Genomic DNA, 72089 nt, shown 5'->3' with positions numbered 1-72089 from the left:
AAAGGCAGAGGTATCATGCTTAATGAAGACTATCTGACACATTTGTGTTTATTATGTTTATAATTATTTTTATTTACATATTGAAAGAAGAAACCAAGCAGGACCTAGACCTATTGCCACCTTGTATATCTGTTTCTATATGAAAAGCTGATAACATTGCAACATCACTGTAAAGCAGCAGAGAACTGAAGAGATACAAACTACTTAAGCAAAAAAATTTAAAATACTATGCTTTTAGGTAGTTACCACAGAACATGGTTGTTTTGTTTTGTTTTGTTTTGTTTCCTAATAATCATATACATGCCCTATTTACTAAGAATATATGTAACCTGAGTTCATCAATATCAATCTGATATTGCATTCAGGTGATTTACATAACTAAAATGGAAATAGAATGATGTACATCAGCAGTTTACTGAACACTTGAAAAGCTATCTTATGAAGTTGTTCATAACTAATAACTTTTTATAACCAGTGTTACAAGGATTTTACACAGAAAACATATACTCATTAACATTACTATAACTTGAAATTTTGCTGTGGTTTGAAAGCCATGTTTAAGATCCATATTTAAGATCAACTTAGAGGTCTTTTCAAATCTAATAATGAACTGCTTATTAAAATAGTTTTGGACAATTTCTTACACATTAGTAATATATTTAGAAATACATGATGGATGTGAAATCACTTTACAATTATTCATTTACTGTCAAATTCAGTTTGTGTTAAAGTTCATTGATAATTTGCATTTCATGAAAACATATTTGTTCATTAGTAAATTTATGTTTGCTTTATACACGATTAAACCTTACAACGATTTATTTATTTTAATGTGATCCTTCATTTTTTCATCTCAGATCCATCTACTAAACATTGCTTCTCCTTTTAAGTAGCTAGACAAATATAGTATATATATCTATAGAAAGCACAGTATATATCTAATGTCTATCCCCAAGGACAGCCGAAATATGAAAAATGTCTGCCAAGAAGGTTTTTATAGTCCTGAAAGAAAGAATGAGAACCATTTTATTTACAATGGAAACTGAAAATGATATATCTTTTTTTTTAGTTTCATATATCAGACTAGTAGGGCATATAATTTGTAATACAGTTCTGTAATCTATTGCATTTAACATTTTGAAGTTTGTCTTCTTGTGTGCTCCTCTGAGAATGCCAAAATAAAACAAATAAATAAAACACCACCAACCCAACATAATTTTTTATTCAAATGTCATTGCAATCTCTCTAATATTATCTACCACAGTTGTGTAGTAAATTAAACATTCAAAGTTAAGCTATTTTATACAACCACCTCCTCTTCTTAGAGTACAATATTAAGAAGAACAGAAAAATGTTACCGTAACAAGTCCTTAAATGAAATACAGTGCCCTCTGCTATCACTGAAATTCAGAAAAGGTGAATCCAAATTTGATTAGATTCTGACTATGGCAGTGATATGACAAATGGAAAAAACTATTCTGCAAGAAGAATTTAAAGTTACCAGTGTGGTGGCAATAAATGTACTGCTGAATTTTCCAAGTTGGTTGAAATTCCAGGGGTCAGCCCATAGAGAATGTCTTAACATTTACCAGTTTATGCTCAAATCCAGGTTTGTCTAATAGGGCTGCACTAAAGCACGGAATTATTAACTCTGATATAGTGCTGTGCAGACAGAGAGACACAGCCTCCAGAACTGATCTGGCTGGTGTCCATGTGGCTCTCTGGAGATGTTGCTACCCACATATTCAGTTTCAGGCTTTATTATACACGCAGCACACACTGGTGTACATATGCCCTGAAATAAAAGTTAGATTTATTTTGGGTAACACAATTAAAGCTGTCATTTATTCTAAAAAGATCGGGAAGGCAAATGCTACAATGACACCATTTAAGATGAAAGAGAACTTCTATAACAAAAAATGGGTATTAAACTGTCTATAGATTATTTTAAACTCGAAACTAAAAGGAAATAGGTAAAGATTAAAGTTGAAAGATTTTCAAATATTCCTCTGATCAAAGGAGAACCTCACTAGTTATTAAAACAGAACTGATGTATTTTACACCTGAGATGACATGGCAAGGCTGTTTGTAATCACCAGTGTGCCTCTTCCCAGCCTGCGTCTGTGTCTCCTTGTAAAAATGAAGAGAAGTGAAAGGACTTGAACAAAAATGTTAATGGTAAATTAAAGACAAATTTTACTTCATGGTAAATGAAAAAAAAAAAAAAGTCAACTGTCTTGAAAATTAGATCAATGAATATGAATAAGGACTTGAAAAAATCTCTTTATAAATGAAAATAAATTTACTGCTATTCTCCATAAGAGATCAAATACAAAATACAAATCCAGTTCTCCTTGGGAAATGTAAGAAAGATCTATTAGGAAATGGGATGCTGCATAATACTTTTTCTTTCTTTTTTTTTTTTCTTTAAAAAAAAACGAATAATTTCTTCTTATTCCTGAGAACATTTGTGCTTTATTCTCTCACTCTTTTTTTTTTCTTTTCTTTTTTTTTCCATTAAAAGTAAAAACTTTAAAGATAGTAGGGGGGAGGGAAGGGAAGGGAAGGGAAGGGAAGGGAAGGGAAGGGAAGGGAAGGGAAGGGAAGGGAAGGGAAGGGAAGGGAAGGGAAGGGAAGGGAAGGGAAGGGAAGGGAAGGGAAGGGAAGGGAAGGGAAGGGAAGGGAAGGGAAGGGAAGGGAAGGGAAGGGAAGGGAAGGGAAGGGAAGGGAAGGGAAGGGAAGGGAAGGGAAGGGAAGGGAAGGGAAGGGAAGGGAAGGGAAGGGAAGGGAAGGGAAGGGAAGGGAAGGGAAGGGAAGGGAAGGGAAGGGAAGGGAAGGGAAGGGAAGGGAAGGGAAGGGAAGGGAAGGGAAGGGAAGGGAAGGGAAGGGAAGGGAAGGGAAGGGAAGGGAAGGGAAGGGAAGGGAAGGGAAGGGAAGGGAAGGGAAGGGAAGGGAAGGGAAGGGAAGGGAAGGGAAGGGAAGGGAAGGGAAGGGAAGGGAAGGGAAGGGAAGGGAAGGGAAGGGAAGGGAAGGGAAGGGAAGGGAAGGGAAGGGAAGGGAAGGGAAGGGAAGGGAAGGGAAGGGAAGGGAAGGGAAGGGAAGGGAAGGGAAGGGAAGGGGAAAATTATGGTTCTGAATTGTTCTCTTTTTTATGAAACTGCAATTTGTTTGCAGTCTATGAGGCCAGAGACGCGTTTTCAGAATTTCAAATTTATAGTAACATCTGTTTCAGCTTAGAGAAAAGAAGAGAAAAATTAATCAGTAGTGGAAGACACAGAATATACTGCATATACTGTTAGGACCTATCTCATTGCCTACATATTAGAGGTCAATCCGACTCTCTAAAACCAAAGCAGAATCATGCTGTGTTCTTCTGCAGTGGGTCAGGAAACCCCAGAGGAATCTGCAGGCAAAGAGCTTTCTTTTCTCTATTCTCTGCTTCAGAAAATTCAGCAATTCATCTGAGACCTGCCAGATAGATAGGGAGAGAGGGATTAAGTCAAAGCATGAACCAGTGGTAGGCCATATTCCCCTAAGTTTTAGATAGTGACTTTTCATAGATAGCTTTAGAATAAAATGACTGGATACTTCAAAGTGTTTTTTGTTTTTATTAGTTGACCTACAGGCTTCAGGATGTGATGTCTTTGCTACTGTACAAAGCATGGAATTTATACAGAATCCTAAATCTCTAATACACGTTTACTTATTCCACTAACTGAACTGGATAATTTTTGTTTAACAAAGAATATTGAAATTCTTATTTTCAGCAAGAGCTACTGAGACACAAACATTTCCTCAGGATTAATGGTGAGTTAGAAGAAGGACATGAATTCTGGAGCACTTTATGTCTTACAAGATATTGATGTCAGCAAAGCAACACTGACAAATTTGTTCCGTTTAAGTATAATTTAACTTTCTGCTAGCCTTTCTGCTGCCATATATAGTCACAATAAACAGAAGATTTACTGGGACAGTGGGGGGATAAAAAATGGCCCTTCACCTCTCTGAAACAGAACATTACACCTGGGATAGAAGGTCAGCAGGGTAACAGGCACTTAAACCAAACACACTGCAACCCATTCAACCTTTTCAAAACTTAGCATCTTTTCTCAGAGAGCCACTGTCAGCCTCCTGACTTCCAAATATATCAAGTCTGTTGCAAAGCAGAAGAGGTAGAATGAGCTGAAAAGTCTGGAAATTTGTAAAAGGGTTTCAATTTCTTAGAATAAATGAAAAAGTGCATAGAAAAATATAAAACATTTGGGCTTTTTTTTTTTCTTCTTCTTCTTTTTATTCTCTTCTTTCTAACTAAAAATGTTGCCTGAATCTAATTTTTTTCATGAAGGATTCTGGTTTAGGTGATAAGGCAACCTACTAAAAGAGAATTAATGAGGCTTAGTTAACCAACGAAACCACGCCAATCATTCTCCAGTTTCTAAAATATTCAGTGTAAACAAGAACTATGTAAAAGGACACCTAATTGCCAAAGACAATTCTGACAGTCAGTTGCTAATGTAACTATGCAGCTCAAGGTCTGTTAACCAGTTTGTCCAATGAAAATATATCATGCCAGTAAAGGAAAACAGAAAGGACAGGGACCTTTGTTTTTTTATGTCCCAGGAGTTATTTTAAACTTGTAAATACTAAGGATTTCAAAAGCTCCACTTACACAGTCTTGGTATGGAGAGGATCACAAACAAAACAACAGTAAGCTCAGGGTTATTTTTAAGGCAGCTTTTGGAAACCATTACTTTGTGTTTGCAGCTCTGACATGTGTTTCCATGGAAGCGGGACTAGACATGGACACAGCCACTAGCAGATGAGGCAATTTCAGCTGCCAGTTTCTGGTTCTCGGCTGTTTCCATGACAACTAGTGCTGGAGCTCTGCAAAGGAGGCGAGGTATTTAAAACACTACAGTACTCTTAATAAATATCTGCTTGCTATGCATACATACTGTGCTGACCCCCATCTCCAATCACAAAAAAAAAAAAAAAAAAAAAAAAAGCTGCTGAAAGTAACAGTGAAAATCCATCTTGGTATCAGCTGCTACTAACTCCCAGGGCAGGTTTCAAGGAGCAAGAATGAATTGTTTCTAAAAGCTGGTTTCATGCAAACATCTGAGAGGGGGAGGGAGGCTTGCACTCTTCCTTCAAAATGAAGATGGGGATAGACAAAAATACTGTGCTAAATTTATGTTATTGTTTCTCAGGGAAAACATAATATTTTATCTATCTTTGGTGTCATTTTTTATTTAAAAATGTTCCAAAATCTACTTGAAAGTATGTCAGCATAGCATACAAGTCTGTCACTGATGGCAGACAGGAGACTGAATGCCTAAAGAAGACAACACTCTGGACTCCCAGAAATATTGGGGCAGCCTCTGCCATTTTCCTGGGGTAAATCTCTCCTACTTTTTGACAATCTGTATATATATTTGGGGCTGTGAATAGATAGGGGTAAGTAAGGCCCATCTTCCTCCATCTTCAGGCTTTGGAAGAAGGGTACAGAGGCACCACTTCCCACAGCAGCAGGTACATGGAAGCTATAGACCAGTAATCAGCTCATTCTGATCCAGCCTGCATTATGAGTCTGTTCCCCTTCCTTATACAAAGCACTCGAGCTAGACAAAATCCAAAAAGGAGGGGGGGAAAGACAAATGTGTTTATCTCATTAAGAGGGGAAGCTTTAATAGGACACCCTCTGGGAATAAGGGGAGGTGGATTTGTGTGCTATATGAAAGCATTAATACATGCTGTGCAGAGGTTGAGCTGTCCTGTCTCAGAAAACTGAAACCCCGAAGGATATATACCATGGTGCGACTTGCTGGAAAGGGAAAAAGAAGGACTGACATGTAGAATAATTGTCACCAAGCATACAATAGTGTAGAAACAACCTGATCTCTGATATATACTGCATAGAGAAAATACTAGAGGTTGGTATTTCCTCCCAAAGAGGAAGCAGAGAATAAGTACACAACTAGAATAAAAAGTCTAAAACAAATATTAAAATCAGATAATCAAAACACAGCATAAAAGTTATTACTAGAGTTCAAAGCAAAACAGTGTTTATGCTCCTCTGCCTTCCAGAAGTATCCAATTATCATAATGCTAGGATGGCACAGGCTAATGGAATTAAAAGGAGTTTGTCTGTGGTCCCTCACATTGAGAAAATTCATTTTCAAACTTCTATTATATCAATCAAACTGAAAAAGAAAAACTGAAATTAGGAATGGACTCCCTTTATTTCCCTTTGAAAATTACTGTAGATGCAGTTGTAACTGTCCTGCCTGAATTGCCAAGGATGAAATTGGCAAGCTCACAAAGAGGCAATTGTTGCACTTACCACAGAAGATCAAGACTTCAGTAGTGGTAAGAAAACCCACCAAGAATTCACACCAATTCAGAAACTTCAAAGCATTGAAAACATTATCAGTGTTAGGAATGCATTACTTGATTTGACCATGAAATAACAATTCACTGATCCTGTTTGCACAGATATATATAAATGAGCATCCTGTCCCTCGCCTGTCTCAGCCACATCTTTTAGTACCCATCATTCAGTTTGCATCCCCATGGAGAGTAAGTGACATAGTTTGAAATATTCCAACATTAACTGAATGAGGATACAGAAAATATATATATATATACTTTTTTGTGATATTTTTAATTTAAGAGAAATAATTTTTAAGATCATGATATCAAGCTGCAACAGCTTTACATTATAGGGAGATAATTTTATTGATATTTTAAAAAGAATGATGCAAGGTGGAAAATTCATATCAAAGCACTACTTTTTTAGAGAATGAAAAGAATCACAGGGTAAGACCCAGACACTAAAGTACAAGACTGCAGAGAAGCCAGAATTACATTGCACCCTATCAGAAAGAGGCTTAGAAAGTGCACTAATGCAAAGCCTGAGGATCTTTCCATTTGCCTGCAGAACACATGCAGAAGGGCAACAAGTCCACATAGTAAAGTGCCCACAGTCTTGGGACAGCACTCCTGAGCTCTCCTTCAGGCAAAAGCAGACTGAAAACAAGCATTGGAACACACTGTGAAAAAGCCATTGCTGAGTACACCAAGCAATGCCAGCGCATGTTATTGAGAAAGAGGTGGTATGGGTTGAAGATAAGATTACTAAGGAATGTCGTTAGTGGTTAGAAGTGTAAAGCATCCCTTCACTATAGCACAGATGGATCTGTGGAACAGGAGGTGCAGTCTATCATCATGAACAGCCTTACATCTTTGATGGAAGGCTCCAGGAAATTCAACCAGAAGTAAAACAGTTCTTGTTCCGGTGTTCTCCAGATCTCAAAACATCACTTTCAAGAAAATGTTTCCCATATACTATACCAGAGATAAACTGTGCATGCAGATTAGCTAAATTTTTTTAATGGGGTCAGACCACTCTCTGAGAAGTCTTAAGTGCTGGCATGTGTCACATCTGCCGATAGAGGCATGACTGTGAAGAGTGCATGGGGAAAAGTGAAGCTTGCAGGTACTGTAATAACCAGTATGTGCATTGAGCCAGACAGAGGGGAGACTACCCAAATTTGAAAGTTCCATACTTGACTCATGGACAATGTTAGAGAAGAAAATCTACTTTTCCAAGTAAATCAAGTCCTACTCACAGTAGGTTATTTATCCAACTTATGAAAGATACACTATGGGAGACAGATTAAAAACAGGCAAAGGAATTTCAGCAAGAATTTCTCTCTGCAAAAACTGGAGAGAAAGGTGGTAATAGGAATTATGAACAGCAATGGCACAGACAAATGAAACATGAAGGTGTTCTTCTAGCCATGTTGGATCCCATTAATATATTCTTTTATGTGCTACATAGCAAGAAACACTTGTGCTGATGGGCAGGAAAACTATTCCTCTTTTCACCGTAACTCCTTTTCAGCCAATCAGAGAAATGGTATAGAAGCAATTCAGAGCAATCAGGCTGGCAATGCTACAATAGATCTGTGGCTAATTAATAAAATAACTGAGAAAATTTCAAAAGAAAACATCTGGCCATAGGTCATATGAGATAACTACAGGTGACTGTGAGTGGCAAAAATGGGTAGAAATTCTGGACAGATACAATATTACTTGCATGTGAAGTTTACATGCATGCAAATTTTTTTTTCAACAATATATGATTAAGAAAGGTAGAAGACAGATCAAAAAAACAGCCAATTCTTTAAATAAATGAATAAATAAATAAAATGAGTGAAGTGTAAAGAAAAGGGATGAAAACCATGTGAAATATACAGCCACACTTGGAAATATCAGTTATTCACTGTTTAGAGATAAATCAAAATCATTTCAGTTTCCTTCTGAGTGCAAGGTCAATACAGCTTGGACAATTAAAAAGCAGCATCAGTAATAAATATGGTCCATTTTCCACTGTTTTTTATTGCTGTGAATAAGCAGAATGTGGTCCTTTTGACTCATATGTTGTAAGCAAGCAGTGTTTTGGGCATCAAAGAATAACATTTTTTAACAAAACTACTATCTGCCAGAGCACTGCGTAAATTTGAATATTTTGTCTATTAATCTTTTAAATACTAGTTTAAATTTTTTTTTTTTTTGGGGGTGGGGGTGGTTCTTCACTGACTCATAAGAGGAACAGTGTGTTAAAAACATAGTCTTCTTCAAGAAAAATGAGAGAAGGACTTTTTAGAGTTTTCTCCTTGCTGTCCTGATATGAACGAAAATTAGTATGTCTTCCTCATAAAATAAATAAATAAATAAATAAAATAAATAATAATAATAATAAATCTTCTTATCAAGTTGGATTTGTGGAATTTCACAATTCCGCTGTGAAAATCAACAAATCAATGTAGTGAAAGAAACACTCTCATTTCTGTGGTTCTTTTTCTGGACCCAGCAACCAAGTTGCCAGAAAAGATACATTTGCTTCATCTTTATTTCTAAGTAAAGTCTTGTATGAGATTTTCAGTTTGTCAGTTGTGGTGGTAGGATCATGCTGAAAGAATTACCGAATGTTAGTTATCCAGAAAGCTTTAGGCCACCAGCCTACATTGTGATAGCTATAGAAATAAGAGCTGACTCATGTAGCCATGTCTTTTTGCAAGATCACAAAGTCCTGACACTTATTCTGTTTGTCTGTAAGCACTAGGCAATAGAAATAGGTTCCTTTGTCCTCTCCAGGAGAAACAGTGCATTTGAAAATTAGTCTTTTTATTTATTTATTTATTTATTTATTTTTATTTATTTTATTTATTTACTTATTTATTTATTTTTCTTAAACAAAAGAAATACCATAAACTGATAATCCTGAACAAGAAAGTAAGACATATTCCCCCAAAAAAGTTTCTATACTATGGAAGAGATGTGTATGTTTCCCCACACCAAATTGTTCTTCTATTTACGGTAGCTTCAAGTTTTAAGCAGATTGAGAACCCTTAATTATGCCCGGCTGATTTCTTCAGTAAGTTTAGACTTTTGAATGCAAATGATTTCCATGATTTCCAAGACAATTATTTTTTATAAATTATTTTCAATTATAGGATTATCTAGAAATCCAGAAATGAAAGTAAAGACAGATCTGTAATTGTGCATTCCTGGTTATTACAAAATGGCGTAAGAAGACTTCATGTAGTTATTTCTGAGTTTGCATACATACTGATAGACTGTGAGTGGCACTCAATTCACTTGTGAGTGGCAATCTCAGATGTTGCTGTGTTTAATGATATGAGAAATTCACTGTAACAATTTTTCTAGAAAACCTTATTTTCATTGACATCCACTTATGAAATGAATACATTTTAGTTTGTTAAAATTACAGATTAGCCATATTCAATATTTTGATTTTTCATTTAGAGATGATGATATTTTGCTCCAAATATTCTTCTGTTACTATCATTACTTTAAAATATATCACTGTCGAAATCAAAACATCATTTTTGACATTCTCAGTGGTTTTAAAATACTTAGATTATTTTTATCACCTTTCCAATTTGCTAAGAACCTTAAATTGATTTGTTTTCATTCTTAACCATCCTGAATATTTATTTTGAAATGTAAGAACTTCCAGTGAACTGGGGGAGTCTCTTGGGGAGCAGTGATTTCTTCTGTCAACTCCATACCTTACATGAAGGAAGCAGAAAGACCTCTGTTAGTCAGTGTGTCTTTTTAAAGAGAAATTTAAGAAGCTCACCTGAGCAACAATAAATAAAATATTAAGTCCCCCAACATTATTATTAATCTTTTATCTTTTGCAGGCAGTTTTCTGAAAAGAACTCCCCACCATGGTAACAGCCAAATCAAATGGGGTTTTAAATATGCTTCTATTTTAAACTTCTGCTTCACATACATATATATTAGCTGCATATTGCCTAAAATTCTGAAAAAAAAAATAATAAAAATGTACTTGATCTTTTGCAGTGCAGTTCCTTTGGCGAAATCACTTTATTTCAAACATTTGGACTTCTACAGCTGATCAGGTAACAGTTTTCCTATTACACAGAATATTTCTAGGTATCCAGAATTGATATCCATTCCACGGTAACAATGCCGCAAGATTTTTTGTTTTGTTTTGTGTTGTTTTAATTTTTCATTGGAAAAACAAACAAACAAAAACTTTCATCCCAAAACAGGCAGTAGTTTTAAAATGCTCATGTAGAGCACATGAGAACAAATCCCTGTCATGACCATTTCAAAAGAGAACTTTACACATCTTATCATCATGCCTGGCATTCTTGGCAATGTTCATTTTACAGACTCAGTGACTATTAGACAGTTTTGACCATATCCAAAGAGATCAGCTAATAAAGATTATGCATCTGTACATGAAAATACAAGGTTCAAGTCTCCCACTCAGCCTAAGGGATGATTTCAACCAGAATGTTACAACACGCCGGGTAAAGGTCCCCTCTTCTCACACTGCTGGCATCTATTTTTGATTTTGCTCTATAAATCCATCCTACACCTGCAAGAAGTGACTAGTGAAAATTTAACTGAAGCAAACAAGCAGGGAAAGAAAAAATATTCCAGGAAAATGACAACCTTTTCAAATAAATAAATATTTCCATAAGAATATAAAGTAACAAAGGAGTTCTCTGTGTGCAGAATTTCTTTCGTTAAACTTTCTTCAATAGACTGCATTTTAAATTGTCACATTCTTTATTAAACAAGATATATAAAAAAATAAGTTGAAAGCTTACTCAACATAAGGAAGCTATCTAGCCTATGTTGCAATTAATTAGATTTGCAATATTTAGTTATAGAAACTCACAGCAAAATTCTTCATTTATTATTGCCAAGCTATGCAACATTCATTGATATCATTTTATTTTATGGAAATGTGTAACCTATTTTGAATAACTGTTTCAAATATATAGAATGGATATACTTTGTATATGGAATGTTATATTAAGTCAATAAAATTAGGACACAAACCTAATCACACAAAAAAGCAACATCCATAGTGGGATCGAGTGCACCCTCAGCAAGTTTGTGGATGACACCAAACTGAGTGGTGCAGTCGATGCACAGGAGGGAAGGGATGCCATCCAGAAGGACATTGAAAGGATTGAGATGTAGGCCCATGTGAACCTCATGGAATTCAACAAGGCCAAGTGCAAGGTCCTGCATCTGGGTCAGGACAATCCCAAGCACAAATTTGGCTGGGTGATGAGTGGGTAGAGAGCAGCCCTGTGGAGGAGGACTTAGGGGTACTGGTGCATGAAAACCTTGATATGAGATGGCAATGTGCACTTGCAACCCAGAAAGCAAACTGTATCCTGGGCTGCCTCAAAAGAAATGTGGCCAACAGGTTGAGGGAGGTGATTCTCTGCACCCACTCTGCTCTCATGAGACCCCACCTGGAGTGCTATGTTCAGCTCTGGGGCCTCCAACACAGGAAGGATGTGGACTTGTTAGTGCAGGTCCAGAGGTGGGCCACAAAGATGATTAGAGGGCTGGAGCACCTCTCCTACAAAGACAGGCTGAGAGAGTTGGGGTTGTTCAGCCTGGAGAAGAGAAGGCTCTGGGGAGACTTTCCAGTACTTAAAGGGGGAGCCTACAAGAAATATGGGAAGGGAACCTTTATCAGAGAAAGTAGTAACAGGACAAGCGTTAAAAATTTAAACTAAAAGCAGGTATATTTAGATTAGATATAAGGAAGAAATTATTTACTATGAAGATGGTGAGGCATTGGAACAGGTTGCCCACAGAAGCTGTGGATGCCTCTCCCTGGAGGAGTTCAAGGCCAGGATGGATGGGGCTTTGGGCAACCTGATTTAGTGAAAAGTGTCTCTGCTCATGGCAGGGGGGTTGGAACTAGATGTCTTTAAGGTCCTTATGACCATTTCTTTATGATCATTTCTGGGGAACTAAGTTTCACAAAAATAAAACTTTTACTTTTATTTTTATTTTTATTTTTTTTTTCCCTCTTCCCCTCTTTCCTGATGTCGTTTCTTCCTGTTGGCTTCCAGTGCATCCTTCCTGGGCATACCATGTTCTAGAGAGCTCAGGAAAAGCTGCAACATTAAACTCCAGCCACACAGATGGAGAAAATTAAAATCCCTTCCACATCCAGACTAGCAGCTTGGTCAGCACCAGCAACGAAAAACAACAGCAGTATCATGAAAGCTGGCAATGGTGGGTAAATGCTGTTTTTGAATTTCTCTGAGAATTTTTGAGTCCAGTCAGCCAATCTGAGACCTTACTTGGATAGCACAAGCAAAAGGAGGATTAGTCATGGATGCTTCATTGCAAATTAAAGTTCACAGAATTCATTTTGCACTGTGAATTTTAATGTCAGTATTTTACCTGCAGAGTAATTCTGAGAGGCACTGCAGCCTTAGAATCATAGAAAATCCTGGGTTGGAAAGGACCTGCAAGGATCATCAAGTTCAACTCCTGGCTCCACACAGGACGACACATAATTCAGACCATATTTCTGAGAGCATTGTCCAAAGGCTTTTTGAAGTCTATCAGGCTCTGTGCTGTGACCACCACCATGGGGAGCCTGTTCCAGTGCCCGACCACCCTCTAGTTGAAGAACCTTTTCTTAACATCCAACTTGAACCTCCTCTGTCACAGCTCCATATCATTCCCTTGGGTCTTGTCACTGTTACCAGCAAGAAGAGATCAGCGCCTGCCCCTCTGCTGGCCCCCGTGATAAGGACGTATCATGCCATGAGGTCTCCCCTCAGTGTGCTCCTCTCTACACTGAACAAAACCCAGCAATCTCAGCTACTCCTCATATGTCTTGCCCTCTAGGTTCTTCACCATGTTTGCTGCCCTCCTCTGGACACTTTCTAGTACTTTTATGTCCTTTTTATACTGCAACACCCCAAACTGAACATAGTGCTCAAGGTGAGTCCTCACCAACACAAGAGCAGAACAGGACAATCCTGTGCTTGATGCGCCAGGGTACAGTTGGTCTTCCTAGCTGCCTGAGCATACTGATGGCTCATATTTTATTAGCCTTCTAAAATTTTGAGCAAGAAATAAACTATCCCATATGTGAATACTCTGAAATACAAGCTTTGTGAAATGGTACAGATACCACCTACTTACAACCTATCAAGTTTCTTAGTAATGAAAGAAGAGCCCACCCACCAAACTCAAAGAAATTCTTCCATTTGATTTCACTTTGGATCAAGCCTGTAGTAAGTCTGTGGTACCATTCAATATAATAATCAAAACAAAGGTAATAAAAAAGATATTTCTGGCATCATATTTATTGTAGCTTTGTGGAGAGGTCAACTTGTGATAGTACCAAAAAAAAAAAAAAAAAAAACACAAAAAAAAACACTTATCTTTACAGTGAATTTATTCCCCCTCCCTGTGGACATAAGCAGGGAATGTTTTAGAAATTTCTTGGTCTTGGAGAGGGACTCAGACAGATCACAGCTTCCAGTTCCTGTCATTATAAGTATCTACAGATTATAATATGCTTTATGAAGATGTAGGTTTCATCTAAAAATGAGTTGGTGATTTTATTCCACCAAATCATACTTAATTAACCTTCCCCGCTTTGATGACCTCCTTCTGATTTCCAACCTATACATATTAAGGGAATTTACATCCATTTCATCCTATACTATTATTTTTATCTAAAAAATATTCTCTCTCCGTGGTGCCTATCTTCCTGCTGTAGCCAGTAAACACTTGAAAGAGAATCAGTGTATTTTAGCATAGTCAATTTAATCTCCATAAAAATGAATATCATATATAATCAGACAAAATATTAGGAAGTCTTGAGTGATTTTAAATCACTCTATCCTGGAAAGCTCTAAGTACTGGTAACTATTATGGAAAGTATCAGAATAAAAGCAAGTCTATACCCCTTCACAATCAAACTCTCTGAGAGTACAAAACATCAAACTGAACTACAATGTGACATCCAGGAGAGAGCCACCCAGTAATGCTTCCAAGTCCATAAATTGTTTGCAGATGATATTCTCGGTAACGCTATATTCTCATTTGTATAAATAATAGATTACACCTCCACAGAGAACACATATTTTCTTGAAAAATGCTTTTTAAGTTAAGTCAGAGATTATGTGTTTTTGCTGGACATTTCCAGATCACCACAGAACATTTTTCCAAATAAAAAGGTGTTTTTTTTGTTTTTGTTTTTGTTTTTTAAAGCTTCATTTTATGCATTCAGGCCTAGATTCATAGATGTTTCTTTATCACATAAGTTGTTAAAGACAAGTTATGCACAGTATCTCAGGAAATACTGCTGTAGTCCCATGATTGCATACTCATGGTTGCCAGCTCATACCTCGTATAGGAACTGCATTGCACATGCTGTAACTCTCATCCAGGAAGTGCTGGTACCTAGTGTTTATTACTTACCCACATCCTTTCAGTTTTGGCTACACTCAATTATTTTCTGTGATGATGGACGTTACTGGCCTGTTGCAGTATTTCTCCTTTACTATTTTTTTTCCATGCAGTGTAAGTAGCTAAGGAATTATCATTAAAATGCAGAGTACTACCTTCATTAAAAGTCCCTGGGTAAAAATCATTATAGGAAATTTCTACTGAAAATTATTCTTATGAGAATCCAAAGATACCTCCCTATTTTCCTTTTTAAGTTTATAAACTGAAGAAGTACTGATCCTCTGTTTTGAATTCTGTTTGTTTTCCAGGGAGATTTTTCTAAGGAATTGTTTTGTCTTTCCTCATAAATTGATTACCATTATATATATTAAAAAAAAAAAAAATCATTCTGCAGTGTGGAGCATACATAGCACTGAGTTAGAATACATCACGTTTCTTCATGTACGCTCAAAATACACAGCAGAGAAACTCAGATAAGAGGGTTCACTTGTTTTAGAAATGCTATGTGCCTTTTACTATGCATGCTCGATGTTTCAGAAACCTTCTAAATTTCTGAACTTAAAGAAGCATACAAGCAGAAGACTTGCAGATGTCATGTCAAAAAGGAGCAAAAGGTGTCTGCTCAGATGTTCTGCACAGATGATAAATCCTTTTGTGGGATATATGCCAGCTCACGAAAGGCTTTAATTTTAAAAATAGCTGGTCCACCATAATGTGTTCTGGGGGAGTTTCAAGGAAATCTCTGATTGAATGCCTCTCACTCACACACTACCCAATCTAAGACATTCACTTACACACCAGGAGATTTAACTGGGAGACTAACCCCCTTGCAGAAAGAGTAAGGCAGGACTGAGTGACTGCATGTTTTTCAGCTGCTACTTTGAAGGATCTTTTTTGGAGTGTCAGTAAAGGCTTTATCCATGGTTTGCATCATGCCCTTCACTTTCTATTTAGGAAAAATAAACAAATAAAAAAACAAAGCTCTGTTGTATTTCCCAAGCTTTGAAGAACACTATAAAACAAACCATAACAAGCAGCAGCTAAGCTATATCATCTCAGAAGTCAGAAGACAATACGTAAACTAAAGCTTAGGCAAGTCAATACTTTTTTGAGATCTTTCTGATAGGGAACATAAAGAGGAAGTGGATGCAGAACACTTAAGAAATATTCATAAGTATTACAAATGGAATATTGGTTGTGTGTAGCCAGTGCTAGGATATTACATAACCATGTCTCTTTAGTGTCAAAAAATAATTATATGATATACTTTATTCAGTATATTCTGAAAATTTCAGATTTCATAATACATTTCGTCAGAAAACACATGGCTGCGCAGACTTCAGGTCCATTATGTTTCCCTGTGATCATCTGGTCTCACCTTATATGTAGATAGCCTCTCAGATTTTCTCATAGTAGCTGTTCTAATCTTCAATAACTTTACATTAATTACTTCCAAGTCTGAATTTGTCTAACTCCAGTATTCATTTACTGCATCTTATTATTCCTTTCCTGAAAGGTTGACAATCTCTCTCAGATCTTTCTCCTAACTGCACATATAACAAACAGTCCAGTCATGTCTCAGTTTTGTCTTTAATAAATCATGTAGATAGAACTCATTAAATTGTAAGCCTTCTCTTCTAGTCCTTGGTTTATTTTTGTGGCCCTTCAAGACTGTTGATACAGATTTTAAATAGAATCAAATCAAGGAATAACCGCTAGAAATGACTACCACTAAAGAACGTCTAGCCATTAACTATTACTTTATGGATCTGTCAGAGTAATTTTCTGTTTGATGTGTACTTACTTCATTCCATACAATATTAGCTTTCAAATCAAAATATCATGTGATACAAAATTGAAGTATAAACTAGCAGCCTAGCAGCCTTTATTAAGTGGACCTATAATTTTGTTTAAAACAGTAACATATTTGTTTGAAAAGACCTCATTTCCATGAAACCATGGTGACTGGCATTAGCGATATTTTTAGCAACAAAGTCTTTGATAAGCTAAGGTGCATGAAAAATAGAAGCTTAATAGAACTGAACATACAATTACTTCAACGTCCTCCTCCTTTTACAAAAATAAATGTTCTATAATGTTTCAACCACCATATAATTCACAGTGTTTCACAGGTCAGTTTTGCCATTGTTGAAAATATTCTACTCCATTAGAGATAGAAAGCTTGTAATAGAAAGAGGGGAAGCCTGCAATGATGGAGGTTAAAGACTGTCTTGTCAGGAAAGTTCTTAAAGATACAGTCTTTGAACCTGTAATGAAATTTTCAGAAATTCCATGGGACCATAACCCAGATCTGGGAATCTATCACCTTTTTAAAATCTTCTTTGAAATTACTGCCTGCCCACACACCGCATTGAAGTATTTAGCTAATGTGTAGAATGATTGATCCTGCTCCCTGGAGGAAGTTATTTTACCTTAAAAGTCTGCACATTCAGTCGTCCTTACAGTTCATCTAGGAATTTCAATAAAATAGCTACCTTGGAAAGAAAAGTTCAAGACATGTTGTCCTGCTCATTTCACACTGCCTGGTACCTGGAACAAAACTGAAATTAAGAAATTTTACCCTTTGTCTTAAATGCATTGTATTACTCTATCATGTCAGCTTTGTGGAGAGCTTTCTACTAAGTCTGTTTAAAAAAGTTGCAGATGAAGAAGCAGGAAAAGCTCAGAAAATATGCTCTCTAATTTGAGTACTTTGCTAATTACAAACTCAAACAGAAGTGTTAAAGTTAGAAGAGTAGTCAATCTAAAATTATGATTAATCAGTCTTTTTAATTAACTAGAAAGCTTAAAAAAAGACTGGTTTTAAGAAGTACACTCATTCAAAATAACTTACTTAAGGGTTTTTGTTGTTGTTTTGTACTTATTTTTTTTTAAGGCTTCGGAAGGTGAACACTTTCCAATGCATCAGGACTGGCTTAGTGAATCATGTTATATAGTCTCACAATGGTCAAAATATTTCCACAAGTAGCAGCAAGAATGAATTGGGAGTAATGCTTGGTTTAGGAATCCCATTTCTGTTCGTACAACTGCAACAGACTTTGGCCCCTCTGTTATTATTGTTTATTACTCTGTGATGCCAATAGCTAAAAATTACCAATACATCTCCTCATGATCAAGACAGCAAAAGATGAAGATCATTCATTCATCCAAGACATCCTTAAGCACAGTAGATCTCTTTCAAGTTTTCTACAACACAACTGTGAAAGTTTCTAACAAATAACATATATATCATTAAAGGTTTAATAAAAAGATTCATTTCAACAGCCCTAATTATGGATATATAGTAGTCTGTTATTCTTCTGCCACGTCCAGGGCCCTAAACGAAAGGAGCTAGAACAGTAGCACCAAGAATACAGACTGTAACAATGAAAATTCAGAACAGCTGAAAGAAGAAAATTGTTCTTATCAATTAAAACATATTAAAAATATTCAGACCAAATATTTCATATTGTTTATAATGCTTAAAAGCAAGTTCTTTCTCTTTAATTCTCAAATTGTCTGAAATATCCCACCTAACAATTCACCACAGGTCACTTTTCTAGGTGAATCAACACAAAGATTTAAAGTTTAAAAAACCTTTAAGAACACAGTTTAAAGAACCTTTTTTTTTTTTCAATTAACTTTGTTCATTAAGCTGCATTTCTCACCCAGCTTTCTTCTATTAATAAATACTACTATCAGCAAGTTTAGCAATGTAATGTATGACATCCATCTACCTAGCCAACTAAAGTCAAAAAAACTAACAAAGCAGAGAAAGGGATAATTTAGTGAGTCAATTACTGATTTACTTTGGGAGACTAATACACAACAGCAAGAGAGAGACAGAGACAGAGACAAAAGCATACATAAGATTTGAATGGAAAACTATACTAGGAATAATGGAGAAAAAAATTAAATGTAGTACCAAGGATGAGTGATAAAATCTAAGATTATTTTCTTGAATCAATTTTCACATTGCTTAAGTCATAACTTGCTGTGAGCCATTACAGTATAGATTAGATTATCATTTTAATAAAACTTATAAATCTTATAAATCTTATAAATCTTAAAAACTTATCATTTTAATAAAACTGATTATCACACAAGGCCTCTTATAATGTTACATGTAACTTAAATAAATTCAGTACAATTAATAAAATTAAATAACTTAAGTAAATTTCAATAAATAAAGAAGCAAAGAAATTACAACCTATAAAACAATGAGAATAATGTCAGTACCACGTTTGGAAACTTGTATCAACCACTGTTCTTGACTATTCATATAGTCTGTAACTATTAAATAAATCTATGATACCATTCCACAACAAATCTTTTACATTAAAAAAGATAAAAACTTCTCCTGTAATGATCAGGATTACAGAAGAATAATACTCACGTAACCAGACTCCTGAACAGATCTGAATTTTGACTCAGTCACAATGTCACAATCCACAAGGCGTTTTATATGGTCTTTGGGACTGCCTCAAATAGTGTAATATTCAAATAGTGTAATATGCCATGCAGCATTCCCATAAGTTTTTTGTTTTGTTTTGTTTTTTGTTTTGACATTCAGGACATATGTGCATGTGTGTCCTATCAATCTCTCTCCATAATCCCCCCTCCCCCCATTTTTTTTTTCACCTTACTCAACATATTTAACTAAAATAAACTCTAGTTTTATCTATTCAAAACTACTTTTAAGCATCCATTTACATTTACTTTTTTATTTTGTACTTTTTATTTTCTGTTTTAGTTAGTATATCATCTTGTAGAAGAAGAAGAAATAGTTTATTTCAAAACATTTTTACTACTACCACCTCTGTTTTAATGCTACAACAGATTTCCAGATCTATTGAAATGCCAAGTAAATATTTTAAAGAGGAGATTAATGAATGTCCTTGCTGCATAGGCAAGGCTTCACAACAGGGTATTAATTTGTTTTCCACAATTGCACATACTGCAAGTAACATAGAAAGCTATTAATACAGTCCTTTTAAACTACTGGAAGTCAATTTTAGATTGGATCACATTGAGCATTAGTGTCACAATGATCACTATATTAGTGCGGATTAATATATACATATATATTCTGTCTTTAAGACTCTCCATTCTACTCCTATTTGTCTAAAAAAAAATAATACATAATTATGCTTACACTCTCTGAAGTCCTATATTTAGGCATATTGAAAGACACTGAAGAACTAACTGTGATTATTTTAGTCTCAGATTTACAAGGACTGTGCTCACAGCAAGTAGTGAATCAAGCAGCACCCGAGAGCATACCTGACTGTTCACACTTGCTTGTCAGTACTGTGAAATTTATACCACAGTCCTGCCCTTGGTGTTGGCCTATGTCAGATATTGTTGCAGATAACTTCTTGGTGGGGGCTGAGGGTTAGCATGGGCCAGGGACTAAAGAGATACATTTTGCAATATGGAACTTTAAAGCAGTTCCCTTATGTTGAATGGTGAGAGAGTTTAACATTGGTGAATATCATTAGTGTTGGAAAACAGTGCTAGTAATAGTAATAAAGTGTGCATAACTGGAAAGACATAAAGCCTTTCACTTTGGTTTAATTTAAGTATGAAAGAAATCCCCATAACTGGCAGGTGCTGAACAACCATACATGCCTACAGCCCAAGCTTAGCTACCTGTCTGCCATACTAGAAAATAGCTTCCTTTTCACAGTAGCTTCATGTTGATTTGATATCCTGCCAAGAATACAGAGGACATATACACTAGGTATCCCTCAACATAAAAATTCACTCATTGTTTCTTAGAAGATTGCCATAGCCACTGATACTTCAAGAGCTTAGCAGGAGTCCCCCCAGTACTGATCAGCATGCTATCCTTGGAGACAGGGAAATATACGTTTGAGTTCCCTTTTGGTGAGGAGAGAATTTAACATACCTGTGAGAGCAAAAAAAGAACTACATCCAGCTCCCTGTTCAGCCTAGCAACAGCAAAGGAAGGCAGCTGGGACTGAAATCTCAGATTCATACAGTCATTAATTACAGGTCCAAGAGACAAAGAAGGGATGTTAAGCGCTCTTGGCTGGCCTAGGTGGCCACACACAAACTGCTCGATCCTAGCAGATGAGTCTCTATAGATGCTGATTTTTTCCTCGCGTTGTTTAGGAAATGAAGATAATTAATTCAGGTTTGTGAATTCCCTTCCTGGACCTAGGTGCTGTGGCAATCAAAGTGACAAAGCCTAAGTACCCTGTAAATATGGGTCTAAATTCTAATCGGGAATCCTGTGGTTTGGAATCCTTAGGTTAGCTTATATTAGGCATGAAGAAGGCTTGATGAAGTGAGGAAAAAATAATGGAAACTGTACTAACACCCCATAGATGAGCATTGTATCCTGTGTCTCTCAGGTGGTGCACATACAACCTAGCTATAGAATAATTCTTACTTTGTATTTGATCAAGTCAACACTGTAGCACATTACAACAAATTCAACTGCTTTAGCTGGAGGAAGACCTATTGCAGATACCCAGCATTGAAGACATTTACCAAAGGGATAAGACATAGAAGTCTGTTTCATAAATCATAGAGAAGATCCAAGAGCTTCTGTCCCCCAGTAGTGCTCTAAAAAAAAGTTTTAAAAAAAGGTTTTAAAAAAGAGGGAGGGTGAACTTTAAGTATACCAATGATTTATGTATCCCAAGACAGCAGCATTCAGGTTTAGAATGTGAGCATCAGGGCAAATTGTTCTTAAAAGTAGGCTTGAATGTATCCTTATATGAAATTGTATGTCCTGAAACAGTTGAAGTTCTTAGGCAACTACAAGGCAGGTGAACTGGGAATTACAAACATTGTTGGCATTGAATACAGAATGTATAATAAATAAATGAACTTCACTGATCTAAAAATTTCCTAACGGATATATTATGTGTGGTTAAATCATTATTGCCTCCATGTGTGTCTGCACAAAAGAATTTTTATATCAGAGAACAAATAACTCATAGACTGTTAATAATAAAAAAAAAAAAGATACAGGTTTTAGTGCAGAAATGCAATTTTCCAGAGTTTTTCCTTCTAGCTTGGTCAAATCATGAGCCTACAATGTGACAGATGAATGCAAAATGATTATCATCCCACAATACCACAGAGGAGCAAAACAAAAGATAGCACGAAGCCGATGTGACTGAATAGTTTTCTAAACCAAAGCACAGTTGCTTTAACCACACTTTTCACTAACATTATTTTTTTGAAGTTTTCAATTGAATCAGTCATGTTGTGTTATGCTACCTGACTCCTAACATGATGTGACGGAGGAAAAAAATGACACAAAGCATTTGCAATAGATCAGTCAGAAAATCAAAGACAAGAGACTTTCAGAAAAGCATCAATAGCAAAGGAATTCATAAATAGTCTATTGTACAGCTTGTGGCTTGGGTAAAACACATTCATATTCTGCATTTTTGATTATATTTTGCAGACAGTAATCTAAAACAAGAATAACTTTTTGTACCATACCCTCTATATGAAAAATCACTTTACTATTTCATGGATGTTTTAATATGCAATTTATGCACATTTTAACTCTTGTTTTAGAAAGCACCTATATACAAGCTACATACTGGCCTATATAAAGCAGTTTTGAGGTATACTTCTGTACATGTTTAAATCTCTTTGCAGATGTGTTTTGGCATAAAACTGTATAATGTATGTGTGGGATTGCATATCCTCTTCAAATATTTAAAATTAATTTTTAGTATTTGCAACAGGTTGAAAACAGGAACTCAAAAAATAGAAATACTTTATTTTTAGTTTGTATTTTAAAAAAGTTAATTAGACTTTACAGAAATTTTATAACAGAAATTAATTAGAGTTGAAAATTAGGCTAGAAAATTCAAGAAAATTTTGGCCCTTATAGGAAGAACTGATTAGATGCCAGATTAGAAAGGTAATAAAGGAAGAAGACAACAATGCCCATTTTGGTTCAGTGTCTGAGTGAAAACATCTGTTGTGAATGAAAGATCAATATATTACTACAAAAAAAAAAAAAGTAATTAACATAACTTGGATTGTGAATGTGATGAAATGCAAGAAAAAAAAAAAGTTGATCATCAGGGGTAAGGACACAACAATTAGTAACAAACAGAAAACCCTAGAACCACTATAGACGTTATTCAACAAAGATGGGAAAAACTGAGAACCAATCTGTAACAAGCAGTAGTGATGCATAAATATTTCTTTTCTGTATTTGAAAAAGGAGGGTGGCATGTGTGTGTCATAAGAAAAGTTTTTCTGGGTCTACACAAGAGAAATTTAGATAATAATTAAAATCAGATGGATATTCCAGAAAGCTAAAGTTCTATTGATATTGCTCCAAGATTGAAAGTATGTATTTATATTTTACCACAAATTCAGTGTAGGCAGCTGATTCCAATATTTGTTGCCTTTGTTGGTCTAACTTCAGGCACTGGACTTTATCACTGAGTCATCACTGAGTGATGACTCTTACAAAGAACCCAGAACAACTATCTCAAAGTATTTATCATATTTTGTCTTATGTTTTTCTTCATAATATGTCACCGTGCTGTGTTCTTATGAATTACTTGATCATTATTACTAAAGATAACTGTAAATTTTCCAAATGAGTTCTTTTGAAAGTAACTATCTACAAGGTTTTGGGTTTTCTGCTTTGATGCTTTGACCATGATCCAGTCAACATAAATTATATCACAGCAGATTCAGACTACATGCTCTCCAGAAGTGTCTAGGCACCTAAAGATATTGAACGGTCTTCTAATACTTACCTCAAAAGCTCCTCAACTATTTACAATGTAAAATCACCTGTATGTTCAGTGGTGCCTCTCCTATGGAGATAAGGACCTACTTCAATGTTCCTTCACAGTCTTTCTTTCTTACATGTAAGTACAGAGGAGATGAACATTACAAAACCACAGTGATGTTGGGTGGTAATTACCTTCTTTTTCCATAGTGGTTTCCCAGTTGACTAAAAACTAGAAGATTAGTTTTTTTCCAACTTCTTGGTTCAAGGGAATTGGATGCCCTGTCAGGCAGATTACAGCTGATCCAGGTGACATCACTTTCCATGCCACCACCTTTCCTCTGTCTCAAGGGTAATGGGCCAGGAAGAAAGCAAGCAGTCTGGAATGAACAGGTGTGATGACAACTGAACTCCTGAATACTTGCATGCCTGTGCATGTTGCACAGATTAGAATTATCTGATTATTTTAAAGCTATTTTGTGTTCTGGGACAGAGTCTCCCTGTTCTGTTCTATAGCCACTATGCCAGATTCAGTCTCTCGTACTTGATGCCTCTCTGAATATTTGATATTTGAGTCTTGTATTCCTGTTGATTGGCTAGCCTGATTGACTACACAGGTATTTAGGTTACCTAACAGCCTTTTCTGAGGTAGAAGAATTATGGGTTCAATCTGTTTTCACCTCATTTCCCTGTTTTCTTGTGTGAGCTCTCCAAAAATTGACCCGCTGGACATAAGCTGAGTAACTTTAAAGAGAGGTGAACTGGAACTTAATGTAATGTAGGCATCTATTATATCCTCTTAATTCTATAGACATTCAGTGGTAGATAAGATTCATTATCTTTATCTTCTAAAGTTAATGAATCAGGAGCGCAGTACTTCTAGATAGTGATCCATCTCATTTATGATCCTGTCTCACCTTCCAGAAATACTTATTACACATATATTATACAATAAACTAGTAGATACATAGAGAAATGAATACTGTATGCCTAGTCTGGGACAACTAAAGTGAACAGAGATTAATATGTATCCTGCCTGAAGCAGACTGAAACACCCTGGGGTTATCCTAATAACCTACCAGTTCAGTGGAGAAAGAAGTATCCAGATTAGGAGATTATGACCTCCTCCTACAAAAACTGACAGAGAGCTTCAGCAGTTATTTTAGATTGAGTGGATCACCCATTTTGTTCATCTTCACCTTGCCGTACTTGTTCTTCCTCTCCCCCAAACTGAGACTGGGGCTAGTACCTAAGTGGATTAAGGATGTCCTAAATTTGTACAAAGGAAAGAAATTTGCAGTTTTTCTACTGCAATGAGCAAATAATAACATATTTTGTTTGTTTGTCTGTTTGCTTGTTTTAGCAAAACTAACTAAAAGCAATTGTATTTTGTAAAGGCAGCAAAGTACTGTTAAGGGGATGGTGGGGGAGCAGGGGTTGCCTCTCTAAGAAAAGGCCACGTGGTGTCCCATGCCATACACAGGCATACAGCAGAGCAACTGGGCCCAGCAGCCAAGATGGTGGCACCTCTGGGCAAACATGTTTAAGAGAGGGCAGAAAATGCTGGACAAATAGAAGAGGAGGGAAAACTAACAACCAAACAAAACCCACAAGCAAGCAAGCAAACAAAACAAAACAAAACAGTCTTATGAGAAACAGCAAAGAGAACTCCAAGTTCAGAGAACAAGAAAGAAGAAGAGGTGGTCCAGGCTACAGAGCAGAACCTTTGGCCCATGGAGAGTCCACACGGGAGCAGAGGAAAAGTGTAAGAAAGAGAAAGGTAGTGTGGGAAGGAACTGTTACAGACTGACTCTAACTTCATGAGCTTTTCCATCCTATTTTCCCTTCTACCCTGTTGACGGGGAGTGAGTGAGCATCTCCCAGGTGGGTGTTTGGCTCACAGTCAGGGTAAACCCACAATAGCAATAAAGACATTCTTCGACGTTACTTATGTGCCAAATAAATTTGAAAGTCACTAAAAATGCCACACCTTAGTTTCTAGAGTTGGTCAAAGGAATTTTTCTGAAATCCTTCCATTAATTTAAACCATTAACATCTTGAGTTTCCAAGAGGATGCAATAGGTACAAGGGTGGGGATAAAAAGGGAAATCTATAAAAAGTCTGCTAAAAAAAGCCTAAGACAAACCAAATTATCTGCAGTGTCTTGTTCTTGAAATAAAATTCCATCAGTCTAAGTTAATAGCTCTTATTAAATGTGGTTAACAGCTAAAAATGGAGTAAAATGTTCATTTCTTCAACATTATAAGCAGTCATTGCACACTAATAAAAATAGAAAGAATGACTTCAGGATTTTTTTCCCTTTGAATTGAGTTGTCACCCATTAACTTAAAGTTTAAAGCACAGTTCATTAATACACTGTCATTGATGTGTGACTCCATTATCAAAGCTCTTCAAGAAGCAAATTTTCCATTGTAAGCTGCCGATCTTTCTAAATACTGGGAAATATACTGTGTGTCCACAGTGTTCAACTTTATAATGCTGTCACATTAGGTGTATTTAGTTTTATCTGTGTCTACCATTTATCTTTCTGTTTGCCAAAAGTGTGTACTGATGCCCCCAGACAATCTGTATTTGACTTATAAAAGAGAAAAACAGCATCAGCCAGGAGTCAGACTATATAAACTTGGTATTTTCTTATCTGAGTTACCTCTTGCAACTCATGTCACATTTCATCTGTTGAACTGAAAAGAGAGCAGAGAGCAAGAGGGGAATACAGACCATAAAATATAGAGGGATAATACTGAGTACATCTGACAATCATTCAAACTAGCATCTTCCATGCATTGCCATCATCTATAATTGAACAACTCAAATGGCAAGAGCTGTAAGGCATAAGTGGTTATCCTGTTACAACAAAGATATTTTTTCCTCATGCTCAACTGGAATAATTCTGCCATTAGGTATGGCTGCATCACAGACCGCAGTACATCAGAAGGAGCTGTATGGTAATTTAAAATAAGGTAGTTCTGGTATCTACAGTAGCCTGAAGCTGCTCATAAGCTAAATTTCTCTCTCAGGAAGGTAAATTAGTCAATGAATTACATAGTATTACCATATCTAGACTATTTCTAGTATTTGCATTAGCTTAGACCTTTGAATGATGCAGTGTAACATGAGTGTAGACTTCTGAGAAGCACAAAAATTCTGATGTAGGTTCTGGAAAGGAAGGTGTGCCTTTAAAACATCCCTGAAGGTCACAAAGCTTCAGGAAACAATCACTCAGTAAATAGTTTAATGCTAACAGTTGTCATTCTATTTTGGTTCACTGAAGTGTGGTAAAGATGGGAGCTAAGTCATCTGTTAACTTTTAAAAAGTTGAAATTTCTAATTGTTTGTGGATGGAATACTATATAATTGTTTATATAATTAGTAGAAATGTTCTTTAGATAATCCCTTTTTTTAATTAAAGCAATTACACATTAGTTAATTTGTTAAGGTTTTTTTTTTGTTAATTTGTTAAGTTGTACTCCAGCTGCTAGTCACACAGATTTGTGCTACATTAAATTTTGTGCTATGTTCATATGTCAAAAATCTACTATTATTAAGTAACAGCACCATAGTTTTGTTATTCATAGCCCCACTTACAAGAACAAGATTTACCATTTTTTTTCTTTTTCTCTTTATCAGCTTTTTTTCATTGCCTGCTTACACATAAGATCTGCTACATATACCCAGAACAGAAATCTCATGAAATATTTTACATATGACAAAGGTAGAGTCACGGAGAAAAAGTATGGAAGAGAAGTAGTCAGTATCACAGGGATAAATATCTAGCCACCCAGAACAGCAATGATGCCCTGTATCATGACACTAAAGGGACCATTACTGCCACAGGTCAGATATTAAGAGAACTAAGTACTGGCCAGGACTCAAATGCATGGTCAGCATATTCCTTTGTATCAGTATTATATATTACATATTATAGTAATTAATCAGTGATGACAAACCAGAAAACAGTTCAAAAAGCCACATAGGGTTCCTAAGTGTTTTCCTTTGGACAGAAATTTGTTTCCCTATAAAAGATCTTGTAATTTTGAAAATAAATTAAGGTTCAACTTCAAATAACATGAAGGTCCAACTACTTATTAATGCCACTCAAATGTTTAAGGGACTTCAAGATAGGTGAAAAATTTTATCTACTTGAGATTTAAAGTTTAGAGGATAAGTAGGACAAGAAAAAAAAATCTGTGCAAGAGCTTTTCATCCAACACGCTGTTTCATTGAAGCTGAAAGCTTTTGGGAAGAAATTTATCGTTTTCAAGGAAAATGAGATGAGGGAGGTTACTTGAATTTAGGGTGGAGATGCTACTTAAAGTGACAATATTTGTATTTATTTATTTATTTATTTATTTTAAGGAAAAGAAAAATAAATCATTCAAAAATAGTCAGAAGAATGAAATACTCAGCTAGCTTATGGGAAACAGGAAGACCTGATGGGTCTCCCACTACAGATTTTCATTTGTGTGCATTGGGGGTGTGTGTCTCTTTGTTAATAATAATAATAATAAACAATTAAATTAATAAAATATTTCACTATAGATAACCAAAGAAGCCCCTGACCAAGATTAGCTCCAAAAGAAAGTCTTTACACACATGACAATTATCAGTAGCCATGAATGAGATTTATCTGTCCTGAACACTTTAATCTACAATGTAGTAACTCCCTTCAAAATCTATGAAATTTTTTCTAGTAACTTTGGGAAGCGCTGGGTCACCCTGTTTGACAAATATTTATTTGCAGAAAAAAGTATCTTCTTTCTGAATGAAAGATGCAGTTTTAAGATGCCAGACAGATCTTCTCTTTTCCTGCATCTTCATACTTTGCCTTTGAATTTAACCTAATACTCACAGTGGATTTCCCTGTGTACAAGTAGGTATTTTCCCCTTTGGCCACTTGGATATACAGGCGAAAGCAAGTTTATCTGAAATCTTTGAATACATTTCCTGAACCATAGTTGTTAATGATAAACAATACTGTATTGTTGAATGGTTTAAAAATATGCTTCTGCCTCTTTCTAAAAAGTATTTGCTGCATTTATTGGTAGTGCATAACATTTTTGAGAGACATATGCTTACTTGCATGAGAGTAAACCACAGGCAGCCATTACCAGGCAGAATGCAATTCTTACAGAGAGATTCAGGGTAGGAATACTTTTGGATTGTCACCTTAACAACTAAAATCCATAACTGTTACTGATGACAAAAAAGTTAGGTAACAATAAGTTCCTAGATCCTGTTTGAGAAGTGGAACTAGTAACACCTATTGATAAAGAGCCATCAAAGGGTTCCAGTGATATTACATGCATATGTGGGAATCTCAACACAGAAGTACCAGCTTTCAGTCTGCATCACCATCTCTGAGTGTAGTAGCTTCAGGATAAAGAACTGAGACTTCATAGGTTAAATTTGGAGTAGGCTCACAGAATCATAGAATGGTTTGGATTAGAAGGGACCTTAAAGACCATTTAATTCCACCCCCCCCGCCATGGCAGGAACACCCCCCAGCAGACCAGGTTGCTCAAAGCCCCATCCAACCTGGACTTAAATACTTCCAGGAACTGGGCATCCACAGCTTCCGTGAGCATCGTGTTCCAGTGTCTCACCACCCTCTGAGTAAGGAATTTCTTGGTAACATCTAATCTAAGTCTACCCTTTTTTAGTTTAAAACCATTAGTCCCTGCACTATCACTACACCCCCTGATAAAGAGTTTAGAGAAAACAGGACTGTTTGAAAACAGGTTTCTTTGTGCACAGATGAAACCCCGGAAACATGAATCAGATTGAAATAAAAACCATTTAGAAGTATATTTTATCCCATCACAGTGTGTGCAAAATACTTCAAATTCTCTTCTCATCTGCTGTTTACTTTGTGGCCTTTTCTGTGTCTGAATATTGTTTCTCGTTGCTCTTACATGTCTTACTTTCATGAATGAGCAGCACAGATTTAAGGGGGCTAAACAAGCAAGCCTGTTCAGATTAAAATGAAAAATTGACATACTTTTTTTTTTTTCCTTCTTCATATTATTGCCTAAACTGGGTTCTCCCATTTTACTTTACTTGTTTTTTTTTGTTTGTTTGTTTGTTTTGTTTTTCGCCAAAAAACATACTATTATGGGAACTCCAACTATTACGGCTGTATACAGACAAGATACTTATTACTTTGAGAAGAATGTGGATATGAATTGCTTACTTCAAATGATATTTAAACTTGTCCTACTTTGCAGTTTTTATTTAATGGTTCCTTGAGGTTGATCAACTACATACTTTAGAGGGGATTATTTGGGGAATGCAGATTTAGTGCAAATAACATTATTCTCTATGTCATTTGAATGGAAATGTCACTATATTCTGATTGATTAGATCAATTCACTGCACACATGGAGTATATCCTGGTTGAATTTTTAACCAATTCCTTAACTCATCTGTCCTGGTTTTGATTTTTTTAACCAACTTATTAACTCAGCTGTCCCTGTATATTCAGGGCATTTCAAGATATGAAAGGATTTCTGAGGAACAGAGGTAGACCAATCAAGTAGAAGTTACCCCTCAATTCTAGGTGATACAAAGATATCCCTAAAAAAAGTCGTACAGTGATTTACAGACTTATTTCGAGATGAGTTAAAGCTAGATTCAGTTTTCAGTTTTGTTACAGACATCCTATATGACCTTGGACACTGCGCCAGGGGCACCTAGCCAATTGGAAACACAAGACTTTGAGATTTAACTGGAATTTAGATTGTCTGAATTTGGGCTTTAGCCTCTCTGTGCCTCAGGTCCCTGTCTGTGAAAAGAAGATAAATTGACTTCTCTGCTTCACAGTGATATTGGAGAGACAAATTCATCTCAGACTGTAAGGTACTACTGTGAGGTTTGTGTAAGTATCTTCATAAAAATGTATTTTTACTTTTTGCTTCTATCTCCAGTATACAGTGGAAAACACAAGAACTGGAGTGAGTTACAACATTATTCTGTCACTGGATATAGCAAAAACTACCACCCACAAAATTCTTGTTTCTTCTTCCTTGTATTCTTCTTGGCCAACATCCAACAGGTATTAAATACATTTGCCCAACGTACACCAGATATACATGGGTATTTTATACTACAGGGCATATGTTTTAATTTCTGCTGAGTTATATGTACACCCTGTTTATGCAAAACCTTTTGCGACATTTGCTAAATAAAATTTATTTGAAAGTTCTGCTAACCTGCTTGCAGTCTATACACTATGCTCAAGTTCACAAATGAGTTTATAAACACCTTTACATAGTAGAGCCTGAATGTACTGGGTGCATTCCTTCTGGCTGGTCTTTGTAGCTTTACTGAGACACCCATGACAATAATTGGCATCAGTTTATTGTAAATCAAGTCTACCAATCCTTGGATACAAGACAAAGTATTCTCTTACATATTTTCTTATTTAGTAGAGAAAATTCTTTAATTTCAAAAATTAAGTCATTTTTCCTGGCAAGGAACCTACTGTGTTTTCTTCAAACTTTGATATGTAAAATTACAGAAGTGTGCTTTTCAGCTTGTCACCTACTCTCTACACAGCAAGTAGGTAATTTAAAGTAAAAAGGCAGAAACAACAGCCATTCAAAATTATAGGAATATCAAACCACATCAAAATATGAGTCATAGATTAAGTTCCATGTAAGTATTACCATAACCCCAAACCATTTTGGTTACTGGTAGATGTAGCTACATATGTAAATATATATTTCTGTTCATAATTATCCATGTACATGTATTTTGCAGATATAATTTACATGTCGATTTTTGAAAATTTGCTTCTGGATATCACTTGTGTACATTTTATTGCTATATGTTTTAGTTAAGTTAGCCCTAACTGTGTTTACTGCAAAATAAACCCTGTAGTATTTAAAAGTAACTAAAGTAGCCTTGAGTAAAGTAGCCTCAAAAAACTGCTTATTATAATCAGACTTTTGTCATTATTATTAAACACTGTCAGTTTAAGATAATACTTTTCAGTTTATTGTTGGTGGTGTGGTTGTTTTACCCTGCTGGGCAGCTGAACTCCACACAACCACTCTCTCACTCCACCTTGTCAAAGGAAAAGGGGGAGAAAATAGGATGGAAAGGGCTCAAGTCGAGGTAAGGACAGGGAGACCACTCACCAAATCTCATCACAGGAAAAACAGACTCAGCATAGGGAGATTAATATAATTTATTGTCTATCACTAGCAGACTAGCACAGTGAGAAAATAAAAGCAAACTAGGAACACCTTCCCCAGCATCTATCCTCTTCTATGTCCTGTCCGGGGCCTGCTCCTGCGGGGGCTCTCCATGGGCCGCAGCCTCCTCCAGGCCACATCCACCTGCTCCACCGGGGGCTCCTCCACGGGCTGCAGCGTGGAGATCTGCTCCGTGTGGGACCCATGGGCTGCAGGGGGACAGCCTGCTCCACCAGGGGCCTCTCCACAGGCCGCAGGGGAACTTTTGCTCCAGTGCCTGGAGCAACTCCTGTCCACCTTCTGCACTGACCTGCAGGGCTGTGTCTCCCACATTTTCTTACTCACTCCCAGCTGCTGTTGCACAGGAGGTTTTTGTTGTTGTTGTTGTTATTTTTCTTCCCTTTTCTTCAATCAGCTCCCCCAGAGGCCCACCCAGTGTCACTCACCGGCTTGGCCATGGGCAGCCGTGGGTCCTTTTGGAGCCAGCTGGAGTTGGCTCTGATCTAACATGGGGCAGCTGCTGGGCTCTGCTTGCAGAGGCCACCACTGCAGCCCTCACTACCAAACCTTTGCCATGTAACCCTAGTACAGTTTGTTGCTTTTTGTTTTGGTTGGTTGTTTTTTTCTATGTGTTCACCAGGGAAAAATAGAACTATTTCCTCATTTTTTTTTAATTATTTTTGTTTTGTTACATTTTGTTTATTGTTCTGAGCTATTTAACCAGCTACCATCTTAACTACGGGCATTTCAGAATGATTTTAAACATTTGTTCTCATTCACACACAGCTCTAAGAGAACAAATTTTGTACTGGGTGCAATTTTCCATCCAAAGTTATCGGTATGTGCTCTCAATGTTAAGATCCAATTACCTTTCTTTCTGGAAATCATGTCAGCACAGGTTTAAATATATTGTTGTCTAAAATTGTTTATTGTTGTCTACATGTGGTCTAAAACAGACAGCCAAAAAAAAAAAAAAAAGGAAAAAAAAAAGAAAAAAGAAGACGACTTTACAACAACTGATAAATGAATGGCAGGCCCTCATGGTGCAGAATCTGTAATAAAGGAATATATCACTAAGCACTAAATTCGAAACAGAGTTTCAAATTATTTATTATTTATTAACATGAACTTTAAAGCACTGGTCTTTTTCAGAGTGCTGAAACTAGATGATAACTCCCTTCTGTACAACTTCTATACCAAAAAATAAAAAATTGAGAACATCAGAATTCAAATCATTCTGACAAGTTACAGTTCAGAATATAACAAGGTGAGACAACACATTTCTCTAAGTAATGAAAGCCATAATAATTTCTAACTCTAAAGACAACACTAATTCTTAATTAGCTTTTTGTTCAGATGGTGAAATTCTAGATACCAGTTTTTATTCTGACTGCTAAGTTTGCTGAGTAGCTCTCAGGTTTAATTATACTCCCTGAACTGTTTCCTATAATTTCTAAGTTTGTTTCAAACTTCTTTAGTTTCATAATTATAGTTAGTATTACCTCAAAACATAAGACACTAAAGATGTGAAAACAGAAAAACAGCCATTACATATTTAAAGATGGGGGCAGAAGGATCAAATGATGTGTTCTTTCATCATGGATTCCTCCATTTTTAGGTGCACCTCTTCTTGTTCAAGGCATAATTTAAATGCTTTTGTAAATTATATAATTTAGTCTTAACTGGCACCATCCTATTTTCCCACCATGCCAGAGAGGGACCTCGGTATAATAAGAATGAGGTTCATAATTTTTTTTTTTCCCGGATTCCTACAGAGCACATGCAGGGAAGATTCTCCCTGAAGTCACCATTTGCTTTTTCATCAAAAAGGCTTTAATTCTGGAAAACAATTAATACCATGCTTAATTCCAGGGTTTTTTAGAATTATTAGCCTAGTGAGGATTAAAGACAAAAAAAAAAAAAAAGGTCTTTGGAATTTAAAGGTAAGCATATATGCAAGTAAGTACATTCTAGAAAAACAAGAAAGCCCTTGAATATTTTGAAATTAGGGACTCATTTCCTAAGCTTGGACATAAACCGCATGCCGAATATACCATGTTAAATAAGTGAAGTAATGATTAATCTGAAACTATCTACAATCTGATTTTTTTTTTTTTTTTGGTCTGGAACTGAAATAGGAAAGTAATACAGCTTCAGAAAGGAGATCTCAAAATTAAAACAAACCACATAGACTTTCTCCCTACTGATTACTAGATTACCAATTTGAAAGCAATTAACATTTCAGTATCTCTCATTTAAAATTAATCTCTTAAACAGAATTTTTATCACTTTGCACAATAGGATTATGGTTTTCTACAACTGCTACAAAAAATAATGGTGTATAAAACTAAACCTACTGTCTATACTTAAGTGGCAAGTACACTTCTTTCTGTGTACTTTATTTGGTTTTGGAGCCTCAGGATATCCAGCATAATATCATTCTATGTCAAGCTGCAGTTCATACTCTCAGATTACATTTTGTACCTAGATAAAAAAAGGGTGGATGTCAGAGAGGTAGTCTTTTAATTTGCTGAACCAGATAGCTGAAAGCAATTGCTATGTGTACTTTAAATTTGTGCTGCTGATAAAGAGATAATTGCAACTTTCATTGTGTTCAAATGAAAAAAAAAAAGAAAAAAAAAGGCTTTTGATTTCACACCAGTACAAAAAATTAATTTTGGCACTACACTTAGATTTAGGAACACTATGCAAAGCCAAGAATTTAAAATATATTCATGCCTTTATTTTTACTGCTTTGGAAAAAAAAAAAAAAAAAGGCTGTATGGTTACCAAAAATACTTTTTTTTATTGATACTAAGACTTTGTGCTGCAAGCTCTTTAATGTCTTCTTTCTAAATCTACACACACATACATTTATTAATAACACAGTGACAGAAAGGGATGGATGAAATGAGTTTTCCTGAACCTAAGGTGACTATTCACATTTTCAAAGTTAAATATTTATGTCTTTGTAGAGCTGAGATCTAAACCAAATTTTGGCCCATCACACAGAATTAAAAAACACTCACGTTGAATTTGACATGAAAACTTTTTATTTTGTAAATTTGGTGTGTTTTTTTGTTTTTGTTTGGTGCAGAAAAACAATAACTCTCAATTAATTTTTCACATCCCTAAAAGAACAAACACAGAATCTTGTCTGTGCCTGATGCTTTGATAAGCAAAGGAAGTGATCCCAGATACTTATGCTCAATTAGAAGACAGTATCATTTCTTTTTTCAATTAATCTAAAATTTTAGTTTATTATTATTATTATCAAAATGATAAATGTGGAGTCCTTTTATACCGGAAGGTTTTTATGGAACAGAACAGACAACTTGGATACCATATTATTAAAGAGACAAATGGGTTTACAACTCAGTTGTATATTCAGTTTCTGTTATCACTTCTTTAGAAGTCAACTTCTGAATTCTAGACAATAATGTATGGACCAAACTGTTTAAATATCTGTGAATATCCTTCCATTATGTTCAGCAATATTTCTGCAAATATTTTATACAAGTTTATTTCTAACAAAGTCTCCAGATAAATCAGGAGGGAACTATTTAAAAGGGTAAGAGAAAGAGCCCACACAACAGAATAAATAAACAAATAAATAAAATGCATACATCCCACAAACTCTCAAATACAGCAGCCAGGTTCTTAGATGTAAAGAGTAGCTTTCTCAAACCCAGTCAATACAAAGTCATTCCAAAGGTCTGCCATGCAGAAAAATAGAGGTAAAATATTGACTGCTGCAGATTTAGCCTGGGTTTACTGCAAATAGCCAATACTTTGGTCCCCAAAAAACCACGGACATCAACACAAAGCCATACGTAAATCATGATTGACTTACATATGGGGGGAAAGGCAAGTCTAAGACATATGATATACAGCTAGTTTTTCATTATTTTCCCAGAACCTCATGTATTTTATTTGAAATGACCTCAAAAAGGATCAAATTTCATGGGCAGGAGCCAATTTAGTGGTACTATGTATTATTATTATTCATGGCTCCTACAAGGGAACCCATTAGCAACACAGCTAATTGAGTTTCTTAGCCTAAATTGGCAGAGACAGCCATGAAGACAGCTTTGGATCACACACTGTCATGTCAATCGGAAGAAAAAGCATGGGCTTGCCACTCAAAATGCAAAGTACTTAGGAAACTGTGAAAATGCCTTGTAGGCAGTACCACCTTTTAAACAAAGGGAAGAATATAAATATTTTCATATACAATTCTAAGGTAGGTGTTCTTAAAATCCAGGTTTTCTGTTTAGGTGGAAGCTCTATGCACTCCTGTCAGTGCTGGAAAACCTCGTTCCTAATAAGTACTAATTTTGTGCCTGAACAGTCAAGTACTTATGTTGGATGCCTTAAACAAAGAACCCCCAGAATAAAAACTGTCTTGTCTGTGTTACACCTCACATGGAATTGTGTCATTTTTTTATTACCCCATGTCCAAAGTTGGGTTCAACCAAAAATAAACATATAGGCACAGAGCAGAAATAATAGAATCATTTACCTGAGAACTCTGAATCTACACTACCTCAAAATAATATTCTGTAGTCTTAAAATAAATTAATTTAAACTTAAAATAACAGAATAAAAATGATATGGTTAATCACACTGACACAAAAATTGGAGTCTTTAAAAACAACTACAACAAATACTACAAAGAAACAACAACAACAAAACCAAAACACCCTTTTCCATGAGTTCAGATGGCATCAAGATGTCATGGCAAAAGGCTGCAACATTCAAAAAGAAATAAACATTGTAGAAGAGACTAGGGTAAGTTTCAGCAAATGATGAAAATCATTTCTGAATTTGTTCCAGCATGCACAGACAGGCAGAACAGAGATATGTCATACCTGAATTAGAGCAAAGCTAATTTAAATGTTGTGAAGCTAACGTCAGGAAAATTAATTCCTGACATTTTCTTGAGTGTAAGTAACCATTAATAAAGATGATTCAAAACAAGTAATCTTAAAAATAAAATAAAATAAATAAATAAAATAAAATAAAATATCTTGCAACTGATGAACATTTTTATTTTATAACTTAAATTGCTCCAAAAGTGAACTGAAGCTGTATCACTGAGTTGTGATAATCTTCCCACATGTTCCACAATCCAATATCACATACTAAAGATAATTTAAATTTTAATACAGTATTCCTCAAAAGACAATAAAGCCCTTCCCAACAGTAAAGAAGATGAAAAACAAAAAGAAAAAGTTACTCTTTGAGGAGATCTAAGTAGATACCAAAAATACTATTTTAATTAAAGGTAGAAGGAATCACAAGTACAAGGTGAAAATGCTGTATGAACTGGATATGTGAAAAGTTATATTTCTTTGGTGACTGCCATCTGAAACACCTACATCTGAAAAGTGCTAGCTTTATGATGAGAAAATTTAATATCTGAAACTGATAAAAGATATGTTGAGTAGATCAGTAGATATGTACAAGCAGATCAGTTTTTATCTTCATGGAATATCAGTGTTTCAAGAGGTATTGTGCCAGCCCTATTTCTAAATCATGCAAAGCTACAGAAAACCATTAAGAATTAAAAAAGAAATTTGGGATCAAGGACTGTTGACTTCCACTGCGTACCTGTGTGCCCATCATCCAGGTCAAACAGATCTTTCTGCCTTAGTTAATACAAAACAATAACAAACAAAAATAAAAATGCACCACAAAACTTTGAAATAAACCAAAATAAACTAAATAAACCATATAAACTTTCTCAAAAAGTCTACTGCCAGCTGTTTATCTTCATACAAATAAATCTTTTTTATCTCTCTACATGGCAGTTCAATGAAGACTATTAAAACAAAAGTAAGAATATCAGAATATGCTTTAAAGACACCCTCCTCTTTTTGAGAGAAAGGACAACCGACGTACAATATCAACTAAATACCAACTAAAGACATCATTTCATTTACGTTGTCTAATACCTCTTGTATTTGATCTCAATTTAAGTTGCCCAGCTTCTAAGCAACCTAAATTGAATATTCTTCTTAAATTTCAGTCCTACACAGAATATAACATTAATGTGATTTTCATGGATTTTCTGCATTTTTTTTTCTGCAAAGGAAAATCATTTAAATTTGTCTTGCTGCAATTTGAGTTTTGTTGTACCTGAAGTGAATACATCTAGAAAGCAACTCATGGACAATGGCAAAGGACAGTTCATCTTGTTTCCCCGCAAAATCTCTCTGAATGCTGCAGCAGCACTTATCTGCAGAGTTACTGGTATCTACAAGATGTGCAATAACTGTGCAATTTGATTAACATCTGATGCAAAGACAGGTTCTGGGAAAACAGTCTTCAGTTACAAGAAAAAAATAGATCAAAAAAAAAACAACACAAAAACAGCTTATAAATGTATTTTTTAAGGATGAAAAAACTTTAGTAATACTGGTAACCTTAATTGTCCCTCCATTCTTTTTCTCATAGAGACTTCATGTTACTTAAAGAAATGAGACCACTGAAATAATTGCTGTTAGTTGAGCGTGCTGTTAAATAACAGACATTAAAGGTTCCATTCAAACATTGTCTAACAGAAGCAGTGACTGTGGTCTGTGGGTGCCTGGGTTTTTGTTCTGAAAAGGTTTATAGACCCTGAAGACTTGTTTCCAGTCAGTTCTGACTGTTTTGGGGAACTGCTAACTAACACACTGACTTAATTGCCAACAGGGTAGCTGCAATGCCCTGGTGACTAATAGCTACTTAGAAAACAAATTTGAAAGACCGAACTCTACATAACCAAGCAAAAAGGATCTTATAATTGCAAATAAATAAATAAAAGTTGTAAGTCCTCATTGCTTCCCATATGAAACCTGGAATGTTTAGCTGGATATAAGATATTTTCCACATTCACTCCCCTGATTCAGGATGTGGCTGTGTGCCTCAGAAGAGAACTACCTCTGCTGAGTTTCACAAACCCAGTCCACTTTCTGTGGTCAGTCACCATGTCCTCAATTCATGCTTCTTAGTCCCAGTTCCCTTTAAGCATTCCTGTGGATTTCAAAGGAGTTGATTCTGCTTTCAGTGTGCAGACTGGTAGCCGTAGCATATTCACCCACTTCAAATGTGTAACTGATGTGAAGAAAACCCATATTCCAGCGGACTTTCTCTACCCTGTTTGGAACCCGAATGAACACAAGGGAGAAGAGGTTGCCGTTTCATGATTCTCTTGTTCACCTCACCTGTACTAAGCTTCTTCACAGGAAATGTTGTACAAATGGTGTGTTTGTACCCCTGGAAGGTGATATGGAGTCATCTGTTACTGTAGTGCTGAAGTGACAACAGAAGAACACTAAAAATTTATCCAGAGCCTCAGCCAGTTTGTGATGAATTGGGCTATTGCCTGTGACATGGCTCAAATATTGTCTCACTCTGGTGTTGAAGCTGCTATTCCTTGCAAAGATTAGTCTGGAGAATGGACACGTGCAAATTTAGCTCATCAGCTTTTGAATAGAACATTCCACGTAGAGGAAAGATGACCTGAATGTCTTTATTCTACTAATATTTCAGAGCATCAGGTTTGTGGCAGTGAGATTGCCCTTACAGGTGAGAACCTAACCAAGCAGCTCATTCAGTATAATACAGTCAAGAGCACTGCCTTTTTTTTTATTTTATTTTTTTATTTTTTTTTTACACAAGGGTAACAAAAAATGCAAGACACACTGCACTTATTGTTTGGTAAATGCTGAAAGTAAAAAGGACATGCAGGCATTCCAGAAATGCAAGTGAACATAAATAATAGAGAAGACTAAGTGATACAGAATCACATAAAGAGCAGATATGATTAAATCAACATTTAAACTGAAATTTATATATGAATCACTAATCGTTTATGAAAATATTTTATATTCATTTGTCCACCTTTCTCCTACTGTCTCTTCATTTTCAGGGCAAGTCCACCTTTCTCTACACTGATTTATTCCAGGAGGAAACAAGGAGAAACGACGCTTTGGCTTAGTCACTTAGTTGCTTCAGTGCAACAATGAAAGATGCTAAGACAAGTTCTCATAGAATTTCTTATACATCTGTAATGTAATTTCTTTGACTTGCTTCAGAACCTTTACTGTCCCGTGTACATTGTTAGGAAAAAGTCAAGGAAGAGGAACCTACCCCAAAGTGTGTCAAGCAAAAGATCTAAAACTTAATGTACTCAAGTATAAGACAGACCTGAAAATACTAGAAAAAGGTACAAATCATATGATCTGGTGATGTGTACAGTTGTTATGAAAAGAGCTTCCCTGCAATGATTTAAGAATCCCTCCTTGGAAATAAAGTCATCAGGACAGTTAGGGGCACAGACCCTGCAAAAAAACTGTAGCTAATAGCTCATCCATGGGACTGTATGTTGTAGAACCTCTCACGGTACAGAACAGAAGTGCTTCAGTGAGCTCAGAGCCTACTGGGATGTGACACAGGACTAGCGTTTCAGGCACTTACCATCTCCCCTCTCTCAGCTGAGTTCATTATATTTATAACCATTTCCCAAAATAGTTTTCAACCACTTTTTTCATGTGCTTCTATCTACTAATTAATTTTAGTTTTCTCATTACAGATTCATAAATTCTGTGGCCAGAAGCACCACTGCAATAATCTGTGAACCAGGGCCAGAAGACAGCTTTTTTTTTTTTTTTTTTTATCTCCCCTAAACATAGACCTTATTGAACAAAGGCTTAAGAATACCTGCACATGAGAAACCATACCACACCATTAAGGGGGGAGAGACAAAGGGGGATGGGGGCCAGGGGAGATTTGAAATATACAAAAAGTTCTTATGTAGTCCAAACAATCCATGGAGAACTTAACAGCAGCCAAAAGCACAGGGAGATCAATGGATTTAGAGGACAAGAACCAGATTAGAGGCTGGTTTTAAGGCTCCTTGGCTTGTCTGTGTAAAATTTGTTTTCTCATTAAGGCTGCAGCATCAACTCATGACATAGACCACGTCATATGAGACAGGAAGATTTAGTCAAGTTAAATAGAAGCTGAATGATTCTCTGTGTTTGTACAATATTTCAGATACCAGGCATGAAAAAAAAACGCATCCATGGTATTTCCAGGGAATGATAAGGGTAACAAAAATAATTCTGACCACTAATTACTACACTAGGAAAGGTAACCAGTTATCCAAATGTAGGATATTCACCCCACGGAGTCTCACATGGGTGAAAAATACTGGAGAATCGCTGCTAAATAATTTGGGAGTTTTTGTTAAAAAAAGACCTCCCAGGTCTTACAGTCATGCAACCCATTTGCATCCATGCAGTTTAATTATTAATGATGTAGCCAATTCCAGCCTCTGTTGCCATGCCATACACCAGTGCAAAACACCTTAGGTCTCCTCATATGGGCTGTGTTCTTGTTCTAGAGATAGGTTACTCAGTCTGGTAGTGAAAACCATGTTCTGATGATAATATTCTGGTGGGCTGACCCCAGCCAGCAGCTAAGCACTCATTCACAGCTGCTTGCTCACAAAAAGTAAGAAAACTTATGGGTCAAGATAAAAACAGCTCAATAAGAGAAGGAAGCAAGAAAAGAAACAAGTGATGTATAGGAAGTCCATCTCCCACAATCAGACCAATGCACAGCCAGTCTCTGAGCAAGAGACACCTTGGAAGACAAGATCCCATTCATTTTCTGTTGCTGGGTGTGATGTTATATGATATGGCCAGCTTGGGTCAGCTGCAACAGAGGTCCTCTCCCAGGGTGCTACCCACACATGCACCTACTTGCTGAGGGAGCAGTGGGATGAAGGAGAAAGCCTTAATGCTGTGCAAATGCTTTTAAGACTAAACACTGGTGTGCTATTAACACTGTTTTCATCACAAATCCAAAATACAATATCATATGGGGTGCTATAAAGAAAGTTAACTGTGTCCCAGCCAGACCCAATACAGCAATCAACATGCATATCTATTTTATGATCTTGATATATGGGCTTGATTCAGTTCAGTCTCACATTGCTGTGGCAGACAGTTTTAGACTTAAATGTGTATCTGCTAGGCAAAATGAAGTTTCCCTGCACAATAAAAGATGGGAAAACTCTGAAATTTGGTCTTTGCTTCTTCTTTGTTCTCCATAGCGTCCGCAAGGACATACAATGCTGTATCTCAGTCATTCCCCCAAAACAATTATGCAATTGTCAAAACTAAAACTGTCAAGTTAGACCTTCTGCTGAACCGTAACCTACACAGCTTTATTTAAAAGGCATGGAGTGGAGGAGAAGTATTCATTTAAATGATACTTTATATTTGTTTGCAACCCATTTTTATTTATGAATACAACCGAAACTTGCACTCACGCTTCTAGACATGAAAATTATGATGCCAAAGTTAGCATCTGTATTTGAATAACAATACACTTCACAGTGATTGCAATGTGGTTAATAATACATGATTCTGAACTATAAAAAACTTAACGGCGTAGAATCAACACTGATCATATAAACCAAATACCTTTCAGACACAATTAATTAGACCAACTTTTTTTTTTTTTGATATTAGAACACAATTCCATTTACTTAATTTAGTCACACAAAAGCTCTGATCATAATTAAAATTTAGACCTTTTTAAAATTAATTTATAACCAAATGTGCAGAAGGGAATAATCAAGAAATAAAACCAACTACAGAATACCAACAAAACAATGCAAAGATGTAGACTTTTTTTTCATTTATTTTCTTCTTTTTATAATAACATGATCAAAATTGGACCCTATAATACTGACTCTAAAAACATTTTTCTGAAGTTTGATTTTTACAGTGACTCTGTAACTTAAAAAATCAAATTAATTTTTTTCTTTTTATTTATCCCCTCTAAAATCTCCTTTTTCCTTTAAATAATTCAATCATAAATTCATTCATGCCAGTGTAGATAAATACTTAGCACACTTTGTTTTGAGCATATGCATTAATGTAGCCTAGGCAACTTAGGTTTGCTTTTAAAAGTTTAAAAGTCAGCCTCAGTATTTCCTTCCAATGTACTTTCACAAGCAAAAGAAATACCTGCCGAGCCATATGTTCACTTTCTCTATGTGATGCCATACCAACACAGTCTCGAAAGAGAAGGTGAACGCTCTTTGAATTTGTACATATGCATGAGGGACCTGAAATGAAAATGAACATTCATAGTAAGGTGTCCACAGCAGAGAATTTTTGGACTATGGAGGTTAAACTGGGGATGGGTTTAACAAGGCATCTGGGAGATTTTTGGTGCCTATGCTATTATACAGGGCCAGCTTTCAGTCACCAGCTCCTCAGACCCCATCTGTTAGGCAGAGATAAAGGTTCCCTTGTGGAAACTGAGGCAGTAAATACTGCCATTCAGCTATTTGTGAGGAGCCAGGGACCTAAGACAGACAGCACTCAAAGGAGAGAGCTATCACACAAAGCTGTGAATAAATATTTAGAGGCCAACAAATAACAAACATAAGCAGAACTTAACTTTAGATGGGATGGGATGACAGAAGGGTCAGAACATGTTCAGAACTGTAGGCACTGTGCTGCTAACAAATTTTACTATCCAAGTACATTAATTATTAGTTTAAGAAAATGAACAGCAACCAACTACAGTGAGAATTTTTAAAAAATAATATATATATATATGTTCTTAAATTACAGACCTACCAGCACACAGATTTTAATTATTCAATTAATAAAGAATTTAATGCAGATAGAGTGAATCCTGTAGGCAGAGTGCTGTCACAATAATAAGACAACAGGTAGCAAGAGAGATGAGGTGTAGCAAATGTAGTTAAGGAATCCAGGTCCCAATTTTTAAAGATATTTCAGTAATCTTCTATGGGAAGGGTGGAAAAAGAGGAAGGTTCTGGCAGTTCTATCAAGATTTCTAAGGTAAAATGTAGAGCTATCCAAATCAATGGATTTATATTTGTTGTTTTGTTTTATCTATAGAGTCAAAAGGTGGTTCACATTCTCTGAGGTCTTTTGGGAACATGAAAATCTCACCAAACTCAGATCATCAGGTAATTTCTAGATACTCAATGGACATTTGTATAGCATCCTGGTAGGCAGAGCACTATCTGATGAAGACCTGCATTTTCTACCTTCTTAAATCTGAAAGGACATGACCCACAACATCAACCTCCAAAGCAAGGTCTCTAACGACTCTGTTTAAACTATAGTTTGAATAGAAGCATTCTTCCATTGGAAATAATACAATAAGAACAAACAATACAGACACAAAACTCAGAGCATCCAAAAATGGCAAGTAAAAAGGAAGTACAACAGCTGGACAGATGCAAGCTTGAAGGTCTGACTTCAGTAACTAGAGTCTGTAGATCATGCTGGTGGATTGCATCTCAGAAACCTACGTTGAGTTTAAGGAACATGGGCCTGATGTATCTATGTTTAACTTTCTATGCAGAGATCATCTCATCAGTATTAGAAAATATATACCATTTTCTTCTCCATCGCCAAGTAACTGGTTTAACTGGTAAAACTTAGGAGTTCAGAGGGTTCAGGAATCTGATGTATGTCTCTGTGTACTGTATCAAAAATAATAATGACCCATATTCTCTGTTTTTCTTTGTTGTTTGTTTGTTTGTTTGTTTCCAATATTCTCTCTTGTACCATGTCTGTAATGGCTCATAATATGCTTTTTTTTTTTTTTTTTTTGTCTCTCTGAAGCTTCTGTATTCTGTGTTTCATCTCCAGACTCCTCAGTAGTGGGTCCCGCTGGCTTGTGCTTCTTTTTATCTGTACTGCCCTCAAGGGTTTCGTCCTTAAATATCTGCTACCACTTCATTCTGGCTATTCCTTAGTATTTGCAGGCAACTATTACAACAGATTGCAGACCACCACCCCCAAACACCTCCCCCGCCACACACACACACCCCTTCAGTTTTGACATAAGCAACAGCAAGAGGAGAAGAAGAAAAGAAGAAAAAAAAAAGTCCCTCTGTTACCCTGAGAGCTACATCTTAGAAATGGTGATCTGTATTCTGAATGCACTATAGAAACCAACAAGAAGGTATTACATTTCAAGTCTGCCACAGGGAACTGGGTTTTGGTTCTCTCTGCCCACCCTCACAACTCCTTCCTTTTTATTTTTTTTTTCAATAGCATGCAGAACCAAAATCAAGAAAGGTTAATTCCTACAAAAAAAGTTAAGTGCTATGTATCTATTTTTTGGCTAGAAAACTGTTGTAACAGTTGATACACTGTGGCAACTTTCTTGGCAGAAATAATGAGAATAACTGGCGCTTACTAAATGTTAAGAATAGGTCAATATCCTTCTTGAAATGAAAAGCACTGAACCCAAAAACATTGCAAGTACCTTGTAGCTAATGGACAGACTGGAAACATTTACAGTCTTGTTATTTCATCTCCCTTTTTAAGGATAAGTAGATACAGTGCATTACATCCATATACTTTATATAGGATTTAGATCACAAGGTTTTGTATGTGGTTGGGGCTGCAAATTGCCTCTGGAGTGTATGGTAGTACTCTTGACTACTCACTCTGGCTGACTCCTGCTCACTTATTAAGCATTACAAGTGCTTATCTTGTGAAAATGATAACTAATATTTTTAATGGTAGCAGATATAAAAAAGGTATGTTTAAAGGCATTTACAGCAGGTTCACACCAACTACCCATGTTGTCACTAAGAGCACATTTTAGTAGCACAAAAGAGAATTTAAAAAAAATAAGGAACAGAAAGATTTATTAAATGAAAATGTGGTCTAGATTTTTTTTCCAATCCCATTTTCAAATAAAGGTTAATATTAAGCATTACATATCTATACCTTTTCTGAAAGGGCAGGTTGTTTTTCTACTGAAGTCAGTTTAAATTTTTCTATTAATTTGAGTTGCATCAGAAACAGAACAACCTCCCAAGCCTTGCCACTCATCCTGCAAGAAACTTTCTACCTGGTACATGGGATTCAGCATATATACCTCTGAATTCTTGAAAAATAATAATAATAATAAAATAAAATAAAAATAAAAATAAAAATAAAAAATAAATAAAATAAAATAAAATAAAATAAAATAAAATAAAATAAAATAAATAAAATAAAATAAAATAATAATCACGTGCTGTCAGGTCAAGTAGGAATCTGCAAAAACAAATACTGGGTAGTGAGCATCCACTCCTATCTAATGACTAAATACTTAAATAAATAAATAAAATTGATTTGTCTGTGGTCTAAAATGGTGATCATATAAACAATTTAGAACTACATTTATTCCCATTAAAATTTCATATCAAACATCTACTTGAGCATACCTCAGCAGAGCTATCAGGAAAAAAAAATGCAAAGAAAGACCTGTTGTTTTTAGTGCTTTTTTTTTTTTTCATGGATTTCTCCATGTCTCAGTTTCTTCTGCCTAAGAAATTCCTATTGCCTTTGTTGAAACCTATTCAGAATAGCCTTTTTCAAATTGGATTTTCCACGAGGACAGGAAGACATGTTTTACCTGTACTACCAGTGCTAACTTTTCATATCATTCACACTTCCCTAGTTAATAAAGCCTATTTATGCTTGACCATTAGTCACTGTGCCATACTGTTCTTGCCAGTGTTACTAAATACTGAAAAATATAAATTACTCACATTCCCTTACTGTCTTAGTCCCCAAGGTCTACTAAAAACACTTTAGCAATCTCCTTTCTTTGTCCCAGTGCTCTTCTGTAGGCCTCAGCGCAGTCTGAGTTGATGTGTGTAATGGGTCCAGACCCCACCTCATGTAAGAGCGGTTACCATTAACAGAGGTCACCTCCCTCCTCCACTTCTTCCTGAAGCCTTCTTAGATTCTTTTTTTTCTTTCCTACTGCAATGCTTTTGTTTATCAGGAAGATTTTTATCGCCTCTGTGGAACAATATTCAGGACCTTACATGCACACAGAAACATAAAATACATCAGACTCCCAGGGACATGAGTCCCATCTGTCATTTTAAAATCTCCACTTACATGTCTGAATCACCCTACTGACTTCTTGCCTGATTATTTGCCTTTCCTGGGGTTGGAACAACGTGTGGAATTTATCTTAAGCATTACTTTCTATGCTTTTTGGTCGGTTGTTTCTGATTTCAGTTATTACCTCAGGCATTCTCAATGATTTTTACAGCTTCGCATTTCAGATTTATAGCACTTCAGCATTCTGTAGCCTGTTTCTGTAGTCTTGGCCCAAGAGGAAACAATGCATTTATAAGAGTACCTCAGTACTGACTGATTAGTCAGTACCTGGCTGACAGGTGTGAAGCTCTGCACTAATGCAGCAGTCTATTCATTTGGTTACACGCTGTAGGAGTAGGACAAGAAACTTCTGATCACAATTCAAGGTTTACTGTTACTAATTGTACTGCTATAATTGATGTGTCAGCTCATGTATGCTGACAGTTCCTGGTCCATAATCAAGCAACAAAGCAAAAACACATGTATCTTAGTACTATTCGGGAAGTAAGGTATAATTACAAATACAGTGTTTCTAATGAAAAGGGGAAAAAAGTGAGGGGGAAGTTAAAAAAAAAAAAAAGTGAGGAGAGGAAAAAGCTTTTACATGAACAGTGTGCTGGTTAAAAGAAAAAATATGTAGAAAAGTAACATCAACTTTACATGTCACCATGGGCTCTGAAGTCACCCTTCAAGAGTAATCTTGAAACTGTGACAGCAGCATGGAAATAGCTTTGCACATGGTGGCCATCACAAAGCAAGTGAAATGTTGGGAATTAGGGGGAGATTGAAAAAAAAAAAAAATTTTGAAGGCAGAGCCACTGAGAGCTGCTAACCACACAAAACACCTTTACATATTTCCCTGTTCTTTTATACTGTTTTCTGCTAGGAAATTTACAAAAGCGACCTCAGAAAAGATGTTAAATATACAACATTATTAGCCAAGTTTTTCAGTGTAATTTAAAATATCCCCATTCAGTGGACACTATCTTCCCTCTGACAAGCAGTAAGTAAAACTGTATTTTTGTTGGAAAAGTCTCTTGCAAAGAAAATCTGTGACGGAAGTTAATTTGTTATATATTGTGTACCTTAAAATAAATAAATAAATAAATAAATAAGCACTTTTCCTCAATTTATACATTTCAACCAATTTCGAAAAATGAGTCAAACAGCATATAGGAAAGTCCATTCCCTTTTTTCCACTAAGGTCATTAAAATACTGGCACCTGAGTATTTCCAAGAAATTCTTGCATCAGAATTAATTTTAATCAAAGACACAGGCAAACTGTGGTTGGATGTCGAGTCCAAAACTAACAACAACACTTATCTTCCTAAAATACAAATATATGCTTGCACCATTAGAAAATGAACCTAAAAGGTCATCTGTCTTGCAACACCAGCCATGCAATTTCTTTTGCACAACTTTTAAATTATTGCCAGTGTGCTGCAAAGAAGCAGAGGTAATGGTGGAAGACCCACAGAATAGCAGTTTATTTGCTTTTACAAGAATGGTCAAAAAGTTGTGACCATTTCTGAGATCTCAGAAAATAAAACAGTTAAGAAAGCCTTGTACATTCTTGTATCTTTTGTGTTCTCTTGGTGGGATTTTCTACTACAGTCCTGTTGTCCTCTAAAAAGTAGATTCCAACTCTAAGTCTTAAAGAGATCTTTCAGCAATTCTGTTTCATTGATTAAAACAATCAAGAAAACATGGAAATGCCAGTGTGCAAAACACTTGTATCCTAAGCTACGTGATAAATTCTAGTATGAACAAACACACCATTCGTACCACCTCCTACATTATTTAGCTAGTTTAACAAATGTAAATTAAGTACTTGAAGTCAGCAAAATTAACTATAATAGATGAGGCTTACAAATAAGTAATTCTGTACAGCTGCCATTTGCTCAATATTATAAAAACGCTCTTAATTTGATTTAACACATCTGTGAAGTAACTTCATTCTATAGATTTATTATTTGCATTTGCATTTTTTTTCTGCTTACAGTAGGAAAAAAAAAGAGAGAACCAATTTCACTTGGAAATTTTCATTTATTAGGCTGTTAAATAAATCTTTTCTATAGTGCTTTGTGATGCAAGTATCCACAACATCAGTGAACAGGGCTCTATGGTAATTAGGGATAAATAGTCTGAGTGGCAAGCCATTCAGTTTTTTGTTTTGCTTTGCTTTTTTCCCCTCCATAATATACTCTTGGTTACTCTTCTACAGCTGAATTTGAAAACCTAGTTGGGTACACATTCTTGTGTGATTTCTTAATCAGATTAGAGATAGGCACTCAAGCAGCGCTACCTTATTTCAGTGATTTAGCATTTTTCTGTTAGTTTGGATATAAGCACTCCATCCATTTAACAAATTATGCAGTCATCCATGATTATATTTCTTGGTGCAATAGGTCGGTTTCTTACCTGGTAAAAGTAGAAGTAATTTCACTAGCTTCAATGAGGTTAATTCAGAGCATTCTTAGCTCTGTCACTGTATGGCCAACATTATTCTGGCCACAGAGAAGCTTGTCATTCTTTTATATAGATCTTATTTTCGTTCTATCTAAAGAAATTGTTGAAAAAAGTAATAAATAGGGGTAAACTTACATTTTTATCATATCTATGAAATTGTGAGATTAATGTCATGAGGGACAAAGGGTCTGTAAGCATATCGTCAATATGTAACTGACAGATTACGATCAGTCACAAGGTTTTTCATAAACCTGAGGTATGTGTACTACATATCTGAGGAATAAAACATGTCAAACTATAGTCACAGAGAAATTATCCAGTTCGCCTGTGGGAAGATACTTTTAAAGAAGAAATATTCCTGAATAAACTGGAGAACTATTTTGCTCAACTTATCTTACAGTGATTGAATGTTCAAAAAAAGCAGTTATATTTATTTGATTTTTATTCCTTAAATGTCATTCTGTGTTTAATAATTATGTTAATCACATAAGGACAGACTCAGAAAGAGTTCAACATCTACGTGTCACCTAACTTTTAGCACTTCAGCAAGGCAGTTGAAGCTTAATGCTGGAGGCATCTAGTAGATGTCTACATGGACGGCAAATCAATTACCAAATTACAAAACATTCTGAGTAGGGTTCATGATAGCCTTTCCAATAAGCTGTTTGTCATCCAATGGAATAATTCAATTGACCATATGGCAAAAACCAGGAGGAGAAAGCATGACAGTATAACAAGTTGCTATTTCACTCATTTTAGCAAGGGACTACTTAGGTCTGAGTCCTATCTTGGTTGCTATTTAATCTAAAGTTAAAATATATAAATATTAACTGACAAAGCAATTGAAGCTTTTATTGTTATTGTTAAACTGGAATCTGGTCTTTTCCAAGTACTGTTTCCTGCCTGTCTGACTTATTGACTACAGTTCCTCAAGTCGTTAAGGTAATTTTATCCTGTTTGCCTACCTCCTTTGTACAACTGAGAGGAAAATGCTCTTTAACACTATGAGAAACTTGAGACACTTGCACTATGTGATAAAATGTTTTGTTCCACCACCACACTTTTGCTGTAGCAACAGAACAAATTTGGAAGTTAATCTCAATAAAACCTGTGGGTGCTAAGAATGCAACCACATTTTATATGGTGGTTACATAACTTTAATTTCAAACGTTAGTTTCAACAATTAGAGAAAATATGTCTTAAAGGCTAAGACTAATATGCTTCGAATAAAAACAGGGAAAAGAAAAAAGAAAAAAAAAGAAAAAAAAAAGAAAAAAGATGAATCTATAAAGCCTAACTAAAGCAAAGGCAAGTCTAAACAGGTAAAAGTCTTTTTTGTTCTATGAAAATCTGCTGCCCATGTTTGAATGTATGGACATTTCTGTCACAGTCAGTGAAAGATGGACATATATTTCATATGGAAAAACATTTACCAAAATACTCTTAAAACTTCTATAAGACTTTTCTGCCTTTTGCTTATACTACTTTCTTCACTGAGAGAAAAAGAAATGTATACATATACATATGTACACATTTTACTTAAACTCCTCTGGATTTTTCCAAAGTCTAGGATAAGGCCACAATGCTAACTATAACTCTAGAACGTTATTGTCATTTAAGAAGTGGTTTTATGGCACATAAATATGCAAAGTCATGTTTCTGAACAAATGCAGTAGTATGTTGGTAAAAGCCAGGTCTAGCACCAACCTCTCCACTGAAAAAAATGGACCAAATATTATATAATTTTTCATTTTGTTCTGCAGTCTGTGTATATTTCACAGACAGGTTTTGATCTATAGTCTTCTTTACTGCCTTACTGAAAAATACAAGACAAGGTCTTATTTGTTACCATTAATTACAGAAATTTATATACAGAAATAAAGGGAAAAAAAAAAACATATTTGTGTTTGGATGCAAGGCTCTGCCATACAGACCATCACCTTCACTCATAGTCAAAAAAAATGTTTCACAAAATTGCTACTGAAGTGGGAAGATTTATGGTTGCTTCTTTAATTTTTCTATCCAGTCAGTTTCAGTATAATAAGTAAGAATGAAGTATCTTAATGTTGCTTGAATATTTTTACACATGATGAATAAGACCCTTTTATAGTCTGGAAACAGTGATAATTGTATTTTGTACACTCTGTACCGAATCTATAATTCTTATTAGACATACAAGTTCTTCCACAGTATTTTAGGTAATGAAGAATAACCAGAGCCACGCTGCATTAAGAGGCTCATTTTTCCATGAAGCAATAAACCATACAACATTTATATTAGTGACTCTCTGAAACTATACACAGTAAACATAATAGCAGTAAAAAACATCAATCTTGTGAATGACAGTGATGGGTGTTGCCCAGAGCTCTAAGTAACATGAACATCAAAAAGCACTCAGTCTCTTAAAAAGTGGTCAGAAATCATGCAATGGGACGTATATTTGATCCTGAAATAATCCATCATTCACATGTATTTCAGCATGCATTTCTTTTACATGCTGAAGTTATTGAGAGAGCATAAGTTATGTTTCCTTAAGGCAAACTATTTGACATAGCTGTCAAAAAGCTATTTGACATAGCTCAATACAAAATAAAAAGCACCGGAACAGGTCTAGCAACACCAAGCCAACTTTAGAATTTTTGCAGAAGCTAAAAACTCATTAGAAATAGGAGTATCATCACTTATACCACTGGAATTAGTATATCGTTGTGAATATTATGAATTGTGGGAAAGCTCTGAAGAACTAGGAGAAAATCATATGACTTTGTATCTTCTTTAGAATATTTTCTTTTTACAGCTGAGACACGGATCCAGGTTTGTTTAAATTCTTAATGGGATGATAAAGTATTCTTCTTTTTCTACCCCCTACCACATATGTTTTACTAAATTAAATTGTTTTGGGGATTAGATTCCTTGCACCTATATCTGCTAACTGATGTGCTATTGAAATTACTGTGTAAGCTCAGTGTCCTGCAAAACCTTACAGAGTAAAGATATGGTAGAAGAAGTTATGCTCTCAGCATCCGAAAAGAATAAAATAAGCAGCCTGTACCATATTTTTATATTTTCTAAGCAAGACTTCTGTTCCTGATATGTAATTTCGATTCTCTTCCAACTTAAAGGGCATAAATATGTTTTACAGCATATCCAATTGTCCAGAAGTATTCAGACAACCTTTTTCTGTTTATGCCATTAGAGCTGTGTATGTGTAAGTTGGTTTAGTCTATGCCTGAGCCTTCCTGTTCTATGCAGTGTATTGAAATTCATTTTTAATGAAGATAAACTGCCCAGGGTTATTTTCTTCTACTAGCAAGTATTTAGCAAGGGAACATAATTTCAGAAATAAAGCAAGAACCTCAGGATTATAATGTACAATATCTACGCAAACTCATTATTACATATAAATATACATATTTCTTCTTTCAAGTAAGGAAACCCACTTTTCTCATAAGGAATTTTTTTCTCATAAGGAAACACTGGCAATGTTTTTTTCCCCTCAGAATTTCAGCCCAATATTAAAGGCTGGTATTTGTGCTATTACTAGTTCCCATTTAGTATTTTGTAAGCCTGATAGAGCTTTTGAGTGCAGATCAAAACTAAGGCAACTTTACAACATTCTGGCAATGATAAGAAGCCTGAAAATGAATACAAATGTGATGTGTCCACTTTATGCTGTCAGAGTGATATAAAGTGGTCTCAGCATAAATGAGGAACCCTACAGAGTTTGAGTATTTCAGTAGATAGTAACTCAGAGGCCAGTAGTTAAGTGTTTCCCTGCATATCAAAGCACTTATAAAACAAGTATCATTATAATACAAAAATTCCTTAGTGTTTGAGCGAAAGCTTATGACAAATAGTGCTTTAACAACCCATAGTGAGCTTGAAGGATGGATACTATTTTTTTCTATTAGTGACTCTTACAAAAAGACAGAACAGTTAAATGTTTTGAACTTGATTTTGTCTCTCCAAACAATCAAAACAATTAATAAGACTGCTAGACAAAATGCTGAATCCTTCATGGTATAAACAACAAGCCATATGTTAAAAAGTTTTTATTATGAAAATATATTAGTTTCTTACAAACTAGCACTCAAGTATAATAATACATGCAACAAATCTGTCTTGGCAATAACAAAATTATTCAGAAATCTCATTCATGGAATGACTCCTCCAACTGTCCCACTATGCTGTTTATAACCATCTCAATTACTAATTCATTATAATCTTTTTGAAAAATCTCATTTTATTTGCATTTTATTTTATTTTATTGAGATACCGTACTCTTATTACAAAAGTAAACCCACACATACTGTCATAGAAGTTGTTTTGACATAATATTGTCAAATATTAACTTTTCAGGTTTCCCAAGTTATTTACTCTTTCAGCTCACAATATTTCATAAAACACATATGTGCCATATTAACAAATATCCTGCAATATTACATCTATTACATTAACAAAAATTATATATCCTTTTCTATGTTAGTCAAAATGGAATTATTTTTATTTAAGTATTTAATTTGTTATTCTAAACACCCTTAAATCTGTCATAGATTTAATCCATAGGAGTTGGGCTTGAGGATCCTTGTGGGTTCCTTCCAGCTCAGGATATTCTATGATTTTATAAACACTATGAAAGTTAACCCAGCTTCAAGACATTCATCTGTTTCTAAACCTCCTTTTCTTTACAGCTCTAGAATGAAGAAAAAATATCTCAAGATAATCAGGAGTCTGTGTGCAAGGCTTAGATACCACAAAATTAGGAAACATTGAGTTAGATTATTGTTAAATCAAAGTGGTTCCCCAAGACTGCTGTTATATCATAGATGAAGGCTTAACATTTTTCTGCCCTCATCTTTGCGTAAATTACAGGTGTCTCCATGCTTAGTAGGAGATTAATGATACTGATGTCTCTCAGGTCTCTGTGCCATATATGCAGTGGCAGTTGGCAGGTTTACTAACTCATTCAGACAAGAGGAAACCTATTTAGCAAACATGTCAGATTTTCACAGCTTTCACCCTTAGGATGTTCCAGCACAGCTTTGCCAAATATCTCTGCTGTTTCTGTAGTTTTCCTTGCTTCAGTAGAGCACAAAAAGTTATTCTCCAATACGCACTGCTGGATAGCAGCCCAAAGCGAGGACATCCTTAAGAGACTGCAAATACACACAAAGGCTGGTAAAAGCTCACAGAGATTGGCTGGAAACTCCCCTACAATCCATTGACCTTGGGGCAACATTCTCAGTTTACTGCCATGTATTCTCTGTAGTCTGCTAAGAATCATTCCCAAGTCTTAGCAACCACTACCTCATCCTTCATTTTCATCTGGTTCTGGCTTGTGACTTCCAGATTTAGTGTTTTAAGTTTAGTGATTTCCAGAGGGTCATACCATCATGGAATACCTGAGGTGGAAGAGACCCAAAAGGATCATCAAGTCCAACACCTGGCTCCACACAGAACCACCCAAAAATAAAAGCATATGTTTGAGAGCACTGTCCAAAGGCTTCTTGAACTCCAGCAGGCTCAGTGCTGTGACCACGTCCCTGAGGAGCCTATTCCAATGCCTGACTACCCTCTCAGTGAAGAACCTTTTCTTAACAGCCATCCTGGACCTCCACTGTTGCAGCTCCATTTTGTTCCCTCAGGTCCTGTTGCTGTCACCAGAGAGAAGAGATCAGGGCCTGCCCCTCTGTTCCCCTCGTGAGTGCAGTGGGTTAACCCAGCTGGGCAACTGAACTCCACACAACTGCTCTCTCACTCCCCTTCATCAAAGGGAAAGGGGGAGAAAATACAATGAAAAGGGCTCAAAGGTTGAGATAAGGACAGGGAGATCACTCACCAAATATCATCACAGGCAAAACAGACTCACCATAGGGAGATGAATATAATTTGTTACCTCTTACTAACAATCTAGAGTACTGAGAAGCTAAAAGCAAACTAAAAACACCTTCCCCTCCGATCCACTCTCTTCTATGTCCTCGCACTGAGCAGTGCAGGGGAACTTGCAGGGAAAATGGGTGTTGTGGTCAGTCCCTAATGCATCGTCTCTGAAACTCCTTCACAGTCACTCTCTGTCCCTGCTCTAACATGGGGTCCCTCCCATGGGATGCCATCCTTCCCGAACTGTGTGGGCTTCCCACAGGCAATAGATCTTCAAGAACTACTCCAACATGGGTCCATACCATGGGGTCCATCCATCAGGAGCATACTGCTCCAGCACCAGTCCCCCACAGGCAGCAGCACCCCCTCAGGCCTCCTGCTCCTGTGTGGGCTCCTCTCCACGGGCTGCAGCTCCGGCCCGGGGCCTGCTCCTGCGGGGGCTCTCCATGGGCCGCAGCCTCCTCCAGGCCACATCCACCTGCTCCACCGTGGTCTCCTCCATGGGCTGCAGCGTGGAGATCTGCTCTGCTGTGGGACCCATGCGCTAAAGGGAAACAGCCTGCTCCACCAGGGGCCTCTCCACAGGCCGCAGGGGAATTTGTGCTGCATGCCTGGAGCACCTCCTGCTGCCCTCCTTCTGCATTGACCTTGGGGTCTGCAGGGCTGTTTCTCACTCCTGTCTCTCCCAGCCATTGTTGTACAGCAGTTTTTTTCCCCTTAAATCTGCTCTCTCAGAGGCCCAACCAACATCGCTCCCTGGCTCGGCTCTGGCCAGGAGCAGGTCCCTTTTAGAGTTGGCTGGAGCTGGATCTGACCTGAAGTAGGGCAGCTTCTGGACTCATCTCACAGAGTCCACTTCTGCAGCCCCCTGCTACCAAAACATCACCACATAGCCCAGGACAGTGGGGAAGCTGAAGGCTGCCATGACACCTCCCCTCAGTCTCTTCTCTCTAGGCTGAACAAAGTGACCTCAGCCACTCCTCATACGTCTTGCCCTCTAGACCCTTCACCTTCTTTGTAGCTCTCTAATAGTTTTATGTCCTTCTTACGTTGTGGTGCCTGTTATAAATGACTGAGTCCCAAATAGGATTACAATCAAAGTTTACAATTTATTAAATGAATAGAGGCAAGCAAACAGCGCTGGGTGCGCCGGGAGTCTCTGCTCCACCAGGACGCACACCTGTTATGTAAGGCGGCTGGTTTTTATGCTCCTAGGCTAATACATATTCATTACTACTTCTAGAAGAGGCAGGGTTATTATAATTGGTTTCCCGAATCCGAAGTCCTCCCAGGTGCACCTGCTTATCAGTCTCTGTTGGTTTCTCGGGGGCCGCTCGGACAGGGAGGCTCGTATTCTTCTTCCTTATCTAGTGGTCTCTTGGCCGGCTGTGAGAAGTTACTGCACGTCTGTGCAAAGTCAGCAGTTTTTCTCTGAAGAAATCCCTTTGTTCTCTTCTCGCCTAAACCCAGGCCTCAATGTTAACCCTTCACACCCCTTAGTGGCACGAATTGCTGGACTATTCCTTACAATTCCTCCCTTTTTTTTTTCAATATCATCAATTCGTGTCTCTTCTTCAACTTTTGTTAGTAGCAGTTGGATTTCATCAGTCAGTTCTCGGGGTGTCCATTTCTTAAGCATCATTATCGACACATCACCTTTTCTCTCCCAAAGTCATCACAAATTGGGTGCTATTTATTATCTGCCGTATCAACAACGTAAAGCAAGGTATCATAAAAGGTATAAACAATAATGTCATTACACCACATAAAAATAAAAATAGCATTCTTTTAACCCATGGTCCACCAGGCAACCATGGAAAGAAATCCCAATCCATACCCTTCCAAGTTTGTACTGGGACGTGGGCTAGCTTTTTAATTTCTTTTGTTATCTGCTTAACCACTTTTCCATTATCATCAATTTGTAAACAACAATTAGAATCGTTCAGTTTTCCACACACTCCCCCTTCTTCTGCTAGTAAATAGTCTAAGACCATTCTACGTTGAAAGATAGCATTCCTCATCTGAGTGGATTGATCAGCCAGAAGATCCAAGGTCGTCGCTGTTTGATTGGTTACAACTTCGAGGATAGCTTGCGACCTAATTGTTCGGTTCAAATTATAAATAGGTTCTCGGGCTCCTGACACCAACTCATTCGGGTTCCAGGTAGCTGGCCCATAATGCTGTATGATTCTTTCAGGAGGCCATTCATCCTTTCCCCATTTTTGGGCACTATCCCCGGATAAGAAAGTATCAATAGATCGTTTTACTCTGTTCAGGTCATCATATAATCTTATTCCTAAATGATTTCCTTGTGTTTGTGACAATAAAAAGAACAAGGGTCTTATGTACCCCACATAGCATATTCCCGACCAGTTTCCGGGTAGCCTCTTGTAAGCATGTTTGCCACACACCCAATAATGTCTCTTTAGGGCCCACGTCCCGTTTGGAAAATGACCATCCCATCCATCTTTACCCTTTGGGGCGTGATAATACAGAGTGTCCTTGTTACCGAGTGGTCCTGTTACAATGTCTGCCCCGTTTGTACTCATATATGCACGCTTCCAAGCTCCCACGTTGGGTTTCCACTTACAGTCACAATTCAGTTCTCTTTGGCGACCTGTCATATTATAAGCCTTTTTCGCCGTCCAATCTTGAGAGTGTGGGAAGCGCCTTCAATCATGGGGTTGGGCCCGCTTTCAAAGCTTGTGTTACCATTCAGCCCTTCAGGGTGATCCAGCTCCTGGAAAAACTAATCACAATTTTATTATGGGTTTAAAAGGTTCTCATGTTATTTTTCTCAGGACAAACTGATCTTGGTGTGGGAGAAGTCCGGTCGAGGCACTCTCACTCGGCGGTCAATACCCATAGGGGTTGCCTCCCTCGGTAGACCATACACGCCGCAGTGGAGGGTCCTACCCCGGTCTTGCCTTCTCCCTTTCCTCCCTTCAGCCTTGTCCTCTTTATCCAGTGCCCTTAATTCATGCAGAACCTCATTGCTGGGATATCAGTTCCTCTTTAGTCTCAGTTTCAGTTCCCCAGGAGTGGACTCAACCCTCCAGGCTTCGGTAGTTATTGGTCCTTTTATTCTGGATGCGTGGGTCCAACCCCTTTCTGCTGTTCTCACAGCTGTTTCAGTAGTAAGTAAAACAAGGTACAGTCCCTCCCATCGGGGGTTCAATGATTCTTCTCTCCAGGTTTTTATTAAGACCTTGTCTCCTGGTTGTATTTTATGAATAGCAAATCCTAAAAGTGGTGTCTGAGTCATCATCCCAATTTCTCTTATCTCCTGTAATCTCCTTCCAATGGTAATTATGTATTTCTGGATACTATGATCCTCAACTACATTGTTCCCTAGGGGCATCCCTTGAGAATAAGGCATACCATATAACATTTCATATGATGATAACCAGTCTCACTGTGTGGTTTAGTTCTTATGTTTAAAAGTGCCAATGGTAAGCATTTCGTCCAGGGCAGCTGTGTCTCGATCATTAACTTAGCCAATTGTTGTTTTATTGTTTGATTCATCCTTTCTACTTTCCCTGAGCTTTGTGGGTGCCACGGAGTGTGGTATTCCCACTGAATACCTTTCAAGGGGTACATCCTTCAAATCTTTGTGGCTGGCGTATGTTCGATTATTTCCACACAATTGTGTTCCAACGGTCCTTCTTCTGGAACGGTTCCTAGAAATACTGCTGGATATAACAGGTTAGTCGTTTTCAAGGTTATGTCATCTTGTTCAGTTAGGATTGCCTGATATTTCATCATCCAGCTGGGTGATAACCAGTGCCCCCCCCCCTTTGTTCCAAAACGGTTGTTACCATATGTGGTCCAAAAACTTCAATATGTTTTCCCATTTGAAGGCAAATAATTTTCTACTATCTTTATCAAGAGGTATGCAAAAGAAGGCATCCTTTAAATCTATCACGGTAAACCATTTATATTTCCCTTTCACAGATGTTAACAATGTGTAAGGATTAGCTACTACCGGGTGAATATCCTTTGTTATTTCATTTATTGCTCTAAGATCTTGTACAAATCTATACTCGCCATTCGGCTTCTTTACTGGAAAAATTGGAGTATTGTATTCCGATTTACATTCTTCCAGAATCTGATATTTGAGAAATTTGTCAATAATTTTCACCATTCCTGTGCCTAGCTTCTATCTTAAGTGGATATTGTTTGATTCAAACAGGTTTGGCTCCTTCCTTTAATTCCACCTTTACCAGTTGTGCCAGTTTCGACTTCCCTGGTACATCTGTTTCCCGTACTGTTGCTATAACTGCATTTTCTACTTCTCTTGGAATATTAACAAAGGGTTTATCTTTGATCATTAGGATTTGGCCTACTTTGGACTCAGGTACCTTCATTATTAATTCTCCATCCTCAAAGGTTATTGTTGCATCTAATTTGGCTAATAGGTCCCGTCCCAAGAGTGGCATCGGGCATTCTGGTACGTACTAAAATTCATGGGTTAGTTCCTTACCCCCAAAACGCAAATCAAGGGGTTGTAAGAATGACCATTCCTCCTCTTTCCCTGTGGCTCCAATTATTGTAGTTGTCTTAGTTCCTAATCGTCCTTTTAAACTATTTAACACTGAATATGTTGCTCCTATTACATTTACAGCCTAATTAACACAGAGAAAGAAGCTCCCATAACCAACAAAAAATTCAAGCCTCTGTCTTCGTTTCCTAGCTTTATTTCAACTAGTGGACCTGCTAGGGTAGATGCCCCAGGTCCCCATCATTCCTGACTGTTGTAAGTTTGTCCTGCAGCCTAAGACAATTTCTTTCTGATATCAGGGGCTGATTGCCCTGGAAAGAGGCTAGCCAGTTGCCTCTCTCTCTCTTTTTTTTTTTTTTTTTAAGCCAGGTCCATTTTTTTTTTTCATTGCATTTCAAAGTTGGTCCAGAAATTCAAAAATTCCATAAATTCCATAGGGGTTTCTTTTGGACCTTGTTGGAACAGATTCTCAACTCCCAATAGCCAATTTAACCAGATTTTAGTATTTACATAATTTCCGGGGTGATTAGGGTCTCAGTGAGGGGGTCGGTCAGGGGAATGCAATCGTTGAAAGTTCCCTGAGCGGTCCCATTGGCAATCTGAGCTCACACAGGAACTCAGGTTGTTTCAAGAGTTAGCTGCTTTTCTGTTTCCACGACAACTCTCTCGGACCCATCACGGTCCCCCTGCCCCAGAGGGTTCACACCCGCGATTTAGAGATCTCAGCCTCGGGTTGAGACGGAACTATTAACATTCCTACATCCTCCTTCCCTGCTCATTCAACTTCAAACAGCTCTGTTAAATACTACATGCCACGCAACCTTTAACACCTTCAACAATCCTTTTAACACTTCCTTTATCTTTCTCCAGCCCGTACTTTTCTAATGCCAACACCAAAGGCTCAGTCAGGGGCCAACTTAATTCCAAACCTTTTCCCTCCAACATGCTGAAACAACATATCACTATACAACATTTCATCCTATTTTCCTTCTCTCCTCAAAAACATTAATTGCAAGACACTGTTATAGTCGATTGATCCATAAAGTGGCCATTTAGTTTATATAGTGGCCACCATTGATTGCAATACTTAGTGGAAGTCCTCTTGCTTTCTGTGCCCCCATTTCTAACAATATCCTTCCAATGTGCCAATATGCACCCAAGGAGGCTTTTTTTTTTTTTTAGGACGCCTTTTTTTTTGGATTTTCCCCTTTTCCTTGATTTCCCATTCCCTTTTATTTATTTATATTAGTTACTGTCCCTTGTTTCAATTTCCACGCAAACCTTTTTATTGCAGGTTTTTACTATCTTTTCCTAATCTTCTTCCCAAATGTCCCAATTCTCTGGGATTAAACTCTTCTTTCCACATACAAACTTTACTATTTCAGATTATTAATGAGCCCCATTCCAATCATAAATCCGCAGGACTTCGGAAAAACACCTGAAGCACTCAGCCTTCTGTCTTCTAGACAAACAATAACACCTTTTCCACAAAATTTACATTTCAATAAGACCGAATTTCAAGCCAAATGCTAATTTTTCTCATGCACTTTGTTAGTAAGCCTACACAAAACAAGGAATCACTCCTGTGTATCCGTCAAGATGGGGGTTTAAAAAGGTATTGAGGCCTAAATAAATTCGCTCTCCCCCTTCTTACCGAATTCCCAGGGCTCAGGCCCGAACCACCAAAGAAGTGACTCTCCGTTCTACCACTTTGATAATCAGTCAGCCCCCCTCCCCCGATACTTGGGAAACTGACCGAACACCACCGCGAATATACCCAAACTTCTAAACTGTTACTTAGATAATGCTCCCACCTTCCTCCTTGACACAGTCAAAACATTTAAGAACAAAACAGGATTACAAGATGCACCACCGGGGGTGGATTGTTAGGATATAGAGGTGGTAGGTTATCCAATGACTCCCATTCATCATCTTTTTCTTTTTCCTTTTTTTTTTATTTTTTATTTTTTTGTTCTCTTCTTCGTCAAACTTCTCGTCTGCTTTTAGTGTAAATATTGAGGCTGGAAAAGGACGTGAGATCCTGATCCATAATCCTGCATAATCACTTTCCTCCTGGCTAAAAGGTTCCTTTGAATTAACATGTATATTTAAGGCCTGGCAAACCCAGTCTTCAAAGGATCCGAAAACGGGCCAAAAGACATGTGGTCTTAAAGGCTCCTTTGGCCATTCTGTCATACAATACTGAACCATTTTTAATTTACTTTTTCCCTTTTCTGGGGCCCCTATCGTTCCAATTTCTAATCATTATCCCTAATGGACTTTCTGATGGTATGTCTGGTAATTTGCTCCCTTTTCTCTGGTCCCGGGTCTTCAATTTTGTCTGACCCATCTAGGAATTTTACTGTGGCAATTCCTACAGCCCTTGGTTGCCTTAGTGAGAGTGTCTTGCAGGGGGTTTAGGACCTATCACCCACCCACGAATCCTATAGGAATCGCTTCGGTCCTTCACCGGCCAAGTCCCTCGCGGGAGATTGGAACCGCGGTTAGAAGACCTCCACAATCGCTTCGGAACTACGTTCCGTCTCAGTCACACTCTCACACACACAGGCAACCGAATCCCACCCAACCGAACGGTATACGCCTTAAATACTTACGACTCCGTCGTCTTCGTTCGGATCTTCGCGCGCAGAATTACGGGCAAAATATAGTGCTGCAGCCGGCAAAGGGAGCTCATAAAAAAATCTAAATCTTTGCTTGCCCTTATTCAGGTTCAAGATGGCATTAGCCCCGACCTGACTCGAACAGGAGCCACCAAATGGTGGGGGCGCCCCTCCTAGATCAAGTCAGAATTCAGGAACCAAGACCATCCCGGACGAGCCCCCAATTGTTATAAATGACTGAGTCCCAAATAGGATTACAATCAAAGTTTACAATTTATTAAATGAATAGAGGCAAGCAAACAGCGCTGGGTGCGCCGGGAGTCTCTGCTCCACCAGGACGCACACCTGTTATGTAAGGCGGCTGGTTTTTATGCTCCTAGGCTAATACATATTCATTACTACTTCTAGAAGAGGCAGGGTTATTATAATTGGTTTCCCGAATCCGAAGTCCTCCCAGGTGCACCTGCTTATCAGTCTCTGTTGGTTTCTCGGGGGCCGCTCGGACAGGGAGGCTCGTATTCTTCTTCCTTATCTAGTGGTCTCTTGGCCGGCTGTGAGAAGTTACTGCACGTCTGTGCAAAGTCAGCAGTTTTTCTCTGAAGAAATCCCTTTGTTCTCTTCTCGCCTAAACCCAGGCCTCAATGTTAACCCTTCACACCCCTTAGTGGCACGAATTGCTGGACTATTCCTTACATGCCCTATACTGCACACAGTACTTGAGAAGAGGCCACACCGGCACAGAGCAGACTTGGACAAATACTTCCCTTGACTGGCTAGCAGTGCTGTGCCTGATGCACCCCAGGATATGTTTGTCCCTTTTGTCTGTCAGGGTACACTCTTGACTCATATTCAACTTTTCCTTGACCAGAATGCCCAGCGTTGCAACAAAATGTGCTTGTTGGTGATTTGTTACCAGCCCCCGCTCCTTGCATTACTTCAGGTCACTCTGTGGGAGGTTTCCTGCTGAATCTGTTGTAAACAGTGAACAACAAACAAAGTAAACTGGCATAGTATTTTTGGACTGGTGTGATATGACAGCACTGTTTGTAATGAGAGAAGTGTGTGACCTAAACTATTTTTCAGAGTTACCTTGAAAGGAAATAAAAGAATTGAACATGCTAGACAGAGACAGGATGTTATCAAATCTTGCATGAGAGATCTTCTCTGCACAAAAGATTGTCTGATTGACAATTCTGTCATAGTCATAATTTTAAAGGTATAAAAATTACTTAAGAGAAATACATTATGTAAGTAACCATGAAGGAATTTTTGCCAATTCAACTGTGATTTTAATAAAGTGTGGGGCTGGAGGAGAGGGTGGTTAAGGTTAAGGTTATAGATCTGTATGAAAATGACAGGTCTTGAAAATGTTGAAAGACTACCACAAATCAAAGTAACTTATTTTACTTCAAACTACAAAACTATGATTTTAGCCTTTCTCTATGAAAGTTTAAAAAAAAAGTAAAAAAAAAAAAAAAATGCCTCTACAATATTGTCTCCAGATTGAGACTCCTGTTGAACAGATGGCTGCCAATTATGTCAAAGTGCTAAACTACACGAGGTGGTATTTTTCCAGAGGATGGGTATTAATGTCCATTGAAAATAAAGCTGTAAACATTATCCATTCCCAGTGAAGAAATCAGTGAAAACTTGAACTCTCATAATAGGAGTTACCCCGCTAGTTGTACAGAGTCAGTGGTGATAGAAGAAAGGATGAACGACTTCTAAAAGTTCATCTACTATACGACTCCTTGAATCCTGCATTATTTACTGTTGCTTCAGTTAATATGAAATAGATTGTCTACTCAACTCCCACACCAATGAAGACTTCATTACATGGAAATAATCATAAGAGAAAAAAATACCTTGACGGATTAAGAGGCTGACAGTCTCTTAATAATTCCTGCACTGTTCATTCTTTTTAGCTTTAATACATAGTGAAGCTCCATAATAAAGTTTACTCTAACAAACACTGCAGAATTTCTGCTCTCTTCCAACTGCACGTTTTTACATAAACTATATGTCTATTCTGTTTTTTTTCCTCTTATAATTAAAATATTATTTCCCTTCTTTAAGTAATCATTGGAAGCAAGAGTTCATGATCTTTTCTTAGGGACATTCATAACATTTTCCTAGCTCAGCCAGTATTTCATTTGACTTTATCAATAGAATAAAATAAAATCTAGCATTTTCAATTAATTTACTTTACAGATAATCATGCTTCTTCCTGTGCTATTGCTCTTCCTATTTCTTGAGTTCAAGGTCTTCCTATTTGTTGAGACCAGGGCCATGATTTATTTATTTATTTATTTATTTATTTTGTGTGTATGTGTATATATACTCCCATCAGTATAAAAGACATAAGAAAAGTGGATACAGGTCCGCTGTCTAATAGATGTAGTTAATTGTACTCAGTAACACTATAATAAGATTATATTTTACTCATAAAAAGTAAAACTAGCTGTAGCCAAACTGTGCAGAAAGTAAACCATCTATCCATACCTTAATTTATTGGATGCCATGGTGAAACCAATGCTTCTTAGACTTAGAAATAAGATGGAATAAATAGTGAAAATATAACATAGAAATGCTGGTTAGTATGTGAAGGGTTGCAAGACATGGACTCCTGATAGCTCTTGAACAGGAGACGTTTATTGCCCTTTTTCACTACTACATATACTTTCCCTGTAGCCCCACCCGCTGTCCACGCGCCCGAATCTGTCTTACAATTGGTTAGAGACCCTCAGACATGCACCTTGAGCCGGCCAGCAGTTGGCCACTGCCCAAAGTCATCTTTAGCAATGTAGCCAATTTACTTTATCTCAACCTTGCTCAAGTTTTTGGTTCTACCGCTGTTTTCGTCATTATCTCTAACTCAGGGACGTGTGAAACAGCACAAAGCTCCCTGCAAATTTCTTTCCCACAAGTATGATCTACAGAACAAAGTAGTATTCATTAGAGAAACTGGTTCATTACACCGATTTTCCTCAATCCTGCAATTCAGTGTATGGAAAGAAAAGGTTTATGACTTAACACTCACTACTACATGACTGATTTCCACTGTAAACTCTTTCCCCCAATATCTGTTCCACATCCTGTGGATATTCATTCCCCATTTTTAAAAACAACACATTAACTATTCTCAAGGAAAGTAGCCCTATTTTATCCTCCACCTAAATTTGTAGCAATTATCCCCACCATTGTATTTGTCACCTCTATTCATGGACTATTCATCCTCATGCAGGTACTGACACCATCCCACCCAGAGGCAACATTTGAAAGACCCCTTTGCTAGAAGCTGCTACCTCAGACAGAGGTTTGAGACAGTAGCTCTAAACCATTTCTCATAAAATCTTCCACAAAGAGTGATATATCTGGTCATATATTTTCCTCAAATTTTGCAGACACTGTAGCGCACCAAAACTTGGGAGGGGATTTATGGTGCTCATGTCACTTGTATTGCCTGTAAACCAAGATTTTTTATTCATTTTACTGATCTTTAGAGAACCATCTCAAAAAATAAATATATTTGATCACCTGGCTTAATCAAAGTCCATTGCTATCCATAAATATATTAATTTCCATTCCTTGAATTAGGAGTACTTAAAACCAAGCTAAAAGAATCAAGAGAGATTCTGGCCTGTTCTATTTGCTTTAATTCCAATCGAAACTTGACTTATTCCTCAAGCAAAATAAATTAATAAATGCAATGTATTGGCAGAAAATAAACACTCATTGCTTTTCTGGAAATTTCTGAGATACAGTAATCAGTATAAAGAGCTTTGCAGACTCAACTATATTTTCTAAGTCATTCTGTTTATTATTATTTTTAATTTCTCCCAACCTTCTGTCTCAGGCATGACAGCTGCCCTTGAGCACTCATACCTCTATTGCTTCCTTCAAACTATTCTTCACTGCATAAGAGAGCCATATGGAAATTTTAAAAAATAAATTAATTAAGTTACCAATCCCCCTTTCTCCTCCCTGTAAACATTGTTCAAAACTGGGCAGTGATGATAAAAAATTAAGTAAAAAAAAATTAAGTAAGGTGTCAGGTGATCTTAGTTAGACAGAAGAATAGTTCTTCAGTTATAAATTGTCAAATAATTTTAAAGGAGCAATTAAGATGCACCCTAAAATTACGTGGAATAAACTTTCCTGCTTGACAATACAGAAAATATACTATTGGCTGTTGGAAATGGGTAGAGTATATACTATATTATATATATTATATTATTATATTATGTATTATTAAAATGAAAGTAACATTAATAAATATAGATCACAGTCCTGAGAATTGGCGATAGAGGAGCTTCAATTTGGAGACTGGACTGAGACTTACATAAACTGTTTTTATCTTCCTGGGATTGTGTCTGGCTTTTGAATTCACACTAGTTTCTACCTTTAAATTCTGTGTTACACAGACATGCAGCTTTAACAGAGTTCCTGCTCAGAAAGGACACAAACAATGTATGAGTTGCAATTAAGATTTATTCTTCAGTGTCACCAGTGCTTCCACAAGTCAAAGAGAATGATCATCCCAACAACTTCCCATAGACTTCCTCTTATGGCTCAGATATCACTCCACACCCTCTCTGTGTGCATTGGAACAGCCCCACACTTGCTCTTCAGCCAGCTCATGGAAACATGAGGTTACATGCTCAGTACAAAGTCTCTGAGGGAAATCTCAGCAAAATTGCTGCAGTCAAGCTGGACAACCAACACACTTCCTTCTGACTTCACAGTGTATTCACTTACAGTCTTCATAACAGAAAGGGGAATTTCCAGGTCTCTTTACCACTGTTATCTTTTAAAACAGCCATTACAACTAAAAAGACATAAATATAACAGTATATTTAGATTAGAAAACCAAGTTAAAATAAAATAAAATAAAAATCAGTAGGAGACTTTTATTGGCTGAACCATAAGTTGGGATAAGAAGAACACCATATACTGAACACAAAAAATGAGCATGAAATGTTTTAAGCTATCAAATTTTTAATGCAGATACACTGTGTTTACTGTGTATCTTTCACAGAAAAAGAGCAGTGGAGAAGAGACAGTTCAGAAAATGATAAAGATTTTTCTGAAAATGGGTGAGGAATACCTTTATTTAAAATAATTCTTCCTTTTTTTTTTTTTTTCCAGTTGTCTTGTACAGATGTTTCCTGATGCTTTGAGAAATTATTAATCTTACCTCTCAACTGCAAAATCTGAATTTGATTCCCCTATTGAAAATGCACCACTTGAAAGGATGCATCATTAGTGGTGGGAAAAAATAAATAAACAAATCTAATGTTACGGTGTGACTGCCATCACTACAAAATAAATATTTTCAGCATTTGTTGAACATATTCTTACCTCCATAGTAGATTTTTACAAGATCAAAGAAACAACAGCAACATCAAACATAGTTATTTACAAAATGGTGCGGGCACAAGACAGACATGGCATATATTAGTGCTTCAGAAGCCTGTTATGAGTTAGCTAGTTCTTTATTATATTGCATGGGATAGGTTTTTCATATTGTTAAAACTGGAAACATCTACTGGAACTCCAAAGTCTATGTCTCTGTGCATGTAACAGACTTTAGAGATTTGATTTTCGTGTTCCCAGTCATTTTTTGTATTAAATTTTTAGCAATATTTTAGCCAGACATATTTTTAAGGGCCCATAGAATTCAATGAATAACATCCAATCAAATCAAAAAAGTTCCATGTTGAGAATAAAAGATCTAATTAAAACAATAGCCTTCATCTTCAAGGGTCATAGACCCTCTTCATTTATCAGCTCGTGTTAGGAAAGGATCTGATCATGTATGCTTCAATTAGCAGTTAAGTATTTTCCTAGGACAGGGTGACATAGATCACTGAAGTGGGAAGACAAAGAAAGTATACTGGTTACTGCAGAGGGGTTGGTGGAAAACAAAATCAAAGTGTGTAGATACACACAAAAGGAAAGAACCTTTATTGCTAAAAAAAAAGCCCTGAAAGATTTTGGCGTGGTATTATCCCTTCCTGGGTTTGGGAAGCAGGATGGTAGCATAAACAAATAGCCTATTGAAAAACAAACAAACAAACAAACAAAACAATAGCACATCTCCATAGAGGACCCAAAGTATAGCAACAACAAAGAGGGATATTTAATGACTGAAGCAGAAGATTCTGTTATTCTACCAGGAGAAGAGGAGTAAGATTCAAAAGCCAGTATCAGAGAGTGCTGAAGAGAACATGATAGACAGAGGCATTGCTTATCCCAGGAAGTTTAGCAGACAGCATAACAGTTTGGTAGTTATTATCATAATGCAATAAAAGCTATGAAACAACTTTGTCAACCTTGTCATTTCAATTTTTGTGCATCAGCTTTCTTTTTTCTGGATATGCCAGTGAATTCTTCTCTCCATAACATATTGCCATAGGGTAAAAGTACATAAAATAGTTCTGCCACAGAAGTGTCACATACAATAACATTATACCATAAATAACACTGGTTGTAGTTACTTCTGGAGGTCTAGATTTTACAGGTATTGAAGCATCCGAAGTACTTTACCTCAGCTCCAGCTGGGTGTACATGGATGGTGTTCCCACCTTTGGTCCTTCAATGATAAGCAGTCTATAGGAAATGTTCTCATGAGGTCTGGCTAACAGATGCAAATGGAAACTGGATCAAAAGTGGAGGGAAAGAAACAAACAAACAAGCAAAAAAACCTGCTGGCCATCCCTGTCCACTCAAGGATTTGGTCTTGGCCTCTGTGTTGTACAGGGGCCACTGCTCCTTGACAAATACAGGTAGACAAATGTTAAGACCAACATTGCATTTGGGAAGAATATAGGCACCTAAGCGAGGTCCAAAAATATCTTAGGGGAGCATTCGGGGCATCCATGAGTTTGGATAGCGTTGCCTGAACCCTGGTGCACCCAGCTGCTTTTTTCAATATTTCTTTGCAATTACCTTTCTTTGGGCTCATTACACGCACGATCATTTTACCTCCTTCTCCTCCAGCACCTTTTTCATCCCTTCAATTTATCTCACATTAAATAAACTTGCCAAAATAAACTATTTGCTGAAGAACCATGCTCTTTCTGCTTTTGTATTAGATACCCCTCTTCATTTTAGCCAGAAAAAAAAAAAAAAATCTATTTAGTTTTAACTGCTAGGAGCTAGCTAATACTGCATATTTCTATGATCTCACATTAAAAAAAAAAAAAAAACATACAAGGAGAGTTTGCTTGAATGAACTTCAGCATGTCATACATATACAGGAGCCTTACTTGAAGAGTGAAAAAAATAGTTTCAATTTTAGTAAAGCTTCAGTTTAAAGAACTTAAATAAGGAAAGGAGGAAGCCAGTATAACAACCAAAAGTAAAACAAGATTTTCTCAAAATAACTTTAGAAGCTTCACAAAAGCTGTCAAAGACAGACAAAAAAAAAATAAAATAAAAAATAAAATAGGAAAACAGAGGGAGGAGGTGCAAGGGGGAAAGGAAAAAAAATAGAATGATAAGAAAAGAAATCAACTGTTCACAACATCAGTGGAAAGAGGAAGTTCCAGTTCATTGGAACTTCATGTTCTTCATGCTTCAAGGGCTTCTGGAATAACAAAAAAAATTGTGCATGTATTCTTTGCCAAAGAGACTTGAAAAGACAGATGTTATCCTAACTTACAACCAGGATTCTGGCTGCCCATTTCAGTAGCATATTCTGGCCAATTAAAAACTGACATCTGTAGAAGTGAGTAGCAATAATGCAACCATGAGCCCAATGCTTCTACTGACTGCAGATTATTTTCTGTCTGAAAACATACACAATTTTAATAACAAAGGAATGCTTCATTGGTGATGCTTTAAAGGTTTTATTTTGAATAAAGTCACATTGTCAAGATAGACTGGTATTGCTTAGCCCAAAGAGCAGAAGGATAGATTTGATTCCCATTGAAATTAATGCAAAGACCCTTACCAAGGGAATTATGTCAGGGACAGTGTTAGCTCTGGTTTTTTTATTTTCTTTGTAATAGACAACCAAATCTAACAGTTTTCCTTAACACATTCCAACAGAGCGATCATATGGGTGGATTTTACCTTTATAAATACTTGACCTTTATATTAAATGTTAAATAGTCCTTATCATTTTAGCCTACTAGTTCAGAGTGATTTTGAAAGTGTCTTCTTAGTTAAATTACACCTCCTGGAAAAGCTACCCAGTAAAAGCTATACACTTTAACTTTCCTCTGCTGGTGAGACAGAGAAAGATACCTCACTTTTTCCTCCCACTGGAGCACTACTTTGTAGCTAACGTTCAAACTTTGTCTGACACTCTGGGGTTTAAAAGGGAGCTTCCTTGAGAATGCTGTTAATGGAAATCTTTCTAGTAAAGAAAATGGGTTCTCAACCCTAGAGAAAGCCTATACCAAAGTTGCTTCTGGGCCAACAGTTCAGCATTCATACATGAAACTACTTTTAAACTAGCCTGTTTGAATATCATTAAGGATGTCTCCCAAGAAGCTGGATTAGACTGCCACTAAGCACTGTTGTCTGAAGTGCTTCACCCCAAGGTAGCTCCATGGTGCCCACATGAACTGCAGTTTCATCTGTTGACAGAGTGCAGAGGAGCTCCTGTGTGACTTGCAGATGTGAAGATTTATCTTCTGTACTTTTGCTTCAGAACTTGATAAAGGTTCTTCTGCCTCCACCACTTCCCCCCACCCCAGTTGTTACTTGTCACAGACTGTACAGGTTAACAAGGTTCTCATTGTTGTTGACATTTAAATCATTCTTTTCATCTCCTTCCTCCCATTTAATGATCTTCTCTTTTTTTTTTTTTTTGATACTATCTGACATTTTTCTGACTTCTCCTTCCTACCCCTTACAGAGATGCCTCCAGAACGAAAGTAAATAAAACAAAATTAATGATGACATGAATGTGACAGCTTCCAAAACTTGCAATCATTGTTTTCCATTTCCTCCTATTACTCTAATAACAGGGAACAGTTTGATGTGGACATGGAAACAATGTGATTCAGACACAGCAGCAGGCTTAAATAGGGAGTCAGCAAATTTATTTAATCTATTAGACAGCAATGGTAACTATTTCAAAGAAGTGAGACATTGTCTGAACCTGAAAATGAATTAAAGGTTGTACATTTAGGCCTTCCCAATGATCTATAAGTCAGCCACAACCCACTTGTCTTCTAGCTAAAAGTGGAAGTGAACAGCAATACGATTAGAGGATACAAACTGCTACCTCACTGCCTGCCAGGACAAATGCCCAGAAAACTGTAGCACAGAGATTTTATTTTAATTCATCTTCTACCCTGACTATGCTGATGAATCTGTATTTCAGTCATTTGTGCTTTCATTACAGTCATTTGAACTGCAAAACCAGACATTCTGAAAGTGGAAGAAAACAAACCAAACAAAAAAAACAAACAACCAAACGAAATAAAATAAAATAAAATAAAATAATAATAATAATAATAATAATAATAATAATAAAACACTACACAAAGCAAAGGTCTTATTATGGAAAAACCCTTCTGAAGCCCATACTATTAGTCACGTGTTTTCATATCAGCAGAGACTGAGCATGGTAACCTGACAAGCAGGATGTATCAGTCTAGAATAACCAGAGCAGTTAAGAAATAAATCAAGAGAACAACTTCCCAGAGCAACGAAATGACAAAAGGTGGGTAGGGACAAATTGTGGGTAGTCATAGATGTTTCTGCTAGTTCTTGTTAGCATCTATTTGATCTGTAGGCCTATAAATAACTCTGAAAAGTGAACTCTCAAGAACATGCTAAGAATCATGACTGTAGTGTTTTTGAGAAAAAGACTGAAGAGATGCAAATAGTGTGCTCCTCCACTGCTCAGAGTAATTTTTCCTCCTGACTTCCAACCA

At 36.7% G+C, this 72089-nt stretch overlaps 1 protein-coding gene across 1 annotated transcript; it reads right to left on the bottom strand.

Moving 5' to 3' along the window:
- Nucleotides 1–48655: 48655 nt before the first annotated feature.
- LOC310898184 (endogenous retrovirus group 3 member 1 Env polyprotein-like) lies at nucleotides 48656–62886 on the bottom strand. Its single transcript, XM_083832740.1, has 3 exons — nucleotides 62188–62886; nucleotides 58656–58763; nucleotides 48656–57820 (listed from the first exon to the last, which is right to left on the bottom strand). The coding sequence occupies exon 3, from the start codon at nucleotides 57693–57695 to the stop codon at nucleotides 56724–56726; it is 972 nt and encodes a 323-aa protein (XP_083688866.1). The 5' UTR covers nucleotides 57696–57820; nucleotides 58656–58763; nucleotides 62188–62886; the 3' UTR covers nucleotides 48656–56723.
- Nucleotides 62887–72089: the final 9203 nt, after the last annotated feature.

Source organism: Anser anser, assembly GCF_964211835.1.
Source record: "Anser anser genome assembly, chromosome: 4".
Lineage (NCBI taxonomy): Eukaryota > Metazoa > Chordata > Aves > Anseriformes > Anatidae > Anser > Anser anser.
Note: the sequence above shows the minus strand (reverse complement) of the source record. Positions and strands in the feature narration are given on the sequence as shown.

Coding starts and splice junctions, on each gene's coding strand:
- LOC310898184 (XM_083832740.1), bottom strand. CDS start 57,695: ATGACAGGTCGCCAAAGAGAACTGAATTGTGACTGTAAGTGGAAACCC.